At 38.8% G+C, this 63,249-nt stretch overlaps 1 pseudogene; it reads left to right on the top strand.

The window, feature by feature from the left end:
* Positions 1 to 3,643: 3,643 nt before the first annotated feature.
* Positions 3,644 to 20,642, top strand: LOC149275770 (B-cell lymphoma/leukemia 11B pseudogene; annotated as a pseudogene).
* Positions 20,643 to 63,249: the final 42,607 nt, after the last annotated feature.

Here is a 63,249-nt window from a genome sequence, read left to right as displayed (position 1 = left end):
CATTTTCTTCCCTTCCCTTCCCTTCTCCTCTTCTTCTCTCTTTCTTTCTCTCTCTCTCTTTCTTTCTCTCCTCTCTCTCTCTCTCTCTCTCTCACGCTCTCTCTCTATCTCTCCTCTCTCCTCTCTCTCTCTCTCTCTCTCTCTCTCTCTCTCTCTCTCTCTCTCTCTCTCTCTCTCTCTCTCTCTCTCTCTCTCTCTCTCTCGTCCTCTCTCTCTCTCTCTCTCTCTCTCTTTTATAGCTGTCTTAAAAAGGAGTTTGGATGTTTAGCACAGCTGGTGCTCATCAAATTATGCTCTATCAATAAAATAGCATGTGTAATTAATTTTTAATGCAAAAGGCTGTATTCGGTTCTTTAAAGTATTAGACGCAAGGGCGGTTCTGTCCATCGGCGGAACAATAAGATTCTAGAATAATGTATCTTTTTTTGGAATCCACCATTTCAGGTACAGTAGACGAAATTACAGGTTTATTCCAATATTTAAAAACAGCCATTTTCATAGCCTCGCTAATTTTTTTTTAATTTTTTTTTACTCCCCGAAGATGGGTAAGAGGTGTTGGAAATATAGTTTGGTGACATATGATTTACAAAATTCAAAAATCAAATTAAGCAAAGTAAGTCCCCCCAAAAAAAAAAAAAAAAAGAAAAGAAAATCAAAATGATCTTCAAGGGTCCTGAGTGTTTACGCGCTTTTTGATTGCGATTCTTGGCCCACTTGTTCTTTTATTTAAAAAAATAAATGTGTAAAATGATGAGACATTTTTAGTAGCAGACAAAAACACTTCCCCCCCCCCCGATTGTTGGAACGCGGCCAATGAATTTCAATAAGGTTCATTCCTTTGTTACAGTTACACCAAATACAAAATCTACTTTTGGCTTAGCAGTCGATGGGCTGATAGCGGATTGTTTCCTGATAGATCAGTAACATTATTATTGTTGTTTATTTATTGATTTGTAGAGTGCCGTCGTACTCCGTAGGGCGGAATAAAACTCCGGTACGCCCGCCCGATTCTAGTTTTTTTTTTTACTGTACCGATTTTCTGGTCTCTCCGGCAGAAAAGTGATCATTGCCATGTCTTAACCGATTTTTATTTTTTTAATTGTTTTGTTCTCTTACTCTACCTTCATATGTAGGCAAGAAAAATTAATTCTGTTCTTTTACTTTCCCAATCCCGGGAAGCTGCAGCCTTGTGTCTCCGGCAAGCGTCTTTATTCAGCTGCGGAGGGGTAGTAAATTACTTCTTTGTTGCTGAAAAGCAAACACGACCAACGCACAAAAGTTTTTGTGGCGCGAGAGGGCCAGTGTGTTTGTGGGTTTTTCCCCCTTGCGATGAATATATCTATTTAGTTCACTCAAGCATGGGCCATGTCTCTACTAATCTGATTCGGCTCTTACAGGGGCATTTGTTAGCGTGTGTGTGTGTGTGTGTGTGTTTGTGCGCTACCTCACCGGGTGTGTAGCGCTCCTGTCTGGAGGGGGTAAATGGGCTGAAAGAATCACTAATGCAGACATAATAGTAAAAAACACAAAACAGCCGAGCCAAGTGAGGTTGAATGGCACTGATAATACATACGGAAAGGGTCTTTGATGCATTAACGTTTTCAGAAGTACAACCGGAGTGGTGGGCAAGAGTCGGCCCTCAGGTTGAACTACTCTAATCACGCTCAGACCGTTGTAGCTGGTGTTCTGGTTATTGGCTGTCCTTGAGTTTGCTCAAGTCTGTTGTTGACCCGCGGCATCAAAAGCAATTGATCACATTTTAATGGTTTAATAATTAAGCAGGGTTACGGCCCCCAGACTCGGTTATGAATGACACTTGGCCCTCGTTATTAAAAGTTGGACAGCACCCGTCTCTCTTGGCTCTCCTGTATGTATATGATTGTTATGGAGACACTTGTTTGGAACCTTAGCCTTGCTTGACCCCGCGAAAGCTGAGATCCGTGGTAATCCATTTCCTCATACCGCAACCGTACAAAGGCGGTCTGGAGCAATCAACATCAACCCAGACAACATTACCATAGGGGAGAGATAACTTACTGGGGAGGAATAATCATACGGATCCCGAAAACAGGAAGTTAAGATGGCTGCTCCCACGGCAATTACACATGGCTGGATTCTAATACATATATATTGCTTATTTTAATCTGAAAACAGTAATATTTGGGAAAAGTCACTTTAAACTACCATTTTTTTATCAGGATCCCCGCCTTGTTCTTTAACTTCTACACAAAGCTCCAAGAGAACACCAGAAGTAACAATTTTGTCCCTTTTTTTGTGTGTGTAGATGGCATAATATTTATGCATTAGCATTACCCAGACCCGGGAGAAATCATTCAGACCTGCGAGAGAGTAGCGTCACTTTTTAATTTCATGTTGAAGCAAAAGCCCTGAGTAATTTTCTCCTTGTCTATTCCCATTGCATCCGCCACGATGATTTTCCAGGCTTCGGAGATCAGGATAAAAGGCTATTTTTATTGCGTTGCAAGATATCAAAGCAAACGGAGCAACAGTCAGCCATCATTTGCCATTTTTTTTTTTTTTTTTTTTTAAAACCCCCTTTCCTCCGAACCCCCCCCCCCATACAATTGTTGTGTGACGTTGTGACGAGAATCATTAACCCCTTCAGAACTGCATCCCATAAAGCTGTGCTTACCCCTGCAGGGCTAACACAAGGACATCAAAGGGATTAATTCATACCCGAGAGGTAGATCAGTCCTCTGTATGTACGAAAGGATGATCTGCGTCCATCTGTCCGTCCATCAGTGGATACGTTGTACCGGTTGCTATAGATTTCCATCGCGTTTTTGCATTTTCCTCCTGAATTTTCCCGGTTTGCCACCTGCTTAGGGAGTTTCAGAGTAAGATCAGCTATGGTGCAACTTGGTAAAAATGATGCAGTCGTTATAGCAGCCAACGGAAGTTCAGTTCCACCGGCAGCGCCTCAGTCTTTAAATATGCCGGTCGGTAAAGCCCAGTGGCAATCATCGTAGCGATAAGTAGAACAGGAAAATGAATTCCATGTAATTTAATTGGGTTTAATACATTTTTAAAAGGCCTTCCTTGGGTTTTTCCATTCGTGCGGTTTTATTCTGGAAGGAAATCCCATGCGGCGGCGGCGGTATCGGGGGGGGTGGGGGGGTCTACGCTACTCTGTCGCTTTAAGGCAAAGTTTACTGGTAATATTACGGAGCATGTTTCCAGTTATCCCGGAGCCGGCGTTACGGCGCGAGCGCTGTCCTCATGCTGAAATTAGTCTTAAGCTAGCTAATGTGGCGTTGCCAAAATTTCACGTTTGTATTTTATTTAGAATTCTTTTCGACCGCCAGCCGGAGAGGTCCTGGCACACACATACACAATATATGTGTGTGTATGTATGTATGTATATTTGTGTGTATATATATATATATATATATATTATATATGTGTGTCATTAATATTTTTCTTTAACAAAAAGCTACTTTTAACTAATAACAGATGTGGGATAAAGGCTTGCGCGCTTCTGTGTCCCGAGTTTTTAATTAAAAAATAATTACGGCTTAATGGGTTTGTTAGCGACGAATGCGGATGACATTATTTTAGAATTACTTCTTCTTTTAAATAAGTGTTTTTTTCCCTTGGCTGACTGATTAGATAAAATTAGGAGATGCCGCTCGAAAGAAAGAAAGAAACTTCACGTTTGTCAAAATCCCTCTTTTCGGCCTGTAAGTCCCTCTAAGCATTTGACTGCCGCTGCGTTACTGCATAGGTCACCGATATAGTTAACAGATCTGCTAATCGAACCGGCAGCGCTACTGTGCATGCACACAATTCAATTTCGGAGAATTAGATTGTGGTCCCTTATCCCAAAAGTGGCAAAATCAGGACTGTCCGGCGCAAAACGGGGCAGTTGGGAGCCATGGTACAGTGGCTTTGGCCTATTAACATGGCAAACCGGAGTGGGAGATTAACCGTAGCCTTGAAATGTAGTGGAGGAACGTATCAGCCTTTTAACTTTACTTAAAACTCAACACCTTGGAAAAAGTAGTATTTAAATCCCAACGTATTACTTAACATGTCATTTTCACATTATAAACCCGGAAAAAAAATATTTACAGAAACCGCAGGGAAAAAAAAGCTAAGATATTTAATTAGTCAAGGAAACATTTGGTATCTGAGGCTTTAGTTACACAGGGCAGTTTTTTCATGTCCAAAAAACTGCAGTATTTTTTTCGTAAGGGAACCCTGTTAAAAGTGGTCTTATCACCGTAGCAACCCAGTGTAATGACAAGATCACATATCTCGAAATACTCGTCATTGTGTATTTGCAATATAATATAATATATATATATATATATATATATATATATATATATATATATATATAGTATATATGTGTGTGTGTATATATATAGTCAGCCCTAGGCCAGCGCCGCCATATTGAAATTTCTAAGCTTACTAGACTAAGATCCGGAACGAGGCACGAAAAATGTTTGGCTTTGCCTGTATGCGACTTTGGCAGCGGTGTCGGCCTCGCTCCGGGTCGGAATGCTTTGATAACGGCGTATTATATAGTAGATTTATTCGACAGATTGAGAATTATCGAGGGTGAGCGCTGGTGGACTGCGTTGCCGTGTGTTTCGCTGCCAGGGATAAAGTACAAAGCGGGATTTTGCTTTTGTGAGCAGAACCCAAAAAAAAAAAGGTTTCCTAGCCACGCGTATCTAGCCTACGGCCGCACACTGCATGCCTTCCAACTGTCCCTCTTTGCGCGGGACAGTCCCGATTTCGCCACTCTGTCGGAGCTCTACCTCTGCCCAGCTTTTTCGGGGAGTGAGGTAGAGCTCAGCGGGATTTGGGACCATAATCTCACGTCCCTGATTTCATTGTACAGCGTCTGGGACGCCGGAGAATGCCTATGCAGAATTGTGCGCATGCGCGGTAACGCTGCCGGTTTGAGTGACGCTCTACCTCCGGGAGTCCCCATTTTTGGATGATTTCAAAAGCTTGGTTTTAAATTGAGCATAACGAGATTTGGCTTCGAGAGACTTATAGATTTGTTTGACTTTAGCGTCGGATAACGTTGCTAACCGCCACCTTGGTGAATAGGCATTGCGTGAACAATTGAAGTGCTGTTTGCCCCGAGAGCGGGGGGCTCCACTGTCTAATTGCCCAATTTTTTTTTTTCTTCTTCCAGCTCAGTGCATTTTTTATTTTTTTTTGCCTTTGGTATAATTTGATTTGTTCTTATACGTCTCAAGTATCTAATTGCCGCTGTTGAGAATGATTAATGTCCAGCTGAAAGGAGTCCACATCTATGAATGGGAATTGCAAACAGATGCTTGTTAAATCCATGTGCGCTCCATTCCAAAATACTGAGGCTACCAGCCCACATGCACAGACGTACAGACACACACGCACAGACAAACAGACACACACAAGCACCGACACGCACAGACCCACACGCCAATGTATACCCACAGGAAAAGCCTGTCCACACACATGCCTGTTGTTAAAATAAATGTTAACCTTTTCAGCGCTGCAGTGCTGCTTTTATTGTCGTATCTATTTACGGATGGGTAAAAGGCTGCTAATGAATGGCCAATCGGTTAATGGAGAAGGAAAAGGCAGTATATTGCCAGTATATAAAGTTGAATTTTTTTTTAATGTGGATTTGCAATATGTTACATTGGAAATTCCTACAGCTGGAATCGTGCAGGCAGCCAGATATCAAAAGGCTCTGTGTATTTCCTTGTTGTATCTGCCAAAAGCGATAGCAGTTACTGTGTATCTGTTGCCGATATTTGATGTATCAAATCATCTCTCCACTTGGATCCGCTCTCTCTCTCTCACACTCTCCCTCTCTCTCTCCCCCTCTCCCTCTCTCTCTTGCACTGGTCGTCCCATTCTCTCCTTGTTGTCCCCACAGTCCTGAGCATCGTCTTAACCAAGTCCTTCTTTTTATTCCTACTTCTTTCTGCCCTCCCCCAGGAGACATGGGGTCTGGGGCAAAATTAAAATTTACAGGGCCACTTTGCTCACTATGCGAGGCCTCACGAAACTGCTAGAAAAGCATAAAAAATAGAAAATGTTATGCTTATCCTCTTATTTTCTATTTTTTTTATTTTTTTTGTAAACATATTGTTTCATGGAAAAAATATTTTAAAAAGTAATTAAAAATTCATTTTTTTTCCATAAAAGGTGCTATACCTCGGGAATCTTTGGGAATTTTTTTTAAAGATATTATCCTATGTATCTAATCTGTTTCTGCTTCCCTTACTCTGATTGGCTTCTTAATTACACAGCAGCCAATAGGAGCACTTGAGGACATGAGGCAGTCCAAAGAACACAGCCCAACATAAAATGATCTGATATATGATTATATTATATGAGTTATGGTGTGTAGGTTTTATAATTATCCCGAAAAGGCATTTTCTACTTATTATACAAAATATAATTACTAGACATCAACAATCAAATCATTCATTGGTTTAGGAAACAGTGCCGGTAGCCCGAGGGTAGCCACCAGGCAGTTTAGGTTATTGCCCCGGCGTGTATACCCTCTGTCAGTGCTACTGGGCATTAAGGGACTTTAAGGTCCTGCAGAACCTCTGGCATTTAAGAGGTAAACATCTTTAAGTGAACTATCAAGACTCGGTAAATGAAGTTGGATCTGTCAGTATTCAGTAAGTGTACAATTAGCTGCCGACAAATCTTCCAAATATTCATCTTCTCGTCCTCCCAAAATGTCAAGAAGGAACTTCTCAGAATTTTTTTTTTACGAGAGCCGCTTGTAATAATGTAACACGTGACGCCTGTGGCAGACAAAAGCCAGCATAAAATGTCATTATTCTCTTAAATGGATTTTACCTATATCCAGTTAAACACCCATTCATTAAATTACCTCCCCAGTCCCCCCTCCGTTTATTAGTCTTCAGACACTGTGTGACATCAATTACTACAATTCGGTTATTTCATGCCATCGAGTAATGGTAAATGTCTAATTTTTCTTGTTTCTTCAAGTCATAAAAAAATATCTCAACACAGCTAAATTTTAAGAGTTATTCAGCTTAATAAATAACCGTGGATAATGGAAAACCGGTTTTGGAATGTCTAAGGCAAGTTTGAGCAAATTTGGGTGTAATTGGGCAATATTTGAACATTTTAGGCAGGGGAACCTGTCCGTGATCTACTCAGAAGATGTCTGTCTCCTACTTTGCTCATGTGCAGTATTCTGTCGCTAACTGTCACATCCTGGCCAGCTGGCAGCTTATATTGGCTCAAAACTCCAGTAACCCCTACCTTCTTCTGCCCAACTCCAGTTGACACCCAAAGCTTGCCTAAGAATCCAGTCTGCAGCGTCTGCCAATGGAAGACTGGTCTAGATGATGTAAGATGCATCTGAATGATTCTGTCAAACTCATGTATTGTACTGAACACATTTACAAAACTATTTTGTACTTATAATAGCTTGTTTGAACAACATGCAGTGGACAAACAAGTCTTCACTTAAATGCTGCAACATACTTTATCTCAAATTGTATTCCTCCAAGTCCAGTAGACCCTTCACCAGGAAATTATGACTTCTTACTTCTGGTTACGTCTTGATTTGCCAGTTTTCAGGTCACACAATTCGGTAAAGGTCCTTACCCCACTTCCATCACCTTTACTCTATCCTCCTTGGTTGTGTTGGTGTCTAATAGTTTCTGGCCGACATTATCTACCCATAGAACTTGTAGAAACAATGTCTTTAGGAGTTCCACTCTTGAGAGGTTCAATACCTCTTTGTCTGTGTAGATGGGTTTCATTCTAGAATTTGGTGGATGCCCGTGTTCTGCAAGTCCCTCACAATCTTCATCTAACGTTCTCCAGGCCAATCTTGTGTGCCACTTTGGGATTCAAAATGTTAATAGACAGTGTTATTCAGACTCAAAGCATTAATAGAAGGCGTGCTGCATCAGCTTGAGTTCTTCAACGATACAGAAGGGTTTCTGTATGCATCCAGTTATTGCGTTTCTCAACAATGAGTGGCTCTCAAAGAGTTAAGACAACTCAAGATGTGATTTAAGGACCCATCATGCTCCTGTAATAAAATGGACAGGTAAAGGTAGAATTATGTTTAGAATGACAGGTCCGACCTTACGTGATTTGCCCCTTTACGTAGATGTAAGCAGATAGTCCAGATTTCACACACTCGGTAAAGTGATTCATTCTATTGACAGCAATCAAGAATCCAGAGGCTGTTGAAACTTCCCCTCTAATTGAACTGGGAAAGGTAAACCAGTTTCAGGGCTCTGCACACTGTAATTGCAATAATTTAATTTAGCTATTTAACCTGTAATTCAGTAGTATTTATTAAAGAGCATGGGAGAAAATGAGGCCATTAGGAGCCAGAGATGAATACATTGAAATGAAAATGAACACTTCTAACTGCCAGTTGACCTTCGTTTTGTCGCAGTTTTTATGAGGCTGGTCATGGTAATTACTGGGACGTGAATCATAGGGAAAAGTGAATAATTCGGCAATGAGTGATTTTTTTTTTTTTTTCTTCATTCTTTAGCGTTCGTTTCCCAATGAGTCTTATGAGGATACAGGGAAGACTTGTGTTTATTTTTGAGACTCAAATAAAGTGGTTGTAGGTATACTGTACACAATGCTGAGAGCTATTGTGTGGCCAGCATTCTGGTTCGGCTTAGGAAGTGTGCTGGAATGCCACGCGGGTCACGGCTCCGATTGTGAAATAACTCCTGAAGTAAAGCTGGGGGTATTAAAAGGGGAACAATTTCATTAATAAAAAAAAAAAAAAGATGAGTTCTTGATGCCAAGTGTCTTACGATGAAGCATCTTCTGGCCACGGAAAGCGAGTCAGATACAGCCTACATGACTGATACTTACACAATATTCTTTTGTTTGGGGGGTCCTGTGATCAGGCAGTGGATCGTCGATAATTTAATTGACATATCAAACAAAAAAAAAATGTTTTCAGCTTGATGGTCAAGTAGTGGAAAGACTGAAGTGTTCCACCAGTCTGTCAATCTGCCTGTGTGTCTGATCTTAAAATTAAGAAAAAAACAGAATTCAGTGAGTTTGGTTATTGTAACATTTAATCAGCATCCCAAACCCCTTATATTCTAAAACATATATATTAATCTTATTTGCTGAGCAACCTCCTGCTATGGTTCTATTCTAGCTGAGGGTGTCAAGAGTCCTACTCCTCCACTTGCCGAAGGCACATAAACTTATGCTAGTTGGGCTTAAGTATACGAACATATATGTGACATTGTAATGTGGCGTCCTTCTAGGGGCTGAAAGGTTTATTAAATAAAGACCCTTTTCGTTTTATTAATGAACACAACTCAGAACACGGGGTTTAGAGCTGTTTTACAATCCGACTCCCAAAACAACCCGAAAGTTCTCTCTGTCGTGTGCTTTAACTTTAAAAAATTCCTTCATCTGCTCTGTTGCTTAGAAACGGGATCATTTGTCATGTTTTTTAAAAAGGGTGGTTGGGGGGGGGGCTGAAAATTGGATGTAGTGTTGAGAATGCGGTGAGAAAATTCGATCATATCTAATTCCCATTTCTATTGCTGCGGACATCCTTACTGCCCAGCTGCCCTCTGAAAGTCTCCGAGCTGTGGGATTTTGTGATACATGAATGAACACTGGGAAACGAGCCAGGATGCTGCTTCTTCATCATTTATTACCTTCCAATTTTAATTGTTTTCTTGATTTTTTATTTATTTTCCTAGCGAAAAATAAGCACCCCACATACACACATATAAAATACAACAGATTAGTAAAAGCACATTAGATAAACATTTCAGACAGTTTGACCCAAGCCTTCTTTTTTGTCAATCCATTTGACTTAAAGGGCAGTATTTGAGTTTAACAAGCTGACATGAAAGGTGCAATAAACAGCTGATTTATTCCTTACGCTTGGTTGTTTTTTTTTTAAGAATTAAAAAAAAAAAAACTGCAGTTACCCAAGAGAACTGCAGCAAAAGTTATAGTAAATATCAGCTTTATGGCGTTGACCTTCTCTACTCGAGATATAAAACATTGTGTAAAAATGTCTTGCAATCAACGCCAAGCTAGGAGGAACATCAAAGCAGGTAGAGGGCTTCAAATACTTAGATAATCATCTTTTACATTTTTTTTCTGTAAGAAAGGGGAAGAAAGGAAGATGGATGGAGATGTCAGGATCATGAAGGTCCCTTGTTTAATCTCTGATCCTTCAAAGACTACTCTTTTATGCCAACTTTGTAGCATAGTTTATTAAACACGGCAACGGTAGAGTTAAAAATGACAAAAAACATGCTTGGTGTGTATACGTGTATGTGTGTGTATATGTATGTATAATAGAACAGTAAGTATAGAAACAACACTAAAACATTATGATCACAGAAGAAACATAGAACATCAGAATATGTGAATTAAAAGACCAGGAATTACCAATTTATGTAATATAGAGTTCAGCATTTAACCTGGATGTAGGATTTTAATTCCCTTTATGCCAGAGAGCCAAAAATCATTTTTTTCTCCTTTAATTGGAAATGACTTGTAACAAAGACATGAGATCTTGACATATGCAGCCAGGGAAAGTGTTTACCCTGGTAGCTAAAGGCTAAAAAGGTAGTTTTTGGGCTGTACGTTTTTTGATACAAAGAATCCGATACGGTGATTTAAGATAATTTTTCTCCTTTGCACCCTAATAACGCATTTGGGAAATAGGACAGGTTTTTAAAGTAGACGGTTTTGGAAGTCTTCTTTAATATCCAACAGCTAAAAATCAAAATGAATATTACATAGCGCAGATTGCAGAGACAAGCAGCTGTGATCTTGTAGCGTTACAGACCTCCAAAGATTCACAGGGTTGTCAGAATATTATATGTTTTGGCCAGAAGGCACACGATTTGCTTCATAACTGCAGAGTTTCACGGAAAACCCCAGCAGATAAAAAAAAAAACAAGTGTTTTTGGCAAGGGAAAAAGGGGCTATCTTTCATTAGAACCTGATTTTATGTCGACATTCTGGTCGCCCGGTAGAATGCTTGTTCCGCTCAGACACGTACAAGTTTCGGTCCCAGCTGGACGAGTCTTCTAGTTTTCAAGGAGAAAAAAAAAAACGCTGCTAGGATTCCTGGTTTCCCCAAACGGGGAATTTGTTTCTCAGGCTCGTTTCGTGTTATTGGAAAACGCGTGGCTAGGACGTTTATACTGAGTGTGCTACTGTATGCAAGAGAGAGATTCACTGTGTGCTCTCCAAGCTGCGCCTGCCAAGGCAGCGTATGAACAACAGCCAAAGAAAACACAGGCTGCTTTCCAGCGAGAACCGGCGCACTTCTGCAAATAGAGGAAAAATTGACTCTCGTTCTCGTGTTTCTATTGCAGCGCTGATTGTTTTAAAAATAGCTTTTAGGCAGCGGTCTCTCGTAGGATTTTAGATTCTTCACATTTTTTAATTCCGTCTCTTATGTAATGAATACTGATCCAAAGAAGGAAGGCATTTTGTTTTGCCTTGACGCTTTTTCCACAGTATTTTGCCAGCGCTAAAAAAAAAAAAAAAAAAAAAGAAAAAGAAAAAAAAAGAAAGAGAGGGAAAAAAAAAGAAAGAGACCGAACTTAGCACCCAAGTTGCTCAGCGTGCTGTGACGTAACATTAAATCAGATCCATTCGTTGCGTGTATACTGGGTTTTTTTTGCTTGGTAAATACTGAGAGTTTTTCATTTTGGGTATTTTAAGGTCTTTTTAGTTTTTTTGCAGATTTATTACTATGTTAATTTACAAAATATTTTGGAGTCTCCTTTGTCTTTTCCTATCACTGGTACGTTGCTAGCCTCCCTTTGTCAGGAGAGGATAACATATAAAGCAGATCTGTCATTTCCCCCAAACCCTACATTTTACAACTCAATAAACGGGGAAAAAAACCCATGTATATTTAATAAACACCCATCTGTATCGGTATAGCATTCCTCTTCCTATTTTCATGATCTATGGGAGTATTCCTACCTGTTAAATTATCTTTCCCCCCTCTTGCTTATTGTTGTTGTTGTTCTGGTTTCCTCGATCGGTTGGCTCATAGCTGGATCAAGGCCAGCTTCAAGCTGACAGGTAGAAGAACAACAACAGAATGTCTCCCGATTATGGATCGGGCCATAACAAGATCCATTTTTTTCCTATATCTAGGGCAGATATATCGATGGAGAACTTAAAGCCAGACTGGAAATAGTTTGACCCAGTTTGAGGTTTTCTTTCGCAGCCAGGAGAAGACACTTCTCTAAAGATCGATACGGGGGACCAAAAGGCTAGGATCCAGCAGAAATATTTTAGGTGCCATGGCAATTGTCCAGCATTGGATCCATCCTTATTAGTTCTTAGTATAAAAGTATAAACCTGCAACATACACAATTTAATTATATATATATATATATATATATATATATATAGTATGGTATATGTACAGTATGGGACCAAAATATTAGGTCACCGTATCTGGTCATCAAGCCCCATGAACTCTCCAGTGTTTAGGTTTTGTCCTGTTTAGGTTATATTATTTTAGTTTTTTAATTACTAATTACTATGTTTTTGGATTGTTGAGGGCATCTTTTTGGACATGTATGTGTGCTAGGGGGTTAAATAGACTTCTGTATGTTGTATCGATGGCGGTTTGCACTGGAGGTCCAAAAACATTACAAGAACCGTATTGAGGATGTTGATGGAATTCTTTTCCGAGGTTCCAGAACTTTGCTCGCGATTGGCCCGTGTCTTGAGTAATCCTTCACTTTACTTGTTGGAACGCTGTATGTTGGCATGCAACTAGGATCCTTACTGATTCCATCAGCCTACAAAGGGTGAAAACGGTAAACGCATTCAGCCCCGGCAAGATTGACCGGCGTTCCTTTCTATTTCTCAGTGAGGTAGATGAAGGGAGTTGGCATTGTCAGGCTACTGAAAGCTCTGCAGAAGTGCCGCAGGTTTTTCATATGGAAATGTGAAATAATGGGGTGATTAAATAGAGCTGTATATTAAAGTACATCTGACATTAGAATTAGCATAATGTGCTCTAGCCCTAGGCAGAATACTTTATTTGCCATCTGCGTTGGACCAAAATCCCCCAGGGAAGCGCTAAAATATTCTGAATAAACGGAGCCCGAGTTCTTATTGAGAATAAAATACCATTTGTGGCACGTCGTATTGATTCGTCTTAATTGCGGTGCAGGAAAGAACATTCAGTCGTTGATGACTTTTGTGCTTGGTGACAAGTCGGCAGGAGCTATTCTTACACTGCAGTTGGTTAACCTGAACAGACTGTCGTATTTAGACGAGGTGAAAACCTTTTCCTCCAACAGAACGTGCCGCTGCTCTAGAAAAAGGAGATTAGCTCATTTCAATATTGACTCCCTACCTTGATTTTTGTTTGGTAGCCACGGGACCCGAGAGTTCCTTTTTTTTAATGCGTGTAACCTTTTCAAGCTGTGGGTTAAACAAAAAGATGATGTCATAGGCGTGCGACTTCCTTCGGTTAATTAATTTGTTACCTACATGCGAGAAGGGTCAAGATGATGACGGCGAACGACGTCGGGGGGGAATGCATTTTGTTTTCCACGTTTTATACTCCACCCTCCTCTTCACCGTGAATGAATTTAACCAAAAAAAGGATTGAAACAACTCAATCTGGAAATAAATAGAATTATACTTTTCTTTGTCATTGTGCAAATGAGGACTTTAAGAAAAAGAGAAAACAAGCAGAACGCTCGTTGTCTTGAGAAGATGATGCTAAATTAGAATATTCCACCTCTGGGGAGCCAGAAAAAAAAAATCTGCACATACCCTACTTGTCATCAACAATTACAAGGCCCGGTTCCTACCCTATAATTTTCCCTTATTATACGTAATTTAAATATTCAAACTTTCTCAACGACCTCCGTCTATTATGTTTTATTACTTATTCAGATCAAGAGAGTAACCTTTAACTTCCGAGACAATTGAAGGAAATTTACAAGTTCGTGTCTGCTGTTTTCTTGTGTTCTATAAATCCCAGCGGATATGATCGCTTTTTCTATAATGTCGCTCAGAACAATATACATATATTACTCCTTGTTTGCACTGCTCAGATAATGAGTCCCCTTTGTATTAGATAACCTATATAATACAGCATTCAGGCTCTCTATAATGTCAATTATCTCCACGCAGTTAAATGTACAGTACATTAAAATAAAATTTACATCGTTTGGCATGCATCCTAGTATTTTGGAGCAGAGAGAGAAAAAGAAATCACGCTCTGGTATTGGTTTTTATTTTTCACCGTTTAATAAATCACTGTTCACATTTAGACTGTAACACGAAACAAAGGGTTTAATTAGAAGTAAAATAGGTCATTTATACCCAAAAATAAAATAGGGGTTGATTTGTATTAGGAAATATATGCGTGACACCTATTGTTTTATTTTTTTATGAAGACAGGTATGATCTAATAGTTAAACCAATTAATGTTATTAAATACGGGCTACATGGAGTAGTCTCGATGTTTTTATAGAATGACCCAGCGTGTATAATGGTGCGGTAACTGGGAGACTGGGGGAAAAAATCACTTATGTCTCTGTTTATGTAACACTTTGAAAGAAGTGGTCTCGCCATGGTCTAGCGATATTATTTTTGTTTTGTAACAATTGCTATCGCTTCTTAATTTGTGACATAGGCGATGTGGCTATGCTCTCTCTCTCTCTCTCTCTCTCTCTCTCTCTCTTTCTCTCTCTCTCTCTGTATATATAGATTGTAAGCTCCTTTGAGCAGGGCCCTCCTCACCAGCTTGTTTCTCTAATTGTTATGTTATATACTACTTGTTATATCCTGTCTACCCATTGTACAGCGCTACAGAATTTGATGGCGCTATATAAAACAATAAATAATAATAATATATATATATATATATAATATATCCTATGATAAATAATAATTTCCCTTAAAATGCTGTCCTACATCTTTACTTTTGAAATCCTTTCACCTGTTACACATATTGGGCCTGTTCTTGGAATTCTTTGAGATTTGATGGCTGCTGTTGACCCATATTAGACTTCTTAAGAAAAATAACAAATCTTTAGCAGAATTACATTAAGCATGCAATAGGCTGAAAAGGAGAATTAAGAAACCATACGACTTTCCTTGAGAAAGGTTAACTGACAGAAATGTCTTCAGTAAATAAGAATTATTGGTTACCTGAACCAGAGTTCTGTTTCAGAGTTCTAATAGAAGAACAAGAAATTAAAATAGAATTGGAACGTTCAATGTCAATTATTTTAGCTTTCTTTGTCACCCCAGGGCTTCATTTTCTATCCATCCCACACTGTATATTTATAGTCACGTACCTCCAGGTACTAGCTACTACAATCCACTAAACATAAACATAGGACGACTACGCATAGAAGGGTATAGAAGCCCCACTGCCTGTGTATGGCTGGAGTGACTTTGGCTACCAACAAGACTCTTAGATGTTTGGTTGACCACAAACATCATCATCATAGTTTAGATCCTATTATATTCTCTTATCTGTTTATGTTTCAACATATTTCATAAAGTTTTATGGTGCTAGAGTCATCATTCCCACAATAACTATCATCTTTCGAATCCTTGATATACACATTTCACTTTCTAAGTCTTAAGCAAGCACGTTCCTTGATTTCAATGACTTCATTCCGGTCACATGTCTATGTTATCTCTAAATACCTACGTTTACTTTAAGAAGAGACCTGCAGCTTAGCAAATGGTGCCATGTGTATCGCTACAAACTTCCTTTTTGTTTAAAGGGAAGCCGTGACCACCAGTGAAAAAAATAATAAAATAAAATACTCGTATACACGTGTGAACTCTTCAGCACATTGACGGCAGGAAATGTATCCGAAACAGGAAGTAATGAGTCCAGGACAAAAATGCTTCCCCCTGGCACCTTTACAAAAAAAATTATTTTGTAGTTTTTTATGTAATTCCTCATCATAAATCAGAAGAGACATTATGGCCCCCTCCTACACTATAGATGTATAACTATATATAACTATATCCTATATATAGAAATTTCTTGCAGCTCATAGAAACTGTGCACACTTGCCGATATTTCGATGCCCTTGGTAATTATGCAGCCATTTTTTTTGTTCTTTCTTTTGCTATCCCACACACAGATTTAGGTTACTAATACAACTGTTTAGTGAATTACAACAGGCCGGCCAAATAAATTATTCCAGATCGCCTAACCCAGATTGTATCGGCAGAAAAAAAAAAACTTGCGAAATTTTACGCGTTTTCTTTTCTTGCAAAATCCGTTTGTTCTCCTGGTTCCTCCTGAGACTTCTTGACTTTCTGCTCCTGTGAAGAAAGAACATATACATTGCTTTAGGCAGGATATATAACCCTTAAGACAAAAATATGGAAATGCCCGTTCTAATGAAAAAATTAATTAAAAAAATGTAGTGTTTATTTTAGAAGAACTACAGAATGTAGCGGGTTTTTGTAGTCCTCCAAAACTGTGTCGTAATTTGGATAAAACATTTCTATTATTAATTTTTGACGGTTTCCACTAGAGCAATTATTCACGATTACATAGTCGGCTCAAAGAAATAATTAATGTAGCGTGACTAGGTTGTCTTTCTTTCTTACTTTTTTTTTTTTTTTTTTTTTTTTAAAAACAAGATTTACTGACATCAGGCTAAAGAAAAAAGAATCAGAATTCCTGCTACATGCCCTAGCAAGTTTGCTATGAATAGGCTGGCGTTTTAAAGAAATACGTCCTTTTATGTTATTCGATTGAATTAAGTAAGTTTTGTAACGCGGGTTTACCTGAATGGAACTTGTTAAGTCCTTACAAGTTTGTGCAGACTGTGGCTGCTGCGTTGAGCATATGCCTCATAAAAAAAAAAATGTTTAAAACAACAATTTTTAAAGAAATATTTTAACCCCCCCAACACATTTGTTTGGGCCCAAGAAATGATCAGGGTGGAGTTGAGGATAGATCTGTGAATAGTCACCTACTGCTTTGATACATTGTGCGTGATCAACTCCATGGATCTTCAAGGATAAGACATCGATGACAAGGCAGTATCATTTGTAACGATTAATACTAATAAAGATATACTTTATTTGGTTAATGCAGTAATTTTATTTCTGCAGTTGTTCCGTTAGTGTCTTGCAATTTGGGAATAATGGCCAACTATCTAGTCCCTACACCTCATTGACTGATCCTTTCGATGGCTTGGTATTTTGATGGCGGCTGGTTCTCCCTTTGGCTGAAGTTGGCCCCCATTTAAATATTGGATTGTAGGGGAAGGCTAAGATCTAAAAGGTATATTTTTGTAGAATGAGTTCATAGAGGTCCATGGAGTTTCTGAAAGAGGCTATTGTGGAATTATCTTGTCTGTACCTGTCTTTCTTGTGAAGCTTCTGAGGGATTAGGGATCTAATTTCTGCGCTTGCTATGGGAATGCTGTAAAAATATAAAAAAATGCAGGTAAAAATTCTCGTTCTCTCTCTGTATATGTATAAATATATAAATATGAATATATATATATATATATATATATATAGATATCTAGGTTGGAAAGGCTATTTAAACTATAGCTTAATTAATAAAAATAAATATATAATATAATAAAAAATAGACTTTAAACCTTGACAGGTGGGCCATGCAGTGTATAGTAAACGCAGAAGAAGACGTATTCTGCTCATGTGTCTCTCTGTAGCTTCGCCCATTGTCCTTTTATTAACATTGTAATATTTTTTTAAAATTTTAATTTTAATGTAAAAAGTACCCTTAAAGTTAACTCAAGTTTTGAATCGTTAATATCTGCTGAAATAAATTCTATTTATTTTTCTTTTTTGCTTGGAGGAAGTCCTGCAACTGTAACCACATTTGTATAAACAAGGGATATTTGCAAACATCCGCACTAAATAACTTGCAGCAAAAATAAGCAATATATGTGAGTTAAAATGCCACCGTGGGAGCAGTCATCTTAACGTCTGGTCCTCGTGAACAGGTCATTCCCTGTTTAAAAAAAAAATTAAAAAGTCACTGTTGATCATTCTACTAAATTAATTATTCATACAAAAAAAAATGTTTAGGTGAAAGTTCCTTTTTTGGTTAATCTCTTAAACCCCTGGAATAGCCGCCAGCGCGTAATTCTCCGTGCCGGAGTTATCTGTGCCGGGGGTTTTATAGCTGTGCAGTTGTAGTATATAAAAAAATCAATGAAAGTGTGTTAAGATGATGATTATTGAAGCACCTATTGATCTGCTATTGTTTTACTATGCCAACAGTCTTTTAAATATTTACCTGATATAAGGCTCATATGGAATGGTAGCAAATAACGTATTCTAGAATGTTTCTGAAAGGTAGCAAAAAAACCCCTAAAATGACCAAAATTATGTAGCAGTTGCTAAACCATTTACTATATATTAATGTTTATTTGTTGTTAGATTATATTTCGTGGCACCCCCAGTTAGCGAGTCTGGGATATGGCCCCCGCTATTATCGTACCACCCGCTGATACTTCGTTCCTTATTATCCACACCTAGCCCCAAAATCAGTGTCATCCTACTGCCTTTATATGTTTGATGTTATATTTCTGCAGTCTTAGTAATATATGTTCTGTTTTCTTTTCCTTTTTTTTTTGTCTGCTTTAGGTAAAGATGAGCCTTCAAGCTATATTTGCACAACATGCAAGCAGCCTTTTAACAACGCGTGGTTCCTGCTTCAGCATGCTCAAAATACGCACGGATTTAGAATCTATCTGGAAACAAGCCCAGCAAACAGCTCGCTTACGCCACGCATTACTATCCCGCCACCTCTGGGACCGGAGACTGTTGCACCATCCCCCCTGATGAACTTCCTCGGAGACAGCAACCCGTTTAATCTTTTACGTATGACAGGACCCATTCTCCGTGATCATCCAGGCTTCGGTGAGGCTCGGCTTCCTAATACGCCGCCACTCTTCAGCCCGCCCCCTCGCCATCATTTGGACCCGCATCGCCTTAGTGCCGAAGAAATGGGGTTAGTTGCCCAGCATCCCAGTGCCTTTGACAGAGTTATGCGCTTAAACCCTCTGGCAATTGAGTCTCCAGCAATGGATTTTTCTCGAAGGCTACGAGAACTGGCAGGGAACAACTCCACTCCTCCTCCAGTCTCTCCGAACCGCGGCAATGCTATGCATCGCCTGTTAAATCCCTTCCAGCCAAGTCCGAAATCACCTTTTATGAGTACGCCACCATTGCCCCCCATGCCACCAAGTAGTACTACTCCGCCACAAACGCAGGCAAAGAGTAAGTCCTGTGAGTTCTGCGGCAAAACATTTAAGTTTCAGAGCAACCTTATAGTGCACCGTCGCAGTCACACGGGAGAAAAACCGTATAAATGTCAACTGTGTGATCACGCGTGCTCCCAAGCAAGCAAGTTAAAACGCCACATGAAAACACATATGCACAAAGCCGGTTCCATGACTGGCAGGTCTGACGATGGACTATCAGCTACAAGCTCACCAGAGCCAGGCACAAGCGAGCTAACAGGAGAAGGAGGGAAATCAAATGATAATGACTTTAGAAATGAAAGTGACCGTTCTTTGGGTCATGAAAATGAAGAAGAGGAGGAGGAAGAAGAAGAGGAGGAAGAGGAGCTGGAGAACGAAAGTAGACCGGAGTCAAGCTTCAGTATGGATTCAGAAATGAGTCGCAATCGTGAAAACGGTGCAAAGGCGCTCCACGAGGAGAAGTCCCTCGTTCTCGGAAAAGTCATGGAGAATGTAAACCTAGCTGGCATGCAGCAATACAATGACATGCTTAATGAGAAGCAGAAAAGAAGTCATTTCATAAAACGGTCCTCTGATCCAAGAGACTTATGCAGGAGAATTCCAGGTGACGAAGATGGAGTAGAGAGAGAAATTATCCGCAACGATGAAGGGGCTGTCAACGGAAGAAGTTTTGGCTCGGGTGAATCCTTTCCAGGCTTGCTCCCACGTAAACCAATGCCCATTTCCGGTTCTGGTCTAAACAACTCTTCGAAAAGGATAAAGATCGAAAAAGATTTGGACTTACCGCCAGCAACGATAATCCCTTCTGAAAACGTTTACTCTCAGTGGCTGGTAGGATATGCAGCATCGAGGCACTTCATGAAGGATCCCTTCCTAGGATTCACAGACTCACGACAATCCCCTTTTGCAACGTCTTCTGAGCACTCATCAGAAAACGGAAGCCTACGGTTCTCCACTCCACCGGGTGACATGCTGGACGGGGGTCTCTCAGGGCGGAGTGGGACAGCGAGTGGAGGTAGCACGCCTCACATCAGCGGACCAGGTCCTGGCCGACCTAGCTCAAAGGAAGGGAGGCGAAGCGATACATGCGAGTTCTGTGGCAAAGTATTTAAGAACTGCAGTAATCTCACTGTCCACCGCCGGAGCCACACTGGAGAGCGGCCTTATAAATGTGAGCTCTGCAACTATGCATGTGCCCAGAGCAGCAAGCTGACGCGCCACATGAAAACACATGGCCAGATAGGTAAGGAGGTCTACCGCTGTGACATTTGCCAGATGCCCTTCAGTGTTTACAGCACCCTGGAGAAACACATGAAAAAGTGGCATGGAGAACATTTGCTGACGAATGACGTCAAAATTGAGCAGGCAGAAAGAAGCTAAGGCCCCCTATCTGGGTTTAATCAGGGGTCTAGGTATCAATATAATATGTACAGATTTAACTATTGCCAACTGAGAAAAGCTGACCTAACTTGCCTCCTTTTAACATAACTCTTAGTATAAATATTGTTAGGTGTCGCAAAGTGGCACGATAACCTGTGTCTTCAAAGAGTTAAAGTCAAACCTGAGGGTTGAATAAGGCAGTAAAAATGTGGAGCCTTTTAACTGTGCAATAATTTCTGTATTTATTGGAGTTTTATTTGTAATTATGGCATGTGCAGGTACTTTTTTTTTTTTTTTTTTTTTTTCTTGCTGTTTAAATTTATTTTCACTTTTTTTTTTTACTTTTTTGTGCATTCTTGTTAAAAAAACAAAACAAAACAAAACTGCTCTTGTGCTGCAGGGGATAGCGGCCTGTTACAAAAACAGTGTATTTTATTCCCCTTCAGAACAAAGGGGGTCTATTCCTCCCCACAGAGTAGCCTAAAACAATATTCCTTAAAGGGAAGAGTCATATCTTAAATTATATATATATTTTTTTTGGGGGCTGCTACTTTTTTTCTGGAATTTAAGCTAAACACATGTAATTTCTTGGAAAGAAGCCATCAGTTATTTTTTTATATCATTTTTATTTATGATTTTCTTGTTTTCCATTCTTATTGATAGGGGTCAAGAGAAAATTTATACAGCGGTTTACAATCTGAAAAAAAATAAAATCTTAGCACTTAGGGAATTATTTTGCTTGGGATTATATGCAACGTACAACTTTTGGGCATAGAACACGGTCCATACTGGGGTGCATTTTGTAGAATCTAGAACGTTATGCAACAGTTTACTAATTTTTGTCATCACGGGTAGACCTAATTTGAAATGGTTTAGTTACAAGGGTTCAAGGAGGAAGCCAGAGCGGGACAAAAAAAGCAGAAATCATCCCTAAATCAGGCTAATAGGAATACATCCTAGAATGTGAGCAGCGCCTCGTAGTTAACACTTTTGCTGCCAGAGTGTCTACTGCGGAACCCTAAAAAGCAATTGGCTGCTGTCTAGTCTGGCACAGAAACTGTTAATTTCTCCGCTGCTATCCCTATAAGCCTTAAGAAGGGTTTTTGGGTCGTTAGATAGCCCTACCCCACCTCCCATTCTGAAAAAGGTTAGTTCTGAGTGCACCTGCCCCGCTTAAAAAGGGTTATCATTGCTGTTCAATGCATACGTTATGTTATTGTAATTGGTTGCTTATTTCAAGTACTGTGGATTATAAATTGAAAATGTTATTTATTCTAAATAATGAAAGTTCCATTAATGACACCTGCTTTTAAGATTGTTTTTCCATTTTTTTTTCTTTTCTTTTTTCTTTGCGTGCACCAGGAGGACAGCAGAGATCAAAAGGTTACCAATTTTAATTATGTTGACCGCACTTTAAAACTTGAGTTCTGTCTTGTCAATGGCTTCTGATCAAGAAATTATAGCGTATTCTCTTACTCAACCCAACGACGGTTGAACTCTATAAAGGGAACATCTGAGATTAAGTGTCAGCATTGCAAAAGCATGGCATCCACAATGTTGACACTATAAAAAAAAAAAAAAAAGATATCTATATATAATTTATTGGACGGTTTGTCTGCTGCCATTCAATTTTTTGCGAGTGCCTTCAAAACCGATCTTCCTATCCGAGTCTTTCGAGACAAAATGCAAAACATTTTTGTGAAACAAAAAAAAAAGACTTTTAAAAAATAGTAGTACGAGAAAAAAAGTACATTTGTTTAAAAAAAAAAAAAGCGAAAGCCACATTTTACTTATAAAACAAACAAACATAAAAAATTACTGGTTGAAAACAGTGGACACAATAATGCCATAAGACCCAATTTTAATGAAGATGTTTACCCAGCACAACTTTGAACGTTCTTGGGCTGACTTATTTTCAGCTTTTGTTTTTTTTCAGGACAGCGCTGCTTAGAAAACGGATTGAAAAATATTTACTGCTGAAATGAAACTGAAATAACACAATTTACCAGTTATCGTTGAATGGGGGAAAAATACAATTCAGGAACAACGGCTATTTTTTTTTTCAGACATTAAAATTTAGTGCACTCTGTCTTAAAAATACGTTTACAGTATTCAATACGTACAAGGGTAAAAAAAAACAACAAAAAAAATAATTGTGTGTATGTGTGTTTGGACGATCATTTCTTTTTTCTTTTTTTATTTTTTTATTTTTGCTCAATAGGTTATAAAAAATGCCATAACGGCCCATGTGTATATTGTTTTCTCTTTTGGTGATGGGGTTTTAGTATATATGATATATATTAAAATTTCTTGATTACTGTAAAAGTGGACCAGTATTTGTTATAATCGAGAATGCCTGGGCATTTTACAAAAGCAGAAAAAAAAAAAATCCTTGAAAATGTTGCAGTAAAATTTTTTTATGGTGGGTCTATAAATATGTTCTTGTCACTGTAATTGTAAAGTCTGAATTTTAGTATTTTTTTCCTGCCTTGGGTGTTGAAATTTTTTTTTTTAATTTTAAAATTGTATAGAAACTTGTATTTGGGGATTAAACGGTGATTGCTACACCATGTAGAAAAAGTAAGTAGAAAAAAGTGCTTAATATTGTTATTGCTTTGCAGAAAAAAAAAATCACATTTTTGACCTGTGCTTATTTTTCTCCTCCCTTACTCCCTATGGAATGGATATTAATATTGATTGGTTCACATGATGTAGGCACTTGCTGTATTTTTATTGGAGCTTGTAATTTTTTAACTGTACGCTTATCCTTTTAAAAGGATTAAATGTACCTTTTTGTTAGTGAATTTGAAAAAAAGAAAATCCACAAAAACATGCTGCCATAATATATTTTTTTAATTTGGCAGGATAAAATATTGCAAAAAAAAAAAACGAAAAAAGAAAAAAAAAAGAAAAGACATGAATCATTTGTAATTTAAGTCCTACTGTACAGAATATTATTAAGTTGTTTAACAACTTTTAGGTAAATGAAACAAAACAGAAACAGTCGGTGTTTTGTTCACTAGTAAGTTAAGTTGTACATTATTTTAACCCAGAATTGGCCTACAAAAAAAAAGTACTGTTTCTACAGGGAAATAACAACTCTAGGTGCCTGGACCTTGTATCAAGGCCTTAGCAGGTATTGACTGATAAGTACTTACAACCCATTTACAATAATTTGTCATTTTAGATGAAAAAGAGAAATAAGGAACATTCCATATAGACCCATTAGTCTTTCTAGTCCTACAACTAGAAAAGTTGGTGGCATTCTGGTGGGGTCGAATATGTTTTATTGAGAAAGCTTCTGCTCAATAGCTATACAAAACCGATGCAGATACATTTGGTATCAATACCCCTTAGTGGTCCAGGCACAGCCATGCAAACCCCTGTAAGAACAGGATCTTATCTGTTAACGGGTCTTGCCGATCCATGAAATGTGTGCTTTTTAGCTCTTCACTTCTTTTGGTACATTCCATAAATTCCTGAATGTTTGATGGACTGAGATGAAGTTCTGGACCTCTACAATGGGCGAGACACTCCCAAGAAGGCAAAATTGATTTCCAAATCGAGTGCATCTAAAGCCAACCCGGTAGATCAGCCCATACACGCATTGGGGCTGCCAAATTCTTCATGTAGTGCAAAGTCATGTTTACACAAACTGTGTGATGTGAAAAATACTTCACCAGCAATATGAGTAGCCTCTACATTGCCAGAATGGACTGCAATGAGTTGTCTAGAACACTGTATGAGTTACCTAGAACACAACTGCATAATCACAGACAAACAATTTAAAGAGAAAAGCACAAAAGTGGCTGTACATTGGAAAATCGATCTATTTTCTCTTGCATAAGGCCCTTACACTTAAAAAAACAAAAACAAAACACAAGCACAATCAGCTTTGACATCATATGCCTATACTTTGGAAAACTTGTGCTACGCTACATATTGTGTGCCCCCACCAACAACAAGAATCAAGAAGCCAGCTATCCCCTTGGTGGTTACCAGCAGGTTCATCTCAGTCCACGGTAAAAAGACAGTCCAAGATTTTGTGTACATCATTATTGGTGCTTTTTGTATTTCAGAACCGCAAAGCATAATTAATGTCACTTAAGTTGTTTGCATTTGTACGGCAAGGCGAAATATTTTTATTACCTTTTTCTATTATTGTATGAGCTTTTTTTTTTGTTTACTTGGAGGTTTTATCGTCTTTTACTACAAGTTTGGAACTATTTATTAATTGCTTGGTATTTGCGCTCTGTTTAAAAAACAAGAGCACTTTTTTTTTTATTATGGATTAAAATGTTGGGACGGCTAGAGGTCATTTCAACATGACTTAGTGAAATATTTATTATTGCTTTTTTTTCTCTGTAAAGGATTACGAAGTTTTTTTTTTTTTCTTTCCCTTACTTGTCACATTGTTGAGTTCAGCATGTGTCGGCCATTCCATTTGTACGCTCGTTCAAAACAAGGCTTGTTCCAGTTTTCAAGTTATAAAAAAGACAAACTTTTAAAAAAAATAAATAAAAATAAATTGGACTTTTAACTTGACGATCTGGAGATTGTTCATGATTTATTTGTTAATAACAGTGATTTTTGAATAAAAAAAACCTTCCTGGTTATTTCTGTGTTTGTTCACTAATACTTGATCAAATGCTTGAAACTCATCTACGACTGATACAATTCAAAGTACAGACATACACTGTGGTTGACTTTCTGTAATGTTCACCAGTAAGAGCTAGTAAGGCTTTTCACATTACTAATGCATGTCTGGGGACGTATTATATAGAAAGGGTTAACACCGTTGCAATGCAGTATAACATGTATATGTTTATTATATGGTGATTCAGAAGTCTTCAATGGTCACTAACAGATCATAAACATAAACACATTTTGCATACCAGGGCTAATACATATATGGACATCTATGAATATCTAAACAGTTCTTGAAGACCATAATTCCTCTGTTGATTTGGCTTGTTTTGGCCTTTAAATGGAATTAGACAGCGGCAGCATTTCTCTTAATCTAAGAGTATAGCCAATGGAATCTTTGGGAATAGAACATTCTAAAAAGTTAAATATTGGGTACTTTTGTAATTCAAAAGGATCGAGGGTAGAAAGCAAGGGAAATAAAGACAACCAATTTATACCAGGCTATTCCGGAGAGAACCATCACGCTCTGGATTATAATGGACGTTTGCAACATCCTCATTTGGCTTGTACTTTCATGATCAAACATTAAGGGTTTGATCTTGAAGCAACAAGCAGGTGACCGTCAACTGTTCTTAGTCTACAACTCCCATTAACCGAGTGGCATTGGGTGCCTTCTCTTGCATGGTTAATGTTGGAATGGTTTGTGGACCAAGAAAGTTCCAAATAATACCATTTATGGACTGACCATACTTTAATGAAACCATGAAGAATTTTGCCCAGCTGTGCCATCCTTGAGTACATCATGAGCATAGGCATGTGCCCATGTCCAACACACATTAAATACCATAGAAGTATTATGTCACATGAAATATGTTGGGGCATAGCAAGCTGGATGGTCCTTTTAATCGCAATTAGTCAGACTGTCATCGTTGAACACAATCACATTCATTACAAAATCTATTGTAATGTTAATTTATTGCAACAAAAAAAAACATGAATACATCTTTTAACTGTATGAAGTACATTCTTTATTTAGTTGTAGGATCGTGATGGTGTATTTTGGCAGTTTCATGTTCAACCTCCAGTCCTATATTTAAATGAAGAAACACCATTTGCATATAAGATTGTTTATGATGTCAGAAAATCCAGTGGCCAACGTCTTTAAGACCCCCTCAATCCTTTATCTAATCATTTCCTTACTATTACGATGTACAAGTTTTAATAACTTTTTGTTCTCTCAGTACACCCCTTTAAACAACATGTAGGGGAGGTTTTAAAGGCCCTAAAGTAAATAATTACTGTATATGGACTCCTGGTTTCCTTAAAACCGTCCTGACCCTGGATACTGGGTTTAAAGATTCCTCGTTAGCCCTTGCACTGGTCACGAGACCTGAAAAGGAACATTGAGTTACGCATTTGTCTCCCCTGCTGAATTATATTGCCTTTAAAAGAAGCCAACCCTGCTTTGTGACTATAAATTACTGCTGGGTTTTCTCTTGATGGAAGTATCAATAAGGTCAAGTCATACGCACACATTACTTTCTTATACTTAATAACATAAATCAATGTATTAAAAGCTACTTGAGTACAGCAGCCAATTGTGGAGGAAAAAGGGAATGTAATTAGACCGCATCGCGTCGCTTGCTAATAATACTCCCTTCTTATTAATACTTTAAAGACAGCCTCGCAACATGCTTCTAAAAACCCATCAGCACCGCAGGTTACATAAGCCTTATCATGCATAATCTACAATTAGCTGGCTTCATTTTCTCCAAGAATAGTGAATCAACCATTTTTTATTTTTAATAATGGCAGCAATAGTCTTATTGGTGCCACGGCATGGATGGGGTTAACTTTTTTACATGTTGGACTGCTTTGTAATGAATTAGACCTCCAGTTTCCATTCACCTGTCACTTTCCTCTAGTCTGTATATCGTCCCCACCTAACTCGAATCTTCGGGGTTATTCTACCTTATTCTCGTTACATCACACTAATTTCATCTTACTATTCGTCAGCAGTCATCTTAAATTGTTACCCATGACCAGTTTAACCTAATAGCACAAACCCTATCTGTGCGTCACCTTTCGTATTCGGTAATCAGAGGGGACGATATATATTGGCAGTAGAATTCTGTAAAGACAAATGGCTGGCAATTAGATATATCCACATACTCACTATGAGGAAGGCATGGGGTTGTAGTCAAGACCAGACCATAAACCTCATGGTGCCCATCAGCTTTGGCACCCAGACCCCATCTACAATGGGTACCAAGACTGAGCAGGGAAACGCTAAAACCAGTGATACTGTCCATCTGACATCAGAGCAAAGGGGTATGATGTCACTGACAAAGCTGGACTACTGTTTGCAGATACAATGTAATTCACTATAGGCGTAAATCCTTTTCTTTACCCCTAAGACCACCATGAACTGTTAAAAAAGTTTGCATGGCGTTAATTGCAGGATACGTGCTCTCGGCACGACATAAATATTTAACAGTGATTTTAATGGGAAATTCCGCAGTCTCTGTATGAAACACAATGAGAGACACAGAGTGGAATTAACTGTGCAGATAATTTGTCTTTGCGGAAAAAGAGTTAGGGTGACATCATCAAACTATCCAGGTGAGTAAAACAACCGGATTATAACACTAGGCGCCATTTGGAATATTTCAATGCAAGTAGAAGGTATAAAATAAGTGCAAAGAGCGATTATCTGATCGCATTAGTAAGGCTGCCCTTAATATTATTAATAATTAATAATTATATTAGGGGGCAGCTGCTGCGGGTCATTAGCTGGGCACAAGAGCTTCCAAATATTAAAGACCACCCTGCTTACTGCATGACACTGAGAACAGCGACTTTACATCTTGTCCATTAGTTAGTCCTCCTTGTTGTGTTGTTTCTCCACTTCAGTAGAAGTCTTGGTCTTTTTGGGTGGTTCAGGCGAGGGAACGCCAGCATGCCAAAAAACTAGTCTTACAAGTCCATAATCTGCCACCATCTCCTTACATACAGGGCAAGTGTGGTGCACTTAGTAGAAACATTCTATTGGTTCCCATACATTACAGTACATTTATTTATATATCGCCAGCAGATTGCGTAGCGCTGTTACAATCAGTGAAATAAGTCATACAATAACTGGTACAAAAATGGAAGAAGGCCCTGCTCTTGTGAGCTTACGATCTAGTCGGTGGTTGGGTGGAAGTGTAGCAGTAGGGGATGACGGCTTGGATAGGGATGAGTTGATGGGTTTTTCATACAGATAACACGTGATTGGGATTTGTGGGGATGAGAGCTGTTAGTGGTGGGGAGGGTATGAGGAAAGAAGAGACTGTCATGTGAGCTAAGGCAGGGTCATGGCAGAAGAGAGGGAGGGATGTGGACTGTGGAGAGAGTTGTGATTGGGAACAGTGGATGAAATATGTTTAAGGTGTAGGGGAAAAGAAGAGTAAAAACGCAAGGGCTCAGAACGGATTAGGGCGATTGGGACGAGAGACTAGGCGGGTTACCTGCTGATTGCACAGGATGATCGCTCCATATTTAGATTTTAGGAACATAGAGATTTATGTTATTCGGTCCATCTAGTCTGCCTGTGTTTTCTGATGCAAAGACTAAGACCTTAATTAGATTGAATGTGATTATAGGTATTATGCTCCTTCATTTTTGTAAAATTGCTTTCATCAGTTGTACTTAAGACGGGTCTTCCTAAAAACTATTCGTTTAGGGCCCCTAAAAACCTATCCTACTCTATTGAAATTTTGCATACGTGTTCGTATGAGTCACTAATGCCTAAGCTATTATTAATGCTTTCTATATAATGCATACATTTACCTTCCCAGCGCTTGGGTTCTGTCCGCTGGCAGCTCCATGCAAATTCCAGCAGCCAGGACGTTAATCCATTTATCAGGACTGTCCTGTCCAGTTTGGGACTGTTGCTGCCTATGTGCGTGTATAGTAATGTGAAGCTCCTTTAACACTAAACCCTGCCATGAGACCCGTGTTTGAGGCCTTTGGCTTAGCTGTGTTACATCTATTTTTTTACTTCTTTTTTAAAAAACAAAAGGTTATCTGCTCTTTGAATCCCCAGCCAGTGGAAATGCTTTGTCTTAATTACCTCAGGAGGAGAAAATGCCCCTGAAGCAATCATCGGTGTTTGTTAACACCCTATCCGGCGTGCCGCTCCCCATAAATAAAACATAACGCAGATTATAATACTGCGCTCCCATGGACTCCGGGCCGTAGTCAGCGCACAGATAGAATTCACAAAAACCTCCCACAGAAGCAGACAGCTTATCCGAGGGCATCAGTAAACATTATCCATAGCTAAGCAGACGACAACACGCCGCGTGTTAATACGAAGCTACGATGCTTTGCCAGGCTGGCTGGGTATCCACGAAGGAATCCGAGGCTGGAAAACAAAATATAGAACAAGAGGTTTTGAACAAAGCGTAAGATCCCTATTTAGGTCGTCGAGCCCGTTACGCATAGAATTCTGCAAATGAATGAAAATAATAATGGAATGAAGATGACAGGAGAATGGAAGTGGGTCCTTGGCCATTGGGAATGCAGTGTTCCTAAAGAGACAGTAACACATATACATGTTTTAAATTTGATATTCATTTGCGGTTTGAGGTAGCTTTTATGACGACGGGGCTCTGAGATGTCGTCACTTGCCAATGGCTACTTGCTTAAGTGCCAAGGTTGGAATACTCCTTGCTCAGCCGTGTCCTTCTGTATGAACCAGATCGGAAAACCCACCTGCATGGGTCCTGGCTGAATTCTGTGAACTGTATTCCATTTCATATATATATATAATTTTGTCTGTTAAAATAACATGAAATGGATCAGAAATCCGAAGCAGATGGGATTAATGTTGTAAACGACTATTGTAGCTGGAAAAATGCTGATTTTTAATGGAATATCTTCAAAGGTATACAAGGGCTCTTTATCACTCCCATCACTCCTTCATCACTCCCATCACTCCGGTGTTCCAACGGCACGTTGTGTTCGCTGATTCAAGTTTACGTTTAAAAGGCTAATTGATCATTAGAAAACCCTTTTACAATTAGGTTACATCTAGAAGTTTTTACTCGTTTTCCATGAAAACGGTTAAGTGACTCCAAGCTTTTAAACAGTAGAGTATATACAGTACAGGCAAATACACACATATATTGTGTGTATTTACTGTATATACATTATTTGCTGATTCTATTGTGTTAAATTCTGGCACTCACAAAAAACATTATGTGACCTTGAATGACTTTGTGTTACAACACGGGGTGCAATAAACCATCCAGTTGGAAAGACAAGCTGTAATGATGTGATTAAAATCTTTGATACAGTAATAGGGGGGAAAAACCCCTTCTGATATAATAAACATTTAGAGAGACGTGTCTACTTATTCACAGTTTGGGAGATTGACGAGCTGATCTTTAAAACACCAGCCAGTGTTTACAGTGAAGATTTTTGAATATTGAATGAAGTTTGCCGTTGCAGATTATACTCGTCCTCTAATCCCTTAATACCTCGGGGACCCCCTATCATGTTTACACTTTTATATTCACGCACAGCGTGTTGTAAATTGCATATTCCCGGTCCAAAGTATTTTTTTTTTTTTTTCGCGGATCTACTGTATCCGTGTTACAAAGTAACAAACAGACCGAAATATGTTTGCAGTTTGGCACCTTCTGGTGATGTGATATGATCTGTCCAATTTGCAGCATGGCTGGGTTGATAAAACCTTTCTGTGCCAGAGGGGCAAACCATAGATTGTATATCAGGTGGCAGAAGGGGTTAATTTTCAGATGCTTATTAAGAAGTGTGGGGGGGGGTTTATTTTGTGCAATAATAGGAGGGGGCACAGTAAGATGGAAATGATGGAGTATTATGTATACATATACCATTATATCCACTTATACAGGAAACTAACCCAAAATACATTCTTCCTTCTGAATACATCTCTCTAATAGCTATTAATATGTCGCAGAATCACAGGAGGGACAGAGGCCGGGTGGGTTCCGTTCTAAGTCTCCTAATAGAATTGGGCTTAAGGCCAGCCTGCTCATGGAGGCAGGGGCCAACGAGCGTTACATATTGCAGTCTTATGGGACCCCACAGTAGCAAGGCATGATGCGTGGTGGTGTCAGCACTCTCCTGGACAGAGGGATTTTGGTCTTAAAGAGGGCCTGCTCCGCTTAATGAGGGACATTTTGGAGGAACAGGTCAAAATGTTTTTGTTGATTTTCTGCGATGTGCTTAGGCTTTTGGTAGAAGTCCCTATTTGCCCTGGGGTAGCAATGTCCCATTTTGACACTGAATTCCTCAGGGTAGGGTAGGGGTGGCACCTTCTGTTCCAGGGGGGCAGGTAAAGCCATGTGGTCACATTAACTGCTTGACCCCCTCCCCGGTAACTAACATACAATATGCACATATTTACACACACTCACATACTTATGCTAACACACACATGCACACTCACTCATAATAACGCACACACTTAAACATACACACTCCTTCTCACAGTATTATCATGCTAAAACAAACACCTTCATATGCACAAAATGCTAACATTCCCTGTAACACACACTCATGCTTACACACCTTTACATCCACATTTACGCTAACATACATACATATTTTTTTACTTCTGTCGCCGTTGGTCTGCCCCTGAGAATTCCTAATATGTATTTCTTTTGCATATGGAAACTTTCTGTTAATTTTCGGTGTCTCTGAAAAGAGTTTATAAAATACAGCCAGTCTGTGAGCGCAATGAATTATTATTGTTTTTAACTTTGATACATTCATAATTAATTTGTCTGACACCATATGGATTACTTTCTTTCTGTTGTATAGACATCACTTTCTGTTTAAAGCACACGTGGCATTATACTGGAAGCAAATGGAAACGCTGGTCCCACAAATTATATTCATGGACTCAGGCGCAACAATATTCTGACCTTTTAAGAAGAAGCTTGAGATTTTACCAGTTACAGAACAGACAAAGTGTATCTGGGGACTGAGACCTGCTGGAACAAGTGTGAATATTTTGCTTACAGCATAACTATCATAAAAAAGGATAATATGATATGTCTGTCTACATTTAACTCTTTAAGAGCCAAAGGAATAAATTATGCTGGCTTCCTCCCATAAAACCCAAAGGAGTCAAAGCTGGTTTAAATGTAAAATATATATATATTTTGTTGGTTTCTATAGGGATGCACACTTCATAATTGTTTGTTCAGTCCCAAACCATTTAGTTGTACTCTTCCTGAGCCTTTTGTAGGGTCAGATCATGGGCTGGCTCCAGTTTATGAGTTAGGGTAAGTTTTCTCCCCTACCTTGGTCTAGTGTCATCAAATGAATAACCTGCAGTTGAAGCTTGAAGGTCACCACTTGTCTTAGAAGGTCAGCTCTAGGAGGAAATTGAAATGATGCTTTTGATAAAACAAATACTTTCCTTATTGCATTCAATTGTCTGTTGATAAAGTAACATATATTACGTTTAACTTCATTGCATCAGAATATTATCTTAATTTTAGTTAGCATTAGTTTAACGGAACTCCTTAATTATAAAAAAAAAATATTTTAAACTGAACCTTGAAATGGAATTTCAATTTAGTATTAACTGTTAGCCTAAACACTTTCTTTTAGACACATTTAGAACTAAATGAAGCATTAGAAGCAGCTTTCATAGTGCTGTTACATGTTGGACATTACATGCCCTTCAAAGAAATCAGTATTTAATCATATAATATTTTGCTGAATGCAAGGGGTCTCTCGGAATCCAGCAGAAGTGAGTTGAAATCAGTTCATTCATAATGCAGAATTCTGTAACACCAGTCATTGGGTATCTGGGGGAATTATGGTCTAGGGGTCTAATGACAGCTTTTCCTGATACATGACATCTTGTCTAAACTGCAGACCTTCATTAAGGCCTGCGCAGGACTATGAGGTGGCTATTCTGTAGACATCTACCCCAGCAGGGGCACAAAAGGTAGATGTTCTTCCTAAGAAAATACAGTAATAACCTATTCCCATAGAGAATATCAGCTGCAATGGCATATCTTTGACATGTTTCGTTTTCGTGCTGTCCTGGTTAGCTGCCCTGCTTTCTTGCTTTCGTGGGCAGTAGGGATCATGGGGAGATCCTCTGATCTTCTCTGAGTTGCCAAGGTAGCTGTACAATGAACGGAGGTCTGCTGTGTTGCTCCCATGCGGCTTCTGTGCGGTGCTCTACAGTTGAGCACCTTAAGGTGGCTCTTCGGGGAAGATGGGTATTCTTGCTCCTCCATCTCACCTTCACCCCTCTCAGATCCAGTCTCGCCCCCCCCCCACCTCTATCTACACCTCAACAAAGAAGCCCCAATTTGGACACCTGAACTCTTTGAGGATTGGAGTTAACAGTCCACTAACTGACCCCTAAAGGCTTCTCCCTAAAATAACTAATGCTTGATTTGCCAAGCTCATGTCTGCTTCAATCCTGTTTGCAGTACTGAGATAGAATAGATAGAACGTAAAACATACCGCATGATTCTACAATATGAATAAATAAGTACCAAGACATATGCACGTATGTGTATTGTGTTGCACGGAGAAAACTTGTCTTCAAGAGACAAGTGATAATTTCACGCGGATGATGACTGACTTAAAGCTAGAAATTGTCTCATTTGACTAAGGGCTGTAATTCTGCTGCAAAAATTCATTATGTTCTGTTGAGTGATACAGAACCTGCTTTCCCTCTTCCTCACCGCCGTCTCTCACGCTGATGCTATCTCGTACCCCGTGCTCCAAACACTCCATTTGTCCCTGCAGTCTGGATCATCACCTCGATCAATCACTTCAGTTCCCTATCAAACAGAGGAGGAATAAACCAATCCATGACAACATTGTTCTTCCTGTTACTCCATCTGTAAGTGATGGATTAAGTAATTTTTGTTCCTCAGCCCGAGAACGCAAGGCATTGCTCACGGTCTCCGCTTGCTGTTTTTTTTTCTTCTTTTTTCATTCCGACATAAAAAAAAAAAAAAGAACAAGTAACGGTTTTAAAATAAAATACTGTCACTAGCGGAGAAGTCTATTAACATGTGAAACAGTAAGAATTGAAATAATCTATTAAAACAGTGGGAAAGATTTACATTCCACCGTATCTGCAAAGCAACTGTAGGCTGCTCCGTATCCAATCGTGTAAAATCATTTATTTGTCCTGATAGCGCACCAAAGTCACACGTACAACTATAAAACACATTAGCTTGCGCCACGGTGAAAATCTTTGATCTGTATCAACAGGAGAAGCAATATAACAGGGATATTAGGATGCCTGGGGATGTGACAATGATGGTTGGTGGCATTTTAAATAGTAGTTTAAATTTAAATTTGCTGGGTATCTGACCCCCACATCTTTCAATCTTGCTTAGGTTTTTTTCCCAATGCTTAGTCCATTTTATCAAAAACAAGGACCGTCCGCACACCTCAGTTCAAGGGAAGTAGATAAAGTACACACACGCACGCACACAGATAGAGAATCCTATTTCAACAATGGTATAGCTGCCAACAATCCTGAGTTTGTGGGGACAATCAGCAGGTTGGCATGCACAGTGTCCAGAGTGACAACATGGCTCCACCCACATAAAAAGGGCAGTTCGTGAGATCATGCCGCTGCCTGCATGTTGTCATGTGACATCACACGCGTTCCGGTTCCCCATTGTGGGAAACCAGAAGGTTGGCAGGTATGCAGAGGACTCATCACGAGATGGGACAGATGGTTCTTATGTGCCATCAAATTCTATATTCTATGGAATTCTACAATCTACAAGCCAATTTTTTTATGCTATGCCCGTGGCCACTTAAAAAATATTTCTTCTTGCTTCCTTTTATTCTGTACACCTTCTTCTCTTTCGTTGCAGCTCTGTGCGTCTCAAAGACAACCTTCCCCCGCACCCTTCACACACCTTATACCTGAGTGACCAACCGGCGTCTCATCTTCCTACTGTAAGCCTTGATATGCCTTAAAGCCTCCGTCAACTTGTCTCACCCTGCGACTCATTCACTTTAGTATTTCGTTCCACACCCAACCAAAAGAATGCATTCTAAAGGACAAACTTATGTTTAATAGAGAAAATAGTTTGAACCTGATAATATTGCTATCATGCTGATAATGCTGGTAATAGTATTTAAATGCTATAGAGGCTGTTTTTAAAATGATTTCTACTATAATTTGTTAAATTAACAAATACGGTAAAACATGTGCTGAAAGTGCGATCTTTTTTTAATCCTATAATTAGCAGAATGTTATACCTCTGGACACAAATTACAGAAAAACAGCAGCGCATAAATAATAATTGATTATATACACGGTATATGCTTGACTTTTCGACTGGAATAGAGGTAAGAGTTCTTGATTAATATAAAGAGCTATAACTTGGTTTTTCTATTTTTACATAATTTGATTTATCTCTTCTTTGGTTTCAGACAAGGGCACGATTTCACTGGGTCCAACTATGAAGGTTATTTGTTCCTGTTCCCATTACACAATGTAAGGAAGGGTACCGTAAGGACGCGTAATCCCAAAGTGCTTCAAAGACCCCCATTTTTTAGGTAGATATGATTGCTTTGGGGCCAATCTTGCTATTCTACAACTCCTATTGCAACATGTATCAGCCCGAAGGAGGCTTCGTGTCTTGGCTGGTTATCAGTCATGGTAGGTTCACACCTAGACTCGAGAGTGCAGTTCCGGAGAGCATATCTCCAGGAGGACATTTACTAAATTAAAGATAACTCAAACCTGAAAAGCTACTAAATGATGCATGTTGTAAATTATAAGGCTTACGAGGAAAGACTTGACATTTCACTCGAAAGACTGAAGAAGGAGAGGTGATTTATCAGAAATATTCATATGCATCAACTTTCAGGAGGTAAACATTTTTCAGAGAAAGACGAGTCTTCCTCTCTTCCTTCCACCGATCATCACCTGCTTGTGACAGGTCTAGGCTGCAACCCTTAAGCCTACTTTAAAGTCGATCATAGCGATCGCGGGCAATGTTGTTATCCTACAAAATATGCATTCTATTGTGTTACAAACTTGTCTTATGTGTGTAACGTGGGGGCAGCAGCCGTAATGTCCCATTCTCAGAATCTGCATCATTAATCCTGTCCTGTTATGTCGTCCCGGCCTTTTTGTTCAAACTCTTTTTTGTTTTGGCTGCACTAGAAGGAGGAACGAACACAAAGGAGAGGACATCAGGACAATTAAGGACATCATGATGTTGTTTTTCTCCAGTGCGCCATTAAACTCCGTTCTTTTGTGGCAGGACATTTACTAATTTAAAATCGAATATTTCTAAAACAAATGCACTAAAAAAAAAAAAAGCACAAACTAATTTACTGATTCTAATGAAGTTGTAACATAGTTCCCAACGAAAAGTTTTTGTTATGATGATTTGATGGTCTTATTAAAGCTTTTTACTTCTGCGGTAATTCTAATTGGAAGCACTGACCGATGAGAAATTGGGTGAAAAAAGGAGGGTATGCATTGAGAGATGTTTTATGAAATATTTCACGTTGTGATGTCACAAGCGGTCACAATGCATGTTTCTACCATTGTTTGAATCACAAGAAGAAAATACTGTTTCCCACCCATTTTCGGAGCTGTGAATTTTTTCTTATATTTGGACTTATATCAGGACCTGTACTATCCTTTTCCTTAAGTCATCCCTGATGATGTCAGCACATAAAGCCTGTCTTTATTAACAAGCAACAACACGGAGCAATGCGGCTCTGGGCTAGAAGGCATCCCTTAAATGCAATTGTGAACAGAGACCCAGAAAGAACTCTGTAAACTATAAGAAGACTGCTAATTAATTGTTTCCTGATTTACTAAAACCCTGTTTACTTCAGCTGTACCTGGCGTGACGTCACCTGGAAATTCTTAATGGATTCTCCTGAGCCTTGGAGTTCATGGTAGACTGAACAATGAACCCAACAGAGTCTGAGGTGAATCACGTTCGGCTAAAAGAAATCTGCTAAAAGACCTCTAATCCACCCAAAATGATGTAACAATATAGCATTATGACAATAACCAGGGAAAAATCTTAAAAAAGTAATGCTGCCCCGCAATATACATTTTCTATAGAAATCCGGTGAAGCTGCTTTCCTGCTGGTATCTACTTAAACGCTTATCATAACCATGAGTCCTATAATATTTTTCTGGCATGGTCAATTTTCGCCGACATAGTGATGTCATCTTTTTGCATGCTTATTAGAGCATCCAGCAATGAATTATAAAATAGCAAACACCTGTCACTTCCCTTTCCTCGGTGCAGGAAGAATGACCTAAAGTCTTTCAGACAAATAAATCAAACAAATTAATTTAGAGCAGTCCTGAAAGCCAAGATTTTAGTGTCTCTTACTCTAAAATCCTGCACCCAAAGTCAAAGTGACTAATGTGCAAATAATTAAGATGTGCAACATTTAAGTGGATTCTATCATCAAGTTACATTATTAAGTAGAACATTCCGCATTGTGTTAATGTTTTAAAGTTCACTTTTTAAGACGTTTTGGAATACAGAATTCTAGCATTGTTTTTTAAGCAACCGCAGTGCTATTTTACTCACCAGCAGTCTCCATGTGCCTAAAACCCCTTTAACCTATGGGCTCTCATGTTTAGGGATCCCCAATTCAAGAGGATAATCAGGCACAATCTGATGTCTTTGGCTCACACCATGCATCGGATTAAGACAGCTGGTTAATGAAGTCATGTGATGTCATACTTGGCTCTGTTTTTATTTAGGGTTTGGCTGCAGATGGTACATCTAGAGGCACATCTAGATCACTGCTTTATGTGTGGTTAATTAATTAGTCTGTAAACGAACTGCAGTGTTCCAGGAGCATATTCTGGACTAAGGAAATAGGACTATTGGAGTAAATTCCAAATACAAATATAATTTTATGTATACTGATAGGTTATCTGCCATTGACTCATATTTTAGGGTCCTGGTCCTCCACTGTTGGACCAGTAAATTCCAGCGCACCCTCACAAGGTGGGCTTCCATGACATCCAGAACATTGACATCAAGTTTTCTAGAATGGATTCAACTTTCTTGGAAAAAAAAGCATAGAGTGGTTTGTTTATATAGGGTTATAACTGGGCAGAAGATGGTGTTTTGGGGGTCCGCTGGTAACTTGTCAGCCTTGTGTTGCTATTAGGTCCCTGAGTAATGAGCATCCGGAAGAGATGGGCCTTGGGTGCAGAACCTTAAACCCCTCCACTGACTTTAAATGTCAAGTCAGATGTTTCCCGTACGATACAGATTGTCATGTAGATGTGTAAAAGATTTTGTTTATCGAGCCTCAAATGTACAGTAGCGTTAGAAACAAGGGAGTGCCACAAATTACGATTGCTCAACCACAGTTTAGAAACTCAGAGGTGTCTCCTCTGCTCTGCTTTTCCTTATCTCACCCCGGAGTTTTCATTAATCTTGTCATAGAATTCTAAGTAATATTTTATGAACTCGTATGCTCCTTCCTTATAAACCGAAAATGCTGAAAAAAATCCAGAATGTATTCAATGTAGTTTCGAGTGATGTGTAATTTACAATGAAACACCCGTAAGCAACTCCCTTCAGCTAAATGGCCGGACGCTATTCAAATAAAGAGAAGAAAGCTCAATTATTAGTTTAGGCAAAACTATTGAAAAACTTACAAAAGAAAGCCATACAAAAAAAGGGTTAATATAGTTGACTAGATTGCTGGTCCGTGTTGTGGGTTGACTTATCGCATTTTAAGTAAAAATATGGGCAAGAATGCAAAAAATGAAAAGAAAAGGTATGCGTGACTGCTAATACCCAGAAAGCTTTGAGGCTCAAACGGACAGCGGTGAACTCTCGACCTCCAGAAGGTTGGAAAGACTTGTTGATTCAGGTAGAGTCTGGAGTTGTTGAAAAATGCCGTTGTTATAGAGGAAGTCCAAAAATCACCCCCCCCCCCATTTAGAATAACAGAATAATCTAAGAGGAGACGTTGAGAAGGTGTCATTTCAGTTTAAAGGTAATTTTCATGTCGCCTGCAGTATCTGGAGTAAAGAAGGAAGTATTTATCACAATAGTAGTGTAAGATCTCCTGTCCCTCAATATAAGAAGAAGACTAATCCTAGAGAGTGGCACATTTCACATTAAGATCCTTTCATGTCTCAATCTGTTGTTTGGGTTTTGTCCCTTAAAGGGAAAGTGTCTAAAGGGATAAATTAGCAACTTTCATTTTAGCTACCACCAGAGCCGAACTGGGGATAACATGGCGGCCATGGCACTTTAAGACTGGTGGCCACCTTATGACGTAAGTGCATCCGCCAGCTGGATATGACAAGCCCCACATTGCTTTTTTATGCTCGCGTAGCGTGCCTCTGGGCATGTCCAGCCGGAGGCAGTGGCATTTGCCACAGAACACTGTTCCCAGTCCAATTGACATTAAGCAAAGCTTTCGGCGGTCATTTGGACCATCTCAGCCTCTTATATTGATGTGCACAGTGAATCCAAATCCAAGTCACAATTCCTGATGAAGTATGGGGGGCCATCTTCCTTGCCCATAGAGATTAATTTACCAATACTTAGCATCGGAAGAATAACTCATAAATACTGTAAGGTTCTACAAAGCTGGGGTGTTTGCTCTCCATGCATAGAGTGGTTCCTTTACCACCATTTAGAATGGCGGGTGTCCTTGACTTGTGTCACAACGAACATATCCAAGTGGGTATTGAAGTTGTACATTACCTCTCCCCATAGGAAAGGGTTAAAGAAAAGGCAGTGTAGTTAAAACAAGCAGGTAGATAGCCAGTTGAACTTGTTTTTTTTTTCAAGCTGTCTGCAAAAGTCTACAGGACTATTCACAACGCCCCCGGGGCTGGTATGAATAGAAACCAGAGATGTTCCTCAACAAAAGGGCTTAAAACCCTGGTAAGCCTTTTGTTTTTGCCCAGGTCTACGGCCACTAACATTATTCCCTTTCCTGCGGCCAGATAACATGTCCCCGTCTCAGCGACAGAAAAGCTCTTTTACATTCTAATGTGACCTTAGTGTTTTTCTCAAATCACAGGCACATCTGACTACACTTGAGGTTGAATCGAGCTAATGGCATTCACCTCATCTTTAGATGCAAAAATTGGGAGATAAAAAGGGCTTGATGTGAAAAGGAAACGGGGGGGGGGGGAGGTACATCAGGGTAGCAGAAACAGATTGGAGATTTTACTAAAAAAATCTTATGATTGTGAGCCGATAATAAAATGTCTCCTTTTTCTCTTTCTTAAAAAAAAAAAAATTCCCCTACGGTCCTTCGAGATGTCCTCACGCTTTTATTTTTAATGATAGAATCTTTTTTTTTATTCTCTAGCCGCAGAAAATTTCAATGTTGCTGCATATGTGTCCAAGAGATACCTTGACCTTTAACAAATCTTACTTTTTAAATCAGATGGAATGGTTATTGCAATATTCTTGGGCCTGTAAGATTAAAAAAAAAGAGCTTTCTTCGGCAGTAATCAGACCTGGATTACATTTATTAAAAGTGCAGCATCTACATTTAAATGACACTTGTCATTCTCGCGGAATTATATTAAATCCTCTGAAGATGCAGCGGCCGTCTGATTTTTAACCCCAGCTAAACCTTGCAAAATGCAGGGAATGTGTCGTGCCTTCTCTTACAGGTGTCTGGCAATGTACTAGAAGCTTAGGAAATAATGGGGGGGGGGGAGCCTTTGCAATAATATATTCCATAATTATATCAGAGGCTGAAGATGTAATATAGATGAGAATTTTACTTGCTTTCAACTAGATTACAGGTTTTCACCATGATTCTTTTTAACTCCTTCAGGGACTGAGTGATACATCGTAAAGCAATCTTCTGACAATGAGAGGTTTCTAATTTTATGTACCACATTATATTTGTTTTAACCTACATTACAATTTTAGCATAATTTAATAGTAGAAAGGTGCATTGTAAACAGGGCTGGGCATAGCCATAGCTTGCATGCTTAGTACATTAGCCAACTAATTAAAACGTACAAGCCCGGTAGCATACTTGGGAATCTTTGTTGATGTGGAGGGCCATATTTTGTGGCTGGAGGGCCAGACCTACAAATGCTAGCACAAATATACACACACTCACGCTAGCACCTTCACGCATATACTCCAACTGGGTCCAACTGAGACTGGCCTTTGGATTCGTCTGGGGGGGCATTCCCATTCCCTCCCTCCCTGCATGGCAGGCCCCCAGTTGGACAGCCCTTTCCTTGAGATTCTGATCATTAATTTAATTTCTTGGTGGGTGAAGTTTGGTTAGCCAAAAGGAAATCTAAACTACCTGTCCACTGGGTTTAAATATTCTCAAAACATACCCCAAGGCAATCCCCTGGATTATCACTATGTTAAATTAGATTATTGTAACCCTGAATGCTGGTGTTTACTACAAAGGCATCCAATCTTTCTTAAAGTGATAACTGGATTCACCAAACTGCTTCATTTGGTAGTACATTCCACATCTTTACTGCCTGAGCTTCCTTGTTGAGTTGGAGACCTCCATGGTGGCACTCTGGAGCTTTCCTCTATAAGGCCACTTGGCATTTTCTCTATATGCCTATGGTGTGTCCTGGCCAGGTCTTGGATTACTGTTCATGGGCTTTGTAAACCCAACATGGCTCCATGATGAGTACGCATATGTTATTTTATAACCCAGACTTTGAGCATTTCAGATAGAACAAGAAGTGATTTTCAGTTAATTACGGCAGGCTCCTATGCAAGCCGCGGTGAGTTAGGATTTGAGATTACTGTACTTAGCACGATTAAGGAATCTGATGAACATGGCGAGGTGGTGTGTGTCAGTCTTTGAAGAGGTTACCTAAGTATTAAAATCATTTCTGGACCGCTTAGATTAGTGTCAGGGGAATTAAGAGCGTTGTTACCAGCATATCGTCTGCAGAAACTCAACAGCCTTAACCTTTCCTTGATAGAGGATCTTTCTCAATGTTACTCTAAAACCCATTGCTCTTTCAAGCTTAAAATGACTAACTCTATGTGGGAATTTAACCCTTTCATTGCCAACAGGTGGTCCTTGCTACATCTAGGATGGATAGAAAGATCAGTTCTTTGAAACATTAGCCTGCTATTTCTCCAGTCTTGTTATGGATGTGTATTTGATATTAACAATATTCAGCTTGCAATCACGTAAAAGATATATGAAGGAAATGTTACAGTACGACTTGGATGAGGTCAAGGATGATGCCACATTTTTTATGGACTGTCCCCGGTTACTATGTTTCCCTGAATGTACCACCAGAAACCTGAAAGCTAAACCAGGGCTGGTCTTAGTACCAGGAGAGTTAGGCAGCTGCCTGGGGTGCCTTCACCAGGAGGGGCGCCATCAGCAACCCCAGAATCTGCCCCCAATGTGTAGCACTGGTACCTGACAGGGGCATACATAAGAGATCTAAGCATATATTGGCATCCTAAAAGTAAAAAAATATATTTAGTATACTGATGTCTTCTCGTCTGGGGAGCTGTTTGATTGAGGCCTGAATGGACCAGGGCAAAAGATATTTAATTTGGAACCCTTAGAATCATTATAGCTCTATTATGAATGTGCTTGCCTCTAATATCGCCTCTTCTGCTTCCAATATTACAAAGACGTATGCGAAAAAAACAGAATTCCTTGGGTCATAAAACAAACTTCATGGTTCTAGAAACATCAATATTTGTAAGAATTGGCAGAAGACGTTCTCATTTTTTTATTATATTTAACAAAGTAAACAAGGTGCGTTGTAGTCTACCACGCTTGTGGACGTTACTGCCCCCTGTAGCCCCCAAAACAAAAAACGCATCCCTCTTTAGCCATTTCAATGTCATGCCTTCCTACAATCGCAGTTTTTTTCCCATCACGTCATTCTTCCCTTCGCACAAAATAAACAATCGTATGTTACTCAGATCCAGGCTGCACAAGGAAATGAAAACGTGAAATAAAATAATATTTTGGTTTTTGCTTTGTTCTGACACTTAGCCCTTCCTCTAGATTTAAAGCTTCACTTTATGGTTTTTATTAGACTACATACATGATTTTCATTTTTTCCCCCCTCTAGCCCGTCCGTTCAGCTTTTCCAGACCATGATACAATCTGGCTGAATAATAACAACATTTTGATTTGTGAGATATACTACAGGTGCAGCGAGGCCATTAAGAGCTTCCTACATCAGCTGTTTTTTTTTTTTTATTTCTGGGGCACAGAAATAATAAAAAAAAAAATGTAATAAATGATACTGAACCCAGACAAGATAGAGGCCTAGTTTGTAAATCAATTACAGACAAGAGGGCCTTCGTTGAATCGTTGAACATGGACGGGCTGAGATTTTAGAATAGGAGAGGAATACACCACACAGGGATTGAAAAAAAAGGTTCTTAATACAACTCAAAATAATTTTGTAACTAAATGATCCAATAGAGACCTTTTTCCTGGTGCTGTTGAACGTCCAAATTATTTAATCATGTAAATGAGGAAAGAAGACTATCAAATTTCTTTAAAATGCCAGGGAATGCAATTAATATTTTATGTAAGTGGAACAGCACCTTTAAAGCTATCGCATCTGTACACTAAACAAACCTATATCATGATGTTTAAATATTAAAATAGGTCTATTGGAAACCTCCATTATATGTAGGCCCTGGAAACAGCCATATTGACTTCCCATGTCGTAGTAACCATACGATGTTGAGTTACTCTCTCTCGTTGATAGAAGCCTTTTGGTTGTGGTAATGACAAAATGGATAAAATTATATTTTGAGTCTTGCCGTTGTTGGCCGCAGATCTCAACTTCTGCTAAGTAAAATAAACCCTACATTTTCAAGCCACATATCGCCCAGACAATGATCCAAGCCAGGGCCTGCCCAACAATGAAGCCGAGTGGGGCAACCGCTCCAGGCGGCACTTTTGAAGGGGTGGCACTTTGCCGCCCCAAGCCCTTTTTTTTTTTTTTTTTAAGCGAAAGAGAGAGAAAGGGGCGCCGAGTGGTTTTCGCTTACCAAGCTGTCAGTACCCGCTCGGCGCCCCTCTCTCCTCTGCGGCGAGTCTTCCTGTTCGGTTGAACAGGGAGACTCGGCGCAGGACTGCTGAAAGGTAAGTACAAGGGGGGGGGGGCGAGGAAGGGTAGATAATGGGGAGGGGCGGCATTTTAAAATTCGCCCCAGGCAGCATTTTGCCTTGGGCCGGCCCTGATCCAAGCTGTTGCTTTATTGAACTAATTAAAAACTACGGAGCTCTTTAGAGTTTAAAAAACCTCATTATGTTTAGAACAATAAAAAGGCTATGTAAAAGGAATTACGTGCCTTTATACGTACCTACTTTTCAGATATGGTGATTAGTTTTGTTGCGTTACAAAAATCTGCATGCTATAGACGTGATTGTGCGCGTTTTTGTACTATAACAATAATAATATTTACCTATAATAACATTTTAATTATTTTTAAATCAAAACCAAGGTTCGCCAATCTCTGAAATGTATATAGTTTTATTGTTGTTATTTTTTCATCATCCGTCCAACGCGTTGCTTGCGCCTGTCACCTGGCGTAGATTCGACCTTCAGTCCAGTAGACAATCCACTTGCGGCCAATAAGAACCAGAAAAGGTGGAAACTCTCTCTGCCGTCCATTCATGAAGCGGGTTAAATTAAATGCAGACAATGAGCCTTTTGTCCCCGATGTTATTCCGTGCATATTCATTAGAATAAACTAAAGAGAACGAAGGAGAAGCTCCTAGTGCCCCGGTCCACCATTTTGCCTTGATAAAGGACTTATTGTCATGTGCTCACCTGTGCCATAACAGATGGGTAAAGGAGACCCTGAGAACGTGTTAATTGCTCTTTTTCATTATCCTGGCTCTAAAAGCTCAAAGAATGCCCCCTCTAATTAAAGTGTCTACGGCGGATCTGGGCATCTGGCCTGTGTCATATTAATCACAGTTGCGATATGAGAAAATGCTCACCCCACGCTCTGACAGCACGAAGACCGATATATTTGCTAGAAATATTTGCTCCGTGTTTGCAACATCTTTTTAATAATAAACTCCTTTACTCGAGCATGATCTACTTCTGAAGAAAAAAAAAAAAAAAAATTCAGCCAGGAAACTCTAAATTCATTTTGATCTAATGAAAACGATAAAAATAATTAAAAAAAAATCACCTAAAGTAGACCATCGCCATAAGCGTTCCGTTCCGGGAAGTTTCACCTTCCAATAATTTTTGTAAAATTATCTTAAAATCTTGCTTGAAGCTGACCGCATCATTTAATAATCCATAAAACCAGTGTCAGGGGCTTGAATATTTTTTTTTTTATAGACTTCCCGATTTACTCTTTTGGTTACAATTCAACATTATTTGTAATCATCTGTATAATAGAATCGGCCCGAAAAACCATCAATTTCAACAAACAAAGGGAACTATTTTTCATGATTTATAATCATATAAGACCTACAGTTATCAAATTTACATGCTGAGTTAATTACAGCTAAATGATTTAATAAGGACATATCAAATTTTGTTTCATTCACACTATATCGTGTAAGTGGATTGGGTTGCTGACCTCTTTTTCATAGCAAATAAACACTGGTCATTTTTCCATTTGCAAAAAAAATTCCCAAATCTTCTTTTATTATAACTTAAGTGTTTTTCCCTCACTCAAGTAATTAACACATATTAATTACTTTTAACCGGATAGTTATATTTCCGCTATACTCAAAGGAATATAAAACCACGTATATTGGTATAAAACATATAATAAAATGAAAAATGTGCAAAATAGAATGGATTAATAGATTAATGTACTATTTATTCAAAATATATAACGTAGTATGTATTGTAGTTTTTTTTTTTTTTTTACAAACAGTTCGAGGGCAAGTGGAATGCATCGTTTGCCGTGGAATACTATAAAGGGTTAAATCATTTAGTTCCGTCCAAATTGCTTTGTGACTGAATCTGCATTCAATAATGCAATGCAGATCCTGTGAATAATGCTTTAGAATCTATCTAGTGATTAGTTAATTATGAATTAAAAATCCATAAATGTGCTTGGAAATAAGATATTCATTTCAGAAGTTGGGCGATTTGTCGATCGTTGATGGGAGTTACATAAGGCACTTTTGCTTCAGTGGTTTCGGTCAGCGGAATTAATTATGGTATATGCCCTCTATTAAAACTTAAACTGTGTTTACTTTGTGTGCAGAGCGGATAAAACAAGACGTTCTAGACTTCCACGCCAGCGGAATTGAACGTAAAAAGGTGCAAGAATTTTTCATGTCTTCAAATTTATGACATCATAGGTTTAGCATTTTTCTGGCACTCTTTTTTCAGACCGGCTGAGGGTGATAGGAGTTAAAGCTTAGAAATATAGAATGTGACGGCAGATAAGACCCATTAGAACCATCTTGTCTGCTCTGGGTCTCGTCTTAGATTCAGAAGCCATATGCCTGTCCCATGTTTTAGGTCCCTTTAGTGTATTCACTATAAAAAAAAAAGTGATCCTGGCCCTAAGTTTGAGCTTGGGTGGTCCCGCCAACGTCAGTGGGCGTTCCTGCCTACTTCAGTGGGTGTTCCCGCCAACATCGCGGGACACACGCCCAATTAAGGGGGAAATGGGCGGGAGTGGGGTGTGTCAGGAACCCGCGACTCGAAGGAATCGGGTGCGCCCCAGAGAACCAGCAGGCAAAACCCGGAGAGTTCCCATGTATGCTTATCACCATAGCAACCAATGGACTACTTGTGCTGATTAACTATTGCTATCCTGATGAGAACAGTTTTACTCAATATATAACATTTTATTAAAAAATCCTCGTATGTAGTTTGGGTGACCAGTATGACAGACGGGACCATGTATAAAGTAATAGACACCCTATTTTTTGTGGACTCTTCATTGTAGCCTACTCTCCTTCTGCAGACTTTACTCCTTCTCCTCCTTTTTTGGATCAATTCATTCCCCTTCTAGACTTCCAAAACACCAGCCCTAATTTTAGATGACACCCAAAATCCTCGGGTGAGTTGAAAGGTGTGTATAAATCACAGGGAGACGGAACGCCGATGCGACGTTTAATTAGTCTCTTGCATGCTTGCTTATGGGTGAATGTTTCTGTAAACAGTAAAAGACAATGGCTTCTTTATCTTCAGGAGGACATGCCGGACAGTTTTGTGCAGGCGTGAACATGTAATCCGCTCATACAAGTTAGCCTTAAAAATGAGACATTCAACATTCTTATTAACTCTTTCTGAGTGTCTGTTGTGCAAAAAGAATGATTAAATATACTGTATATAATATATATATATATATATATATAAATATTTATATATATATTCCAAATACTAGATAACAATGTAGGGTAGTACAGTAAATATAAATAACATATTTTTGTTCTTTCTCTATTGTTTCTTTTATAATCCTCCATAATTTATTTTTACTAACTCACCAACCCATGATCCTCTTCAATCTTGTCCATGTGACCTAAAAGCCAACTGGGACTTGGAACATAGTAGCGATATCAACGGCCAGACTGGCGATCCCGAGGTGGCCTTGGCACTTTAAGAAAAGGGGCTGCCTGATGACGTAGGTGAAGCTGATGGTTGAACATGCTGTTTTCTATGCTTCTGCGGGGTGCAGCTGAGCATATCCAGCCACCGGCCACACACTGCAGTATGGAGTGCTGATGGCCATACCTGGGAACTCTGGGTGAAGCACCGCTTCTCCGGGTCAACACCTGAATCCTCCAGGTCGCGGGGTATTGGCACGGAAGTTCCCAGGAATGCCGATGGCCAGTGGCCCACCAGGCATTTGCAAATGGACCATATGCAAGGTGTATATCGTGAAAAAGTATTTTATTTTCTATTCATGTCCATGTTGGTTCTATGTTATCAGTTCATTGAGGGTATGATGTCATATATTGGTAACTTTAAGTTTTAGGAAGTCTTGAAATCGACAGATCCCTTTATTATTATTATTATTAGATAATTTGACAGTATTTTAATGTTCGATTTATTTTTTATATTATTTTTTTTTTTAATTAATGGGGGTTTCATCTGTATAGCGGTGAGATTTCCCACAGAGCAGTACAATATGGAATTAACTCCTGATGGCTATTATACTTCAGGAGGATTAGTGGGTTTGTCTGAAACAAATGGAGCTGAGAGACAGAGCGTTCTCAGAATTATTCAGTTGTGTTAAGGGTTGAAGGGGCCATCAGGTGTTAAACAAGGGTCTTTGAAGTAAAGCCCTTAATTCTAAAATTCTTGTGGCTTTGAGCTGCTTGTGGTCAATTTGGTCTTGATCTAATGACCCAAGGATTAAATCAATACTAGGAATCCTTTAATTGTCTCATTATAAGGTTTATCACAAAGCAAGAGTGAAAACTCCACCACATGTCCACAAGAAAATCGACTTTGAGCTAAGATAGTTTAATTAGAACATTGACAAAATGTATTAATGATACAGCTCTGTTAATTTAGAAGCCTGAGTGCGCCATTAGAAGAATAGTTACACTGCAATGTGTCGCCAACAAGCTCAGGATAAACATTTGGTTATATGATTCATATTTTTGTACAAAGTAGACTTGCATTGGAGGACCTTCCTTTGGTCCTTGGTGGTACAATGTTTATATGACATTGTTGGCTGCCTTTTTTCACTGTTTTTTTTTTTAATGGGGATTAAGCCATATGTCTGGCGTCATGGATAAAGAAGAACAAATCACCTTGGCATGGCTATTGATATGGGATGCTTAACTTCACACACAATGAACAGTACAAGGTTATTCTTCTTTGACCCATTGGATGAAGCTGCTATCAAAAGTTCCATTTTACTAATAAATGTAACTCCTCTGTGCACCCATCGCTCGTACTGCCCTCCACCCCTTTCCTGACTCTGTTTTATCACAACTCAGTAGTCGGCATGCAGAAAATCCCTTGATTGTGCTAATAGGCAAATGATAGAGTCTTAATCAAGGATGTGAAACCTCCAACCCCTCTGCTTGCATTATAGTACAAAGCGAGACATCTCCAAGTAACAAACTAGCTGGGAGCAGGTATTAGGAGTGTAGGAAGAGATTCAGAATATCTATTTGTGCAAATCTGTGCTCTCTAATGTACTTGGAGAGAGATACCGAGATAGCGTCTCCTGAACAACTGGCAAAAAACTTCTATTACTCTTTGTTTAATAGTTCTTGGCGCCCGGTCTCTGTTTGTTTTGCACTTAAATGCATCAATAAAACATTGTCGAAGGCATTGTAGGAGGATAAACCTGAGTTCAGTTCAGAATGACAGTCGCCATCTAGGAAAAAGAGAAAATTGTAGCTATTGCAAGCTTGGGATTTGTGGTCTGTGCTTCCATGACCACATTTTGGGATGTGTAGTAGCCAGCTATGTGGACCAGCAGAAGCAGCAGCAGCAGAGTCAGCGATGGTCTATGAAGAATGTATCCTCTAATATGGAATGTGACATATTGTACTATGATTCCAAATATTTATCAGAAGTAAACATGTTATTTTTTGGTACAGAGCCTTGGCAGATTTTCTTTGTTTTTTAGACATAACTGTTTTCCTAGCCTGGAGCGAACACCTAACACATGCCTGTCTGCCAGTATCATCAAAAATTGTTATTCGGATAAGCAACATAACCATGTCTGCAAGACAAATGACCCCACATACATGCATACACAAAATTGTAATTTGGCCCAAATATCCCTGAAGACCTGAAGATAAAATGCCACCTCCACCAATGGGCAATATTCACCCATTTATTATGGCTCATTTACTTCTTTTATAGTTCTTAATATGATAATGATTTTTGTTTTTAAGATTACAATGTAAGCTTTGTTTTACAATTTTACTCCCTTATCTGGTTTTCTTTTTTATAGGTTTTCTAGATCCTAGATTTTCTAGAAGTTCATGTTCTAGAGATGTAGAAAAATATTACCGGACTTGGCTTAATTTATGTTATTAAAAGCGTATTCTATTATTATTTTTTATTAAAATATTTTGAATACATTATTTCCATGTGTTTCATTATTTGTGTGTTGTTTATTAATACATATTGATTTGACCTTATAACCCAGTTCCTGTACTATTGTTATCGATCTGATGGCAGATTAAAGCAAATATATTGGGAATGGTGTGGCAAAATAGGGTTTGGTTTTTCCCTTTAATTTTAAGTGATGGAACATCACATGAGAACTTAAATCCTGGAGACAATGGTGGGAAAAGCAGGACTGAATTTCCCACAGGGTCTCCCCAGGGCCCTTCATTTGGCCACTGGTTGTGACTTGAAATTAGTGAGTTAGGAAAAAAGGGATGGAGCAATCTAGAGCAAGCTACGTCGAGCAGTCTCGAGGAGTCATCATACCCGACTGATTAAAGTTGACCAGAACAATAACCACAAAGGAACTGTAACCCTTAATCTTCTGACCCAAGGTCAGACATCTTATCCAGGCTTACTCCAAAAGGAAAGTCCTTTCAAAGAGAGAAGTAGCTTGGGTCTTCTAAGCTCTGGCTCACACTTCTTCGCTCATGACCACCTAGAGTGAGCCAGATGTTGGACTCATCCCTGATACTGCTCTGCTGCTCAGTCCGATGTAAAACGTTTCTGATACAACATTTAAGGTTAATAATAAGGAAACAACAAATAACAAATATACTTCAAGTCTAATTTTGTAGGAGGACTAAATTTAACTCTATAATGATTCGTGTTTCTGATAGCAAGGTTTTTGGAACCCCAAGTGCATTATTTCAGTTCCCAGAACTATAGCTAAATCATTATACAGAATCTGAATAAATTCTATGAAAGTGAAAGAAATAATATGGGTTTTCCTAAAGTGAAAATGGGTTATTTAAAATTAAAATGGCTGTTAAATGTTAAAGTTAAATGGTCACGAAATACTAGGGACATCAGGAAATTTACATAAACAGTCCCTCGTTGGTCTCTTAACGCCCGACTTTTTAGCATTTTGTTTTGTTAATAAGTGACAGATTTTGCAAATTGCTGGTGAAGAACCTAACTGTCTAATTAAATTTCAGAGATGTTCAAGGTTTTGAAGAATGTGATTGATGCCCGTATAGGTACAGCACTTTAATGGAGTCCTCCTGACACACCATTTAAAACATGATGTTTTGTTTTGATCCGTCTTGTCATTTTTTCATTGCTGATTAAAATTAAAAATGTACCTTGCAAATCCATTGTAAGTGTACTCTCCCCCCCCCCCCCCGGAAGAATCGACGGGTACAAATTATTTTGTCAATCTCTGAGCCATCAAAATGTGTCTGTGAACTAATTCTTTTCGTTATCTCTTTCTATTTTTTTTTAATATCTGTTTTGTACTGTTCAAATCAAGAATAATAACAGTAAAAGTTTAACATTCTACATTTCACACAGAAAAAAATAACAACTTGTAGGTATTTGTAATTAAATATTTCTTTACCAAACAAAGCCAAAAATCGGAAACTCTAAATAAATATTTTTCAATATTTGTAAAATCCTGCTTTGTATTTTTTTAACATGTCCGTATATATATATATATATATATAGATATATTAGTTTTTTTTGTGCAGCTCTCTGAAAAGAATCCAAAACTTAGGTATGTATTCACCACGGCATGGCTTTGCAGAAGAATCAGTTTTTAACTCACTGAAGAACCAAGCCCTAGTGAGCTTCTCGTGCACGAAGGGCCAAGCTATCCCTGCATTATACGTAGTCATGGCCTTAGATTTATTGGGGTGACTTTTTGGGGCATCTTCCATAAACTCCCATTGGGCCCCAAGTCTGGGTTTCCCTTTCTCGCCTTGTCTTTCTCTTCGCTATTAGAGTAAGCCTACTACTTCTTCACTCCCTGTGAACACCCTTATTCTTCTCGTGCACAAGTAGCAGCTCCTTTGGTCCATGGTGGAATGCGTTGGCTTTGGGCAGCTGCCTCTTTGCCTTAAAGAGGTCCCTGTGTGCAGTTAATGAAGGGATTTCTTAAAAGCCATCTCCATTAACTTAACCATGAAACATATAGGGTCAACTCATATGTTCATGCAAGAAAAGCTCACTAGGGATGGTCCTTCTTAATTTATAGTGAAGTGAGAGGGCTCAAACCTTGACTCTTGTTCTAACTCATGAGTTGGGATAGTGAACAAGCGGTACGTAATGGGGTGTATGGATGGGTTCTAGCATGTTTATAAAAAATACCTTATCAATGTAACAACTTCAATGACGCCTGTTACTGTTACTTAAAAAAAACCCATTACCATGCACTTCCTATTTTTAATTTTCTATTCAACCTTTTCAGAAAACATTTAAAATTGGTTTCCCTTAACACAATGATCAAAAACCACTTTGCTACATCTTATATTCTACCTTTGACTTAATTTGTATTTTACAGGGTTCCACGTTATAAAATGACATATGAGTCACAAACCACCACAACAAACAAACCAGTTGGAAAAAAAGAACAAAAACCCTTCAGTGAACTGACCATTCGAGTTCTTGGTGAATAGATCCAAATGTTGAATAGGAATAAGTGCATAAGTGCATCCTTCACTAAACTTGTCTACCTGACATAAAGTATCAAGGTATGAATATATATATGAACATATAAATATATATGTGTTTCTAAAGCAAAGACCGCATTCCATTCTTTCTTGCAAAGAGTTAACATTCTCTTTTGAGCTTCATCTTCTGATGTTCACATGATCTTCTGTTTCGCAGTAGAAATTAGTCCATTTAAACCATCCCTTTTGTCCTGCCCAAACAGATATATCTCTTATTAAAATGTTCAGGTTTATCATTGATTGCAATTTTTCGGCTCATTGTTGCATTCCTGTATTGTAGAACCTGCCTTTTGTCATTTGACGACGGCAAGAAATGTGAACGTCTTTTTATTGGTTCTGGGAAAAGAACCAAGTTATTAATATGCTTACTAAATAGAAAAGTAAATATGGGCAGTAATAATGTAAAGAACTAATATGAGAGGGAGTTTTATACTGCAGGAAGAAAATGATCATCTACCTGGTTATAATAGAGCACGGAATATGGTGAATTTCTAATCTAACTTTTCTTCCTGTAATATTTGCATTAAAATGAACTGAAAGTAATTTCTTTTAACTCAAATAATACGGTTGAACTCAACCACCACTAAATTCTGTTACGGCAAAGTTTTATATAAACAAATAGTCTATATATATATATATATATATATATATATACCGTATATAGTGGTTGTGTGTCTGTATATATAGAGTGTATATATATATATATATATATATATATATATACATTTTTCAAATAAGAACTTGGCCCGTTTTTAACCGTAAAATGTGTCAACATAAAATAATGATATATTAAAATATATATATTAAAATATATATATAAAATATATATTAAAATATATATATTATTATTAAATATATATATATATTATAATATTTATCTAAGACAAAACAGTACAAAATAGATTAGCACTATAGTTGGAATAGATAAAAGATTAGTTTAAAAAAAACACACAAACAAGTATTTTGGCAAACCATTTATTCAAGTAATTATTATAATTGTTGTTATTATTGTTATTATTAATTTGAATCCCGTATGGCTTAATATTTACCCTTTATATATAAACTTCCTAGGAAAGTGTTGAGGATGCAATTTTTTCACACATGGGACAGAAAAGTCCACTGGAAAAAACATGTCTGTATGTTCCTAGGGTCTGCTGGATTTATTTTGCCTGAAAATAAAGGGAAACCAAAAAAGAAGAAGAAAAAAAAAAAGAAACAAACAAAAAACTAAACAAAGCTTAACAGCTGTGTAGCTGAGCGAATTTAATGTCATGGAAAATGTATTGTTATTGTGGGAGTACTTTGCACTGTGAATAACGGCTGCAGCACTGGCATGGCGAAGGACAGGCAGCGAGACGCAGGGACGAGAGCGTAGAAAGGGACTTGATTGCACTGCCTGTCACTCAAGCCTTAATTGCATGCAAATGACTCCAGAAAGGAGTGGTTTATGTAGATGTTTAGGTCTTCCCAGGCACAGTAATTAAGACAAAGGCTTGAAAAATCAGGTGCAAGATGATCAGCTTGTTAACCCCTAGTTTGACAAAGGGCAGCGTGATGAATTGTAACGAGCGATGGCGTTGGCCATCTTTGTGGTTGGGTTACCCATAGACTCCCTCTTTTTGGGGCATGCTACAAGGCCACTCACTGTCACTTAACTGTTGGAATTTAATAAATTAGAGGCAGGCACCAATGCCGAGTCCAAGCTAAGCAAAAGTCTGTCAGTTTAATGGCAGAGGGCGAGACATGAAACCGTAATTATCTTCCCACTAATAATGATTGCGTATTTTGATTTTCTAAGCATATACGCGCAGGTTAGTTTTTTTTTATTTGCAACAATTTGTATTTTATTCCCATTCACTGAACCTGTGAGTTTAATTATTATGTTAGAATTTCTACCTTTTTTCCCTTCTTTAATCTCAAAATATTTATTAAATAAAATAATTACAGAATTACATTATAAAGGTGTGTGTATTGTTGAGCTGTACTGCAGTTATTATTCATCCTAAAACATATGGGCTTTTGGTTAATAATATAAATAATGAAAAATCTGTCTTTCTACTCCTATCGAGTGTATGCGGTATTCTAATCTATACTTAAGGAAATATTACCCCAGGCCCCGCATTAATACCCACAGTCCTATTATACCAGATATAGATTCAGGGGAGAGCTTTCCTTGAATGTTGGCTCTGTTCTGTCCAACCAGATGCTCAACGGAAATAATCCTGATACAGTTTTAGGATTTTTCTAATTAATATAGGATTAATTAACCAATTATTGGAATCCTGGGGATTAATTTCGCATATCGTGGGATAAGTATTAACCTAAAAACCCTGACTTGTATGATGTATTTGAGTGTACTCATGGCCTAAAACAGGAGGCTTTTTCCCATTCTCCACGCCGTTGTCTCTCGGTCTACACATGCCGGTGAATATGTCTGTCTCTTTCTCTGAGTCTCTTTTTTTTGTCCGTGTCTTTCTGTGTCATTGCCTCATTGTACTTTAATTACTTCTCCTTCTCTCTCTTTCTTAAAAGCTTGGGGTGGGTTACAGCTGTGTTTGTATCAGAATTTCAAATGGAAGCTTTTCACAGCTGGATACAAACAAGCATGATGTCATCAAAATAGAGTAGGCCTGCCCAGTAGACGAATACCCACCTCAACAAGGATGCATAAGAATAGAATGGACATCGGCCGTGATTTTATTACTCCCAAGTATCGTCAGCACTCCAGCACTGAAGAGGTTAAACACACAAAGACCCCAATTACTACTTGAGTAGATATTTCCCTTAAAATGATCTGGACCATATTTTATTGTATGATGTTAAGTCTAAATTCCATTGTTCACTTAAATGAATGAGAAAGTTAAGTATCGTTTTTGCTGGCATCTAATGGGTTAATCGTTTTAAGCGCTTGCATGCTTTATGTATAAATCCAGGTTACTGATCAATAAAGCCTTTAATGTAATTTATAATAATGGATTAGTGAAAGAAAAAGATTCCCTTTCGGGAAAAAAAAACAAAAAAAACCTGCTCTCCGTCTAACTGGCATTAACTGGGACGGACAACACAAATTATTCCTCTCCTTCTGTAAAATGTCAGTCCGTTTCCCATAATTCCCAGCAGGCTATGATGTCACAGCAAATGGTAGCTCGGACACTTTGTTAAACTTGATCATACTGTTTGCAATATGTCAATATCCATCAATACTAGTCAAGCTAGATAGATACACCCACTCAAGCATTCTGGCTTATTATTATTATTAATATTTTATATAGCACCATCATATTCTGTAGTGCTGGGTAATGGGTGCTTATCTCTATTGTAACCCTTATTTGTAACCCTTAATTTGCTGTGTATATAAATAAAATTAAAGTTATTGCCTAGAATATGAGAGCAAACCTCCCAGTCTTTCAAATGATCAAAGAGGTTTCAGAGGTGTAGATCATGGGACCATAATATTTACACTGTCTACATTATTTGCCGTTTTTCTGTTTCAGAGCCCAGATTTTCTTGTTCTGTGTGTGATATTTATAGGAATTTACAGGTTATTGAGTCACCTGGTTGAGTCAGGTGACTCTGTCTTGTGTGATCTGGATACACCTCTTGTAGGTAATGCATGCGGAAGCCATTTGAGTATTATGAACATTTTTTTTAACTTCCATTCCAAAGGACCAGGGATGGAAGGAGGGAGAGAGGCATGGGATGGGGTTTGTAGCTCTCCAGATGGTCAAAGGTACTTTACCCCCCATCCCAATGGACAGGGGATCGGGGCATAGGTTGGCTCTACAGCCTGGAGGCTATTTATCATACCCTCCCATACAACTGGCACTAGAAGTGAGGCATTGGAGGGGGGTTTAGGCAAGGGATGAGTCTGTGCCTCTCATAGGGTATTTTATTAGTTTAATCTCTAATACCAGTACAAGGTGACAGGTGGGGGGATCAGCACACATGATCTTGTTATCCCCAATGATGTTTTCATTGTAATGCTCCATACCCAGCCTCAAATGGGGGTAGGCGAAGAAGGGGTATATGTACATCATCAAAACCTATAGAGACAGCCAACGGGTAGCTCTCCAGCTCCAAATCTCCAAGACCCATGTGTCACACCATTTTGATCGAAACTTACTAGAGATGTAAGTTAGCCTCTGGTATAAATTGTTTTGTATGGTTTATAGCAGGGGCGTCCAACATGCGGCCCGCGGCACCTCGAGGTGCGGCCCGCGGCACCTCGAGGTGCGGCCCGCGTGAGATCGACAGCCAAAATTTTTTTGTACAATTTTGGTGTGTAACTTACTTTTATTAAAAGTGTGTGGGGGGGGGGGGCACTTTCAGTTTCGGCTAAGTGAACCCTGAATTTTCGGTTTGGTCCAGAATTTTCATTTTAGTGCATCCCTAAAATAATTTCATTTCATTTTTACTTATTCAGAATCCTGAATTTGCAGTCACAAAAGTAAAGGTTTTGTGTCATTTACTTTATTTTAATCTGCATATCTTATTAAAGGTCATATTTTCTCACAGTGAAAAATGAGTGCGGCCCTCGCACGTATACAATTCTGATGAAGTGGCCCACTGCAGAAAAAACTTGGACACCCCTGGTTTATAGTGGGCTTACTTTGGGTCCATTCGAGGTATCAATGAGATGGTCCATATGATGCACAGAAGCAGGATACGTCTGATCCGTGTCACAGGTTTGATTTGAATCAGACGTGTCCTTCTACAGATGCCATGTGTCACTTGACTAGTTTGGCACCTTCTGCGTTTAGTGCAATCATTACTGTTCTCCTACACAAGCTTGGAATAATCTCAAAATCTGGTATTGTAAAGATTTTCTGTTTTGATTATATTGTCAATGTAACAAAACCCTTCTGAGTTATTCCAAAGACGCTTTTTCATCTTCTGTGAAATAACTTTTTTTGAAAAGCTAGTTTTATTCTTTTTCTCCTTGCTGTCCATAGTCCTCATCTTGCCTCTCGTCTGCTCTGCTAAAGTTCTCAGGGCTGAATTGAGATGTCAAGTAATGGTCAGCCAAGAGTCTGTTCTACCCTGGAAAGCAGAGTCCATCAAATATTTAATTGTTAACCCCCCCTCAGGACACTCAAGTTCACAGCTAAGAAACTGAAGCACGCTTGATAGGCAACAAAAAACGAATGTTCGTCTCGGAACATTAAAGTGTTACTACCATAGATTAATTGCGTCGGCACCCGACTCACAAATTAACATATCAATTTAAATATCTGTTATTATAGGGTACGTTTTTATTATTTTTTAAATTAAAATCACACTAATTTTTTTGGTCGATTTATATACTCTGCTTCTGACTGGGTTTTTGTTCCAACAACCTGTTTATGCTTTTAATCCGGGTAATGTAGACATATTGGCGACACCAGAGGGTAAAGCCTTCCAAAATGGAATATTACAGTACATTTGGCTGGATCTTCTAAGCCTATCATAGATGCCAGTTTCAAAAGCTTTATCGGTGCCCATTTTAATCAATGGGAATTTAGGGCAGGCCTATATTTGGAATTTTTTTTCTGCTGAGAAAATAGCCCAGAAAAAAATATTTCAGTGCGTCGAACGAGGGTTATCATTATTGCTTTACTGGAAAGTCTAGAATGAATAATACTGGTATTTTAGAAATAGAAATTCTTTTGCTGTAGGGCGCATTAACCCATTGAGTACCAGAGACATTTAGTATTAACACAAACATACAGGCAAGCAAAATTTTATAATTTTAAAAAAGTGTCCCAAATAGGCACAAATATTATTATTATATAAAAGTTCCTTATTTTAACCCAGCCCGACAACTCTAGTTAAGTCTTTCTTTGTAATTTGCTTCCATACGATGAATTTTTAGATTTTTTGACTTTTATTTTTATTTTTTTGAAAATTAGAACATACACATTGCATTGACCTAAGTTTCTGAAAAAATATATTAATATGAATTTAATGCAATACATGAATTAAAGCATGTATGGGGTAGACAAAAGGCTATCGAACAAAATTTAGGCCTAAGGATCTAATAAAGCTTGAGGTAACGAGGGGCAGATTTCTAGGCCCAATGGCTCTACGCAATTATTCCTACATGCTAACCCTTTCAATAAAGTTTTTATGTCGATACTTGATAATATGGAATAAACAGACGTGGGTTCCGTTCACAATTATTGACTCCTGCAATAAATCTTTTTCCCCGTGACCTTAATACATTTTACACGTGGGAAAACCAGATGGTGCGCAGTGCTTGTCGTCATACCCAACTACGGGAAATATGACAATCCCGTCCTTAACACGTCGCCCTACATTTCAGAAACTGAATATCAGGCGGATTTGCGTGCTGCAGGTGATCGAGAGATAGCACGAAGCTGTGAGAAAGTCTGCTTTGTGGGAAAAAAGGAGGTTCTTTTTCCGTGAACTGTACACTACATGAGAATGAGGGTATAAAAAGCTTGGACACTCAGACAAAAAGAAGACCATTTAGCCTTTTCACTAAAGTCTAGGATCCTTGCTGAGGGATTATTTTACATGGGCCTCTGTTTTGGCTGTCAAGGCCCCGGATTTTACTCAAAGCCAGGCACCAGATGTCAAGCCTCAGAATTCTTCACAAACGATGACCTTACTGGGTCAAGGCCCTATACAGCAGTTTTTCGCTTCAAGCTGTGTACAACAGAAGCAGCAGAAAGGCTCTCTTCGAGAAAGCCCGTCTAAGTGACTAGATCCTAATTTTTTTTCCCGCAGACTGAAGTCCTTGTGATGTCTATGAGAAAAAAAAAAAACTAAAACACCCTAGACAGTTAACTTCTCCTTTTCTTTTCTCTCCTTCCACCCCCCCCCCCCATAATGAATTTATGGATGTTTTTCAGGGAATGCATGATACAAAGGTCTAACTACCTATATTTATATCTTGGTTTCCCGTAACAATTCATTTGTTTTTGGTTACTGTATAGAAGCCTACATTGTGGTAGGGCGCATAGTGTCAGAGTTGGAAGCGGAATGTGTTGTAACGATTTACAAAAAAAAACACCGAGTTCAACTCCTCTACGCATTCTTCCGGCCAGCAAGAATTCTTTGTATGTATTTTTTTTTGTGTGTGTGGCTGGTAAATCAACTACAATATGTTCATTACTGGAACAATGGTAGAATCACCATAGGTAAAAACAAAGAGCAAGCAGATAACACACGTAGAAGTAGGTGAGAATTTACTCATGTAATAAAAACGAACCATTATATGCTCAAGGTTTTATTAAATCTTTGAGTTCTTTGATCTGTGTTAAAGCCACGAGTTATTGCATATGGCAAACAAATTTCAAGGACGTGGTATAGTAGAGGGATAACCTTTTTTTTTTTACAGTTAGATCTTCATTTTGATGTGTAGGTGGAATGAAATGTGATTTATTCTGGACAAACTAGAAGAAAATTGGAAGGATATCTTCATAGACCGAGTCGGGGTAGGATTTAAAATAGCTGAAAAGGCTGAGGGTCTGGTATGATCCTGATTTCTCACTTGTATATCAATGGATGGAGAGTGGGTCATATGGGAGAATGTGAGGAGATGTAGGTAGGTCATTTTATAAAGAACTAGAGTGTGAAGAGAGATGACCTAGGGGGTGCGGCAGTTTATTTGACAAAGGGTCCTACTCACAAGAAGCGGGTTAGATAGGCAGACATGATGAGGGAGGGAAAAGGGAAGAAGGGGTAGATGACCCATAGCCAGAAACATCTCAGTCATGGGAGGAGAAGTGATTGCCCCCTGGGGGAGGAAAAGGACACTCACTAGCCGGCAATATATGTGACAAGTGGGTCGCCAGTTTCACAAGATAGAGGAAGCATTGGAGGAACTTATTATATGACTAGACATATTGTACCCGTCCTTTTATTATACTGGAAAATGTAACATGCTAAGTACAATTGTAAATAAAAAATATACATATATATATATTCATAGGAAGAACAAGAAGGGGAGGGAGAGAAAGATAGGAACAAATAAGTTTTCATGTTTTTGTATGAGAGTAAATCGGTCATCGTTAGGATGTTATCTCCAGGATTTAGGATCAATAACAACGTAGGGCTAAAATTGTCTTGTGTGGGGATCTATAAAGAGAACTCATATGTTCTGTGTGAATGAGCATATGATAGGCCCCTCTAATCCCTATACCGCAAGGCAAACGAGAATTCATATAATCCATTTACATGCATGATTCCAGTGCAAATGCACGTCAGAAACATTTTAAATGACCAGTTACCTAATTCATGTCTATTTTCCTTGCAACATCCCAGTTTGAGAACATGGACTGGGAATAGGAGGTGTAGGGATAGCCCAGGGTAAATCTTCTAGTTAGGTTACCTGCTAATACAAATAATCTGTACATTTTCCAGTAAACAGGGGGAAATTGTATCAGTCATGATGAGACACCATGAAAAAGTACTTACAACTGCAAACGGAATCACAACCACTAGGGCTGTATGCATTTTACACCTATTTTGAAAAACAGGACTAGATTTAATATCTCCGGGTTTATATGTTGCTACTTCAACTGATTCACAGCTACAACATAACTGGATGGCCCCTCTACCCTCAGATCCTACCACATTGGGCATTTAAACAAGGCTGGCACTAGCAACTAATACCCCCACCTCATGGCTAATTGCCACCAGATGATTTCATGTGACAGGGCTGATACCAGGATATCCATGGATGAGGTTGTAAGGGCCAAAAACCTTTGGCCCTTTCCCTACTCTTGTTTAAGTAAAGTTTTCAGGGATTTTCTGGACAGAATGGCATGGCTGTGTATGGAGCACGGCACTATGTCCCCTCCCACCCCGATGATTGTGATACCTTCCTAATTGCTTTTAAGATCTCCAGACACAACCACAAAATCAATGCAAGTTTTGAATTGGCCATACTAATTATCTTACCCTACAATGAGTTCCTAAAATCTCGAGTTTCAGCTCACATGTGCCATCGCAGAGGACAAATCTCCATTAGCATGTGAGGTTAATCCCGCACACAAGTGTGGAATACGAGGGGCATTTCCTATGTACATGGGCACAACCCCTCCGTAGATATGTGTAACTATATGTAACAGTTTGTTAGGGTCTGGGGCCCTGCAGGACTTCAGGTGTCAGATCCCACTAGGTTCTGACCTACTTTCTATCACATTCAGAACTCAAGAAGGAAAAAGATCTGCTTTTGCCAAGATCTCCCGCAGATGTTATTTCGAATATTTTGGCCAGCTCTATCCACCAGATGTATCCAGGAGCCAGAATTTAGATTTCAGAAGTCCAAATATTTTTTGTTGTTGTTGTCAGTCAGGTTCATTGTCCTTAAATAACCCTCATTCTACTTGTTTTAGGAGGTTTTTGTGAATTTACCAGTGTGGTTGGTAGAGCTAACGTCCTTGTCGGGTAACTACACATACTAACACTACACTTGTTTTAATAACAATGTTTATCAACCCAACTGCCGTATTTACCCAAACTCAAAGACCCTGTGAACATAGCATTGCCCAAGGATGTAGGAGTCATGTATGTTCCCAGGAAAGGCAGCCCAGGTGCTGTTTTCTTTTTTTCCTTGACAGATCATCTGAATATTTACTAAAGAAAATGTATTAGTTTAATTTTCGGAATTGATGTAGGAGAGTAATGATGGTTCCCAGTAATGTGGCATGATGTTGGTAACCTTGCCTGGTCATACCTGTCCAACCATGGCCAAGATGGCAGTGTTTTGACTTGCTATCTGTGTCTCCTGTGCGATAATTAGTGCATTTGTAGAATGTATTTGCCCTAGGAGGGTGGGCAATTTTACCAACTCCCCAGACCACCCTATGGAACTCCATGCACATCTACTGCTCAACAGAACACTTTGACCCTTTTCGTAGTCCCATCTTCCCCCGACTGCTTCATTATAGGATGTGGCTTAATGAAGTATGATGTTAATTTGCATCTCTATTGCCCAAGAGGCTCTGCAGTAGAAACACCTTTATATGCCCTTGTTTCAGAGACAGGCAACTAATCTCCTTTGGTTTGCCAAATCACTCAAGTCGCACTAGCCTAAAAGACAATGCCCCCACCTGCCAAACTAGCCAGTAGCCTCTACACAATGTGAACCATTAAAAATCAATTTTTCAAGCTGTAAATTAAACGCACCAGTGTCATTTTTCAGCCCACCGTGACAACTAAATATTTGTCTCGACATTAATATTGAAGTTTAATACTTAAGAGATTTGGAGGAGTTTATTTTAATTTAATCTTTTTTGCCACCGGCAATCAATTGTACTTGTCACCCACCTGATAGAGAACCGGCAATTCTGCTGCAAAAAAAAATAATAATAAAAAAAAATAATAATGAATTAGCTCCTCGTACCCACAGTGTCTGCCCAGATTTTTGGTTATT

Source organism: Sceloporus occidentalis, unplaced genomic scaffold, assembly GCF_023333645.1.
Source record: "Sceloporus occidentalis isolate IW3139 unplaced genomic scaffold, rSceOcc1.0.p SCAF_267, whole genome shotgun sequence".
Lineage (NCBI taxonomy): Eukaryota > Metazoa > Chordata > Lepidosauria > Squamata > Phrynosomatidae > Sceloporus > Sceloporus occidentalis.
Note: the sequence above shows the minus strand (reverse complement) of the source record. Positions and strands in the feature narration are given on the sequence as shown.